The sequence below is a fragment of the Ranitomeya variabilis genome, chromosome 1 (assembly GCF_051348905.1).
Source record: "Ranitomeya variabilis isolate aRanVar5 chromosome 1, aRanVar5.hap1, whole genome shotgun sequence".
NCBI classification, from domain to species: domain Eukaryota; kingdom Metazoa; phylum Chordata; class Amphibia; order Anura; family Dendrobatidae; genus Ranitomeya; species Ranitomeya variabilis.
Genome location: NC_135232.1, coordinates 739,340,687 through 739,412,775, shown reverse-complemented (window position 1 = coordinate 739,412,775; position 72,089 = coordinate 739,340,687).

Genomic DNA, 72,089 nt, shown 5'->3' with positions numbered 1-72,089 from the left:
CGATGTTTACCCTGGTTACCAAAAAAAACAAACACTACATACTCGCCTTTCGGTGTCCAGGTCCCTTGCCGTCTGCTTCCTGCTCTCACTGACTCCCGGCCGTACAGTGAGAAGTGAGAGCGCAGCAGTGACGTCACCGCTGCGCTCTGCTCTCACTGTACGGCCGGATCTCAGTCAGAGCAGGAAGCAGACGGCAAGGGACCTGGACACCGAAAGGCGAGTATGTAGTGTTTGTTTTTTTTGGTAACCAGGGTAAACATCGGGTTACTAAGCGCGGCCCTGCGCTTAGTAACCCGATGTTTACCCTGGTTACCCGGGTGCTGCAGGGGGACTTCGGCATCGTTGAAGACAGTTTCAACGATGCCGAAGTCGTTCCCCTGATCGTTGGTCGCTGGAGAGAGCGGTCTGTGTGACAGCTCCCCAGCGACCACACAGCGACTTACCAACGATCACGGCCAGGTCGTATCGCTGGTCGTGATCGTTGGTAAATCGCTATGTGAGACGGGGCCTTAAAACATAAGAATACAGACACGTGAAGTATTCAACAATACATAAATACATAAATGAAGGTAAACCAGGACAACAGACTGCCGTATGTAAAGGTAATTACTAGAGTATAGAGCGTATGTGACCACCGGAGTTGCGCTTTGACTCCCTATACATCGAGAGACTAACAAACGTTATGGTGACATGCTAAGGGTAGCTGTAAATAGTTGCCCAACGAGTGATGCGACTATATACCTGGAATACACGATATGTATGTATGGGCCCAAGGCTGGTGCCAGAAACAGACAAAGTCCAGGAGGTATGGTGCCGCCTAAGGAGAGGAACAACATGTGGCCGGTATGAAAAAATTGCCAATAGGTGTTATGGAGGACCTATGGTCAGTATAAGGCAGGAGAACACATTACCTCATTCAGGTTGGGGACACTGCGCTGCCAAAAGGGCGAGACGATCTCGCTAGTGCGGGGAGCGCTGCAAGAAAACGAGGGTAGTGCTACTTGAAAAATAGTCCGATCATAAGAGGTAAATGCAGGTTGTGGGAAAATGCCAATAGGCACTATGGAGGAACCCTGGAAACATCCTAAACAAAGGGACACAATACCTTATTTGTTATATGGGACTGCGCTGCAAGAGGGCGAGGTGCTCGCTGATGAGATGAGCGCTGAAAAAGAATGGATACATAAAGGTGGTCCCAGTGAGATGAAAAAGTCCGTCATAGTCCCTATTTAATCCCTTTGGTTCTAAGGTCTGTAACGTGTAGATCCAAAACGCTTCCCTTCTCTGGAGCATTTTTGTACGGTTCTGACCTCTCCTAGGGATATCAATTTGTTCAAGAACCTGGAATCGGAGCCAGGTTCTTGAACAAATTGATATCCCTAGGAGAGGTCAAAGGGATTAAATAGGGACTATGACGTCTCAGCTTTTTTGTAAAACTGTGAATTGTATATTATGTTTCTTGTTATATTGATCATGTTGTATTGATTTTGTTTCCTTCTTTTGTATTTAGAGTATTTAGATTGCCACTTGAACACAGCTATGTGACCACCATTAGGTATCTCCCTAGGTCTGACTAGCTTCTTTCAATGTGCATAAGCAGTCTCCACACGCATCCTTCCTGCGATTTCATCCCTCTTTGGTAAACCGCAGTGCCCACAACTAGTTCAATCCCCTCATTTTACATACGGCTCCCACAGGCAACTTCTCTGCGGTCTATTTATTTATTTATTTATTTATTTATTTATCTATTTATTTTATTTTATTTATCCATTTATTTATTAATTTATTTATTTATTTATTCATTTGTTACTCTATTTCTCAATTATACACACTACAGCGCCCACTACATCTCCCCTAGTGGCCCCGTCATTCATGCCTTAGCTGCACCTTGCTTTGGTACACTTCACATCACAGACACAGGCGCCAGTGCGCTCATCATACCGCCCAGCGCTCCCTTCACTACTGCGCATGCGCGGCAGGCACAGTCATGTGACGCCGATGACGCAGCAGGTCAGCTGACCCCCTGTCGGCGCACACATAAACCCGGAAGTACCGCTGGAGGATCAGCGTCTCCGGGAGGACTCCCTGCACGGCGCCATTCCTCTCCTCTCCAGCATCAGGTACAGTGACGCCCAGTCGCCCCTGCTGTTCTATACATTGTGCCCGGACTTTTTCATCTCACTGGGACCACCTTTATGTATCCATTCTTTTTCAGCGCTCATCTCATCAGCGAGCACCTCGCCCTCTTGCAGCGCAGTCCCATATAACAAATAAGGTATTGTGTCCCTTTGTTTAGGATGTTTCCAGGGTTCCTCCATAGTGCCTATTGGCATTTTCCCACAACCTGCATTTACCTCTTATGATCGGACTATTTTTCAAGTAGCACTACCCTCGTTTTCTTGCAGCGCTCCCCGCACTAGCGAGATCGTCTCGCCCTTTTGGCAGCGCAGTGTCCCCAACCTGAATGAGGTAATGTGTTCTCCTGCCTTATACTGACCATAGGTCCTCCATAACACCTATTGGCAATTTTTTCATACCGGCCACATGTTGTTCCTCTCCTTAGGCGGCACCATACCTCCTGGACTTTGTCTGTTTCTGGCACCAGCCTTGGGCCCATACATACATATCGTGTATTCCAGGTATATAGTCGCATCACTCGTTGGGCAACTATTTACAGCTACCCTTAGCATGTCACCATAACGTTTGTTAGTCTCTCGATGTATAGGGAGTCAAAGCGCAACTCCGGTGGTCACATACGCTCTATACTCTAGTAATTACCTTTACATACGGCAGTCTGTTGTCCTGGTTTACCTTCATTTATGTATTTATGTATTGTTGAATACTTCACGTGTCTGTATTCTTATGTTTTAGGCAGCTCACCCTGCACGATTCAGGGGCATTCTCACCGTTATCTCTCCACTCTGGCAGGCCCCTATCCAGACCCAGCATGGTCACCTTATCATAATCCTATCGACACATTCACGGCTCTCTGTCCCTATGAAATGAAGCTCACGTTTCACGCTCCAAGTCAGGATTCACCAGAGTCCGTCACTATTGTTGCTTGATCACTTCACTAGTGATATTCATTTGTTGTTTTCTCCTTTTTTGAATTATAATTTTGTATATGATATACTGTATCCGGAAACGTGCATCATGAATTTTTGTCTCTAAAAATATTCTTTTGCATTTTTGTATATATATATTACAGTACTCAAAAATCCTGTCTGATGAAGGTCCTATGTTGGGACCGAAAACGTTCATGTTGAACTGGATGCACTGAATAAATGATGTTTTACTTCACTACAAAATTCTCCTGAGTGCCAAGTACACCATCTAGTAGTAGTTATATTCTTGTATATAGGAGCACTATTATAGTAGTTATAGTCTTGTCCATAGGAGCAGTATTATAGTAGTTATATTCTTGTACATAGGGACAGTATAATAGTAGTTATATTCTTGTACATAGGGGCAGTATTATAGTAGTTATATTCTTGTACATAGGGACAGTATTATAGTAGTTATATTCTTGTACATAGGGACAGTATTATAGTAGTTATATTCTTGTACATAGGGAGCACTTTTATAGTAATTATATTATTGTATATAGGAGCACTATTATAGTAGTTATATTCTTGTACATAGGAGCAGTATTATAGTAGTTATATTCTTGCACATAGGAGCAGTATGATAGTAGTTATATTCTTGTACATAGGGGCAGTATTATAGTAGTTATATTCTTGTACATAGGGGCAGTATTATAGTAGTTATATTCTTGTACATAGGAGCAGTATTATAGTAGTTATATTCTTGTACATAGGAGCAGTATTATAGTAGTTATATTCTTGTACATAGGGGCAGTATTATAGTAGTTATATTCTTGTCCATAGGAGCAGTATTATAGTAGTTATATTCTTGTACATAGGGACAGTATTATAGTAGTTATATTCTTGTACATAGGGGCAGTATTATAGTAGTTATATTCTTGTACATAGGGAGCACTATTATAGTAGTTATATTCTTGCACATAGGAGCAGTATGATAGTAGTTATATTCTTGTACATAGGGGCAGTATTATAGTAGTTATATTCTTGTACATAGGAGCAGTATTATAGTAGTTATATTCTTGCACATAGGAACAGTATGATAGTAGTTATATTCTTGTACATAGGGGCAGTATTATAGTAGTTATATTCTTGTACATAGGAGCAGTATTATAGTAGTTATATTCTTGTACATAGGAGCAGTATTATAGTAGTTATATTCTTGTACATAGGAGCAGTATTATAGTAGTTATATTCGTGTACATAGGAGCAGTATTATAGTAGTTATATTCTTGTACATAGGGGCAGTATTATAGTAGTTATATTCTTGTCCATAGGAGCAGTATTATAGTAGTTATATTCTTATACACAGGGACAGTATTATAGTAGTTATATTCTTGTACATAGGGGCAGTATTATAGTAGTTATATTCTTGTACATAGGGAGCACTATTATAGTAGTTATATTCTTGCACATAGGAGCAGTATGATAGTAGTTATATTCTTGTACATAGGGGCAGTATTATAGTAGTTATGTTCTTGTACATAGAAGCAGTATTATAGTAGTTATATTCTTGCACATAGGAACAGTATGATAGTAGTTATATTCTTGTACATAGGGGCAGTATTATAGTAGTTATATTCTTGTACATAGGGGCAGTATTATAGTAGTTATATTCTTGTACATAGGAGCAGTATTATAGTAGTTATATTCTTGCCCATAGGAGCAGTATTATAGTAGTTATATTCTTGTACATAGGGACAGTATTATAGTAGTTATATTCTTGTACATAGGGGCAGTATTATAGTAGTTATATTCTTGTACATAGGTCAGTATTATAGTAGTTATATTCTTGTACATAGGAGCAGTATTATAGTAGTTATATTCTTGTACATAGGGGCAGTATTATAGTAGTTATATTCTTGTACATAGGAGCAGTATTATAGTAGTTATATTCTTGCCCATAGGAGCAGTATTATAGTAGTTATATTCTTGTACATAGGGACAGTATTATAGTAGTTATATTCTTGTACATAGGGGCAGTATTATAGTAGTTATATTCTTGTACATAGGTCAGTATTATAGTAGTTATATTCTTGTACATAGGAGCAGTATTATAGTAGTTATATTCTTGTATATAGGAGCAGTATTATAGTAGTTATATTCTTGTACATAGGAGCAGTATTCTAGTAGTTATATTCTTGTCCATAGGAGCAGTATTATAGTAGTTATATTCTTGTACATAGGGACAGTATTATAGTAGTTATATTCTTGTACATAGGGGCAGTATTATAGTACTTATATTCTTGTACATAGGGAGCACTATTATAGTAGTTATATTCTTGCACATAGGAGCAGTATGATAGTTATATTCTTGTACATAGGGGCAGTATTATAGTAGTTATATTCTTGTACATAGGAGCAGTATGATAGTAGTTATATTCTTGTACATAGGAGCAGTATTATAGTAGTTATATTCTTGTACATAGGAGCAGTATTATAGTAGTTATATTCTTGTAGGTAGGAGACAGTGATATAGTAATATTGTTCTTCCCCACAGGGGGTAGTGTTGGAGTTTCCCTTCCCCCACTCTTCTTGGTGGTACATAGAAAGTGTATTACTCAGCAGAGGGAGACAATAAACAGGAGACAGACCTTATGATCCAGAATCCAGGCTGCTGTGCAGCAAGGAGTATACTCGGAGAGGTCATGTCTCCCCTTTGGGACACCCGTGCTGTCAGCCTGCTTACCCTGTATAGCAGTATTGGGGCGCAGGACATGTCGGACAACTGCTGGACATGGACTGTAACCCCCGCAGTTTCCTTTTAGACTGTAAATAGTGAAACAATGATAGGAAACTATTCCCACTAATTCTTCTGTTCCTGGCGCATCAGGAGCCTGAATTAATAGGGAATAAGGAAGCGGCAGCTCGGGGATTTCATGTGTGGCCAGACTGGAATCCTTGGTGTAACCTCTAACTGGCAGCTGACATTCCAGGCGGGCCCCTTTATGCACTAGGGCCCTCTCACCCCACTGCTCATTCCCCCTGCAGGCGCCCAGTGTGGGCAGCAGTTGTGCCTGTAGTTGCTGCTCTGACAGGCACAACCTCTGCTTCCAGGATCTGCTCCATCTACAGAATGATCCCTCCTACAGACTCGGCCCCTTCCAGGCTCCCAGGCTGCTTGTCTTGGCAGGATGGATGGTGCGAAACAGCAAAAAACTCAACTCTCCGGAAGGGAAAATGTGTCCAAGATAGAAATACAATGTTTCCATATGTATCATAGAGAATCCCTGCAAAGTGAGAATGTATGGACAAGAGATCATACGGGGGCAACTAGGGGCCCCTGCACAAGAAGGGCCCATAATATCACATACAGTGGGCAGCTGGGGGCCCCTGCACATGAAAGGCCCAAAATATCACATACTTGTAGACTGTGAGCCCTCGCGGGCAGGGTCCTCTCTCCTCCTGTACCAGTTATGACTTGTATTGTTCAAGATTATTGTACTTGTTTTTATTATGTATCCCCCTCCTCACATGTAAAGCGCCATGGAATAAATGGCGCTATAATAATAAATAATAATAATAATACAGGGGGCAGCTAGGGGCCCCTGCACAAGAAGAGCCCATAATATCACATACTAGGGCAGCCAGGGGCCCCAGTACATGAGCAGTTTAAGGGACCATAATAGCACATACAGGGGGCAGCCAGGGGCCCCAGTACAAGAGCAGTGTAGGGGCCCATAATATCACATACAGGAGGCATCTGGAGGCCCATGTATAAGAAGGGCCTATAATATCACATACATGGGCAGCTGGGGGGCCCTGCACAAGAGCAGGGTAAGGGCACATAATATCTGAAACGGGGCAGCTGGGGGCCCCTGCACAAGAGCAATGTAAGGGTACATAATAGCACATGTACAGTGGCCCCCAGCTGCCACCTATAACAATGGCACATACAGGGGGAAGCTGGGGGCCTTCTTAAGAGAAATGTAAGGGCCTATAATATCACATACAGGGAGCCGCTAAGGGCCCCTGTACAAGAGCAGTGTAAGGGCCCTTAATATCACACACAGGGGACAGCAGAGGGCCCCTGTTTAAAAGCAATGTAAGGGCCCATAATATCACAAAAAGGGGCATCTGGGGCCCTTGCACCAGAGCAGTGTAAGGGCCTATAAGTAATAGCACATACAGGGGGCACCTGGTGGACCCCTCTGCAGGAGCCAAGAGTTCAATTCCTGAACATTTTTAGCCTAGCCCTTAGTGACGGGCCCTATTGCCTACAGGGCCACTGTGCAGCTGAACATATAAATTGTGATCTGGTCATCAAATTTTTGCACACGGTTTGCTTGATTGATGGCAGCAAGAAACTGATGCCACTAGTAGAGGTTGAGGCCATTGTGTATGGATGATGCAGTGGCGACTCAGGGATGTGAGCCCTCATCAGCAGCCCCCCAGGGTGAGCTGCAAGCCGTGGAGCTCCCTCTTGTGGTGGCTGCATGTTGCCACAATTTTTTTCATTTATTTTTGGAGCCCCTATAAAGATATGGAGAACATAGAAGATGGGAAGCACTGGTGTTAAAAGAGCAAGTCGGGTCAAACATGATCGAAAATATGTGGAGAATAGTTGTCACATCCCTCCCCCCACACCTCCTGGCAGCATGTGCCTCAGGGGGCGACAGTCGTCAAAGCGGGCTCCATCCCAGGGATGATGGGAGTGACATTCAGAAACAAAGGGGCTCAATCCATTCACTGTGATGATTACTACACCCGCGATGTGAGGTCTGTACGCAGGCCGCATGCCACATGATGCAGATATCATACACTGTAATGATGCCGCAGCGTCACCATAGATACCACATTCACCTGCTAATAACACAAGTGCCGGCATTTCTCTCTGAGATTTATTATCTTCTTCTTGTCAAGATTCTGGAGAATTATTACTTATATTTCCATTTACTTCTCCAAAGATTATAGCAGAATCCAAGAACCCGACAGGATAGAATATAGGAAGGATAGATAGATAGATAGATAGATAGATAGATAGATAGATAGATAGATAGATAGATAGATAGATAGATAGATAGAAAATAGAAAAATAGAGCATCACATTCAGCATAGAAAGAATCTGGGTGCAAAAGAGCTTCTACAGGTATATACCAAACCTTGTATGTAGTAGTCCAAAAAAGGAAGCCGCACACCACTGTCTGTGAATGAGGAGCTATTTTATTTAGCCCATGATGGCGACATTTTGGTTCAGTGTAGTGAACCATTTACTGCTTGAAAACTTGGCCATTCTAACACCTGGATACATTTATTTGTGAACCATTCCACTGTAGATTTTGCTTTATGTTTGGGATCATTGTCTTGTTGGAAGACAAATCTCCGTCCCAGTCTCAGGTCTTTTGCAGACTCCAACAGGTTTTCTTCAAGAATGGTCCTGTATTTGGCTCCATCCATCTTCTCATCAATTTTAACCATCTTCTCTGTCCCTACTGAAGAAAAGCAGGCCCAAACCATGATGCTGCCACCACCATGTTTGACAGTGGGATGGTGTGTTCAGGGTGATGAGCTGTGTTGCCTTTACGCCAAACATATCATTTGGCATTGTTGCCAAAAAGTTCGATTTTGCTTTCATCTGACCAGAGCACCTTCTTCCACATGTTTGGTGTGTCTCCCAGGTGGCTTGTTGCAAACTTTAAACAACACTTTTTATGGATATCTTTGAGAAATGGCTTTCTTCTTGCCACTCTTCCATAAAGGCCAGATTTGTGCAGTGTAAGACTGATTGTTGTCCTATGGACAGACTGTTCTACCTCAGCTGTAGTGAAGAACAAGACGTGCACTCTCGCTAATACTGTGCAGACTGAACATGGAGGGATTCTCCAGAATATAGTCATGAACATCAACAGTCGCACTCAAGAAAGATGTCTTCAGAATATTGTTAGCCAAATACGTGTTTTTTTTATTATTTTGAAAAAACACCAAAAATAGAGGTATCGCCGCAGTGTTGCAAGGTAACGTTTCGACCCTCTGGGTCTTTCTCAAACCTTACTGAAACAGAAACAAATGTACAAGGTATCACTAAAACATAAACAAATAACATACTACAACGAAATTGCATATTTACATATTTACAAGTATAGAGTCCCTATGCAATGGAGATCATGCATTGTCAGTATGATAGTGGATAAGGCGACAGCATAGCAGGACCCTTCAAGATGCTGGAGAGGTGCCATAGTAGGACACATCAGGGTTGGAGTCGGACGTTCGCTATCATGTTTATTAGTAGGGGTGTATTCAACAGTAAAGCGCCTATAGGGCATTAGTGTAACAAGGGCTGCAAAAGCGGAGAGCACCGCAGAGGCAATATCATAGGGAGACACAAACTATCGTAGAATCAACCAATGTCATGAACACAACCGTATCATAGAAAAATAGTATCATGCACGAGAGCAGTATTCTGGAAAAGACAATCTCATGAAAAAACAGTATCATACAGGAACAGTATCATGACCTAACAGCACAAATGAAAGTATGGGGTACCCAGGTGGTGGACACTGATAGCAGTATGGTAAGAATTAAAAACTGACCTTCTAACGGTAGATATGGAGAGGAGGGCACAGATCCCTGGAGAGGTACAGGAGTCCCGTTAGGGGCTGTGGGAAGGAAGGCCACAGCGGTAAATACACTGAGATGGGCTACGGGTCCAAGGCAGAGAGAAGGAGGGCAGCGGGTATAGTTACCTACCACTTGGCAGCTTCTGGTGTCTGCGGTGGTGGTGTGTGTGGGACCAGGGAGATGGGCGCCCTTTATGCTGGGCGGCAGGAAGTGTGGAGCGCCGGGTGCGTAGGCGCACTGAGTAGCGGCCAGGAAGAGGCTTGGTACACTTGGGAGAAGAGATCCAAGTGGCGCATGCGCAGTGTAAGCCAGACTACGCTGAGAGCGGTGGGCGGTGATCCCTGTGGGCGCAGGATGCGCAGGCGCAACATAATCTGCCCGCACACTATGCCACATTTTACTACAGTCTGTGTATTCTGTTTATCAGTCCCCAGCAGTATCCTTCCTGTTTCACTACCATGGGCCATTAGCGCTTTCAGCACACTTTTTCTAGGGATTCCGTCCCTTTTATCTTCCCCACAGCTTCCTATTTCAGTGGTCACCGCACACAGCGTCCCTTCACGTATAATGCGCTTGCACTAGTTTGATCTCCTGAGCGCCCTAAGTCTCCTACGAGCCGCTACCCAGTGCGCCTGCGCATCCTGCGCCCACAGGGATCACCGCCCACCGCTCTCAGCGTAGTCTGGCTTACACTGCGCATGCGCCACTTGGATCTCTTCTCCCAAGTTTACCAAGCCTCTTCCTGGCCGCTACTCAGTGCGCCTACGCACCCGGCGCTCCACACTTCCTGCCGCCCAGCATAAAGGGCACCCATCTCCCTGGTCCCACACACACCACCACCGCAGACACCAGAAGCTGCCAAGTGATAGGTAACTATACCCGCTGCCCTCCTTCTCTCTGCCTTGGACCCGTAGCCCATCTCAGTGTATTTACCGCTGTGGCCTTCCTTCCCACGGCCCCTAACGGGACTCCTGTACCTCTCCAGGGATCTGTGCCCTCCTCTCCATATCTACCGTTAGAAGGTCAGTTTTTAATTCTTACCATACTGCTATCAGTGTCCACCACCTGGGTACCCCATACTTTCATTTGTGCTGTTAGGTCATGATACTGTTCCTGTACGATACTGTTTTTTCATGAGATTGTCTTTTCCAGAATACTGCTCTCGTGCATGATAATATTTTTCTATGATACGGTTGTGTTCATGACATTGGTTGATTCTACGATAGTTTGTGTCTCCCTATGATATTGCCTCTGCGGTGCTCTCCGCTTTTGCAGCCCTTGTTACACTAATGCCCTATAGGCGCTTTACTGTTGAATACACCCCTACTAATAAACATGATAGCAAAGTCCGACTCCAACCCTGATGTGTCCTACTATGGCACCTCTCCAGCATCTTGAAGGGTCCTGCTATGCTGTCGCCTTATCCACTATCATTCTGACAATGCATGATCTCCATTGCATAGGGACTCTATACTTGTAAATATGTAAATATGCAATTTCGTTGTAGTATGTTATTTGTTTATGTTTTAGTGATACCTTGTACATTTGCTTGTTTCAGTTAGGTTTGAGAAAGACCCAGAGGGTCGAAACGTTACCTTGCAACACTGCGGTGATACCTATATTTTTGGTGTTTTTTCAAAATAATAAAAAAACCACGTATTTGGCTAACAATATTCTGAAGACATCTTTCTTGAGTGCGACTGTTGATGTTCATGACTACCTTAGCTGTAGATCTCTGCAGTTCATCCAGAGTGATCATGGGCCTCTTGGCTGCATCTATGATCAGTCTTCTCCTTGTTTGAGATGAAAGTTTAGAGGGACGGCCGGGTCTTGGTAGATTTGCAGTTGTATGATACTTCTTCCATTTCAATATGAACGCTTGCACAGTGCTCCTTGGGATGTTTAAAGTTTTGGAAATTATTTTGTATCCAAATCTGGCTTTAAACTTCTCCACCACAGTATCACGGACCTGCCTGTTGTGTTCCTTGGTCTTCATGATGCTCTCTGTGCATCAAACAGAACCCTGACACTATCACAGAGCAGGTGCATTTATACAGAGACTTGATTACACACCGGTAGATTATATTTATCATCATTAGGCATTTAGGACAACATTGGATGATTCAGAGATACACAGTGAACATCAGGAGTGAGCTTGCTGCACTGAAAGTAAAGGGGCCGAATAATATTGCACGCCCCACTTCAGTTTTTTATGTCCACAAAAACTTAAAGTAATCAATAAATTTCATTCAACTTCACAATTGTGTTCCACTCGTTGTTGATTCTTCACCAAAAATTTACATTTGGTATCTTTATGTTTGAAGCATGATATGTGGGAAAAGGTTGAAAAGTTCCAGGGAGTCGAATACTTTCGCAAGGCACTGTAGATAGGTAATATATAGCTAAATAATAGATAGATGATAGATAATAGATAGATAAATAATAGATAGATAATAGATATGGTAGACAATTAATAGAAAAAGTCAAATGGATGATAGATAGTGATGAGCGAATATACTCGTTACTCAAGATTTCCTAAGCACGCTCGGGTGTCCTCCGAGTATTTTTTAGTGCTCGGAGATTTAGTTTTCCTTGCAGCAGCTGAATGATTTACATCTGTTAGTCAGCATAAGTATGGAGCGCCCCCACACCGCCGCAGGGCCGAGGGGTACCCGGAGCCGGGCCTCTAGGTCTCAGTCCTGGGGTTGTCACGGTGGCTAGACCCGGTCCGTGGCCCTGTCTGTCAGTGGGGGACGTCCGGTGCAATAAGTCGTGTTGTAACGGTGCAGTTGTGGGGTGCAGGTCGCGGTAAATAACGAGGACACCAGGTTGCAGTCTCTTTACCTCTTTACTGGAGATCTCTGAGTCCTCAGTCCAGAATACGGTTCACCAGGCTGCGCAAGTCCGGCCGGTCCAATGGCACCTCCAGAGTTCACTTCACAGGTGGAAATCGGTGCCTTCCTTCTTAGCGCTATGTGTTGTAGTCCTTTCCTGCTGTGCTTACGGAAAGTACCCCACAACCGTTGTGTCTGTTTCTTAAGTTCCCTCACAACTCGATTAAATGATGTTCTTCTAATCTTCCGTCCCTTCCTGATGTTACAGTTGGAACGGCACCCGTTTGTCGGATAGGCCTGGAGTTCTTCCGGGACCCTAGAGACGCCCCTCTCCCGCAATTGCCTCCCAAGACTTCATAGGTGATGTGTGTTAGACAGCCCGCCTTAAACTGACTGTCCTGCCGCTGTTTAGAGTATTGCTTGAAGCTGAATGTTATAATACTCCCTCGGCGTTCCGGCCACCGGTAATGCGCCTCAGTAGGGTGTTGCTCCGGTCTTACAGCACGACCCCTACTGGAATTCTCCTATTGCTTGATCTCGTTTCTCACTCAGCACAATCTATCTCGCTTCTAGTCCTTTCTTGGGTCCTGCCGCTTCCCGGAGCTGGCGCGGACCCGTTACGTTCTTTCCAATGCCAAGCCTCTGTCAGGATCCCACCCCTGACAGAGACCCTACCGTCTCTTCCTCCACAACACCCTCTGCCACTAGGTGTTGCTTCGTCCAATCCAGTCAGCTTTCTGATCTAACTTCCTGCCTGACCCCCAGTTTACCCACTATGGTGGGGAGTGGCCTAATGAATAGCACCCTTAGCTCCCCCCGGAGGCCCGGCTGTGAAATGTATTGGTGTCTGTGATACCTGATCAGATGAACTCCTTCAGTGCCATCGGACGCACCATGGCTCCCCATAGTGGCGGAGCCACAGTACTGCAACGACCAGGACTCTGGGGCGCTGCACTCCCCCCTGGTTAAACACAGTACTCCGGGACTGGGAAGAAAAACAACAATACAGGTTAGCAAAAAGACATACAATTTTTGTTGAGTGCAAATAATAATAAGTATACTTGAACAGAGCTTCCCTTTATGGGAGGTGAGGACACTTGAACGTTACAAACATGGTTAACATTATAAATTACAGGCTATAAATAACTCCTGTTACCCAACCGGGTATTCTACTAAGTGCAAAAATTGCTGAACAATACTTTAACATTGCCTTTAAGGACATACACTCTGTATCCACCAAAGACCTTCCTATAATCACATTATAAGGTAAGTTAACTTTTTCATTCTCCTTCTTTGAATCTGCAGGACCGCCTGTCCTATCGGCACCAGACCTACTGCCTCTCCTTTCTGTTACAGGACCGCCCCGTTCAGCCAGGGCCTACTGCCTTTTCAACTACTATACACAGTATAGAACATAACATTACTTTCAGTTCAAGAGCACTGAGCCATCTCTACATGACTCCTATGAGGACTCAGGGTTTACCTTCTATCCTAACTATCTATCAACATTATCAAGCCTTTTCTTCTGAACATTAAGCCTTCTCATTATCTTTCTTTCTATCATGCATGCTGGACACCACGTCTATCCCTACGGGTCCACTGCATCCTTCTTCTATCTTTCACCTTTTTACTTCTCAGAGCACATCATCAGTATTTCTTCACATTTAACTAATTAAACACATATAACTTTCTCGTACAACATTATCATCACTTTTCTCTCATCAACATTATTGCTACTTGTCTTAAGCAATATTTCTATCGAAATGCGGCAAATGAACATCCCCTTTAAGAGAGGACCAAGTCTCTGTGAGGTAGCGTATTTTCTCAAGCTACCAGTCCATACTCAGCAAAGGTTCCAGTGCGGTATCTTCGCAAAGAGTCCTTCTTTAAGTAAAACCAGTAGGAAGCGCCTTTAATAAGGTGCAAACTATTTACAAGAAGTTTGTATCATGCACTGTTCATGATTCAGCAGTTTTTATAACATTGTGAACCAAAAAGCAAAAATGAAAGTGAAAGCAAAAATAAAAAAAGCAATAGGGATCCCGGGTAAACAAAGGGATCCCTTTAAGAGTTAACCCAGGACGGGTTTTAGCAGCAAAACAGCAAGGAAATAAACAGTTAACTATTTACAGTTTCAGATTTCCGAGGTTTAGTTGGACGGCTTCCAGGGCTGCACCTGGCACTTAACCCTTCTTGGCCTGGGCAAAGTGAGGTCCAGGGTTACACCCAGTGCTGGACAAACGCCGTTAATCCGTCCTTCATGTATGGTTAAATCATGCGCAGCGATGGAGGTCTGCGCAGCTTGAGTATGGGCATTTGCTGCAGCAGAGGTAGCGGCCGCTGCAAGATCAGTCACTGGAACGGAGTCAGCAGCTGTGGCACTAGCAGTCACTGGAGGGGTGTCGGTCGTCAGGACAGGGTCGTCTTTCATACCTGCTTCAGATGCGGTCCCTCCGGTGCCGGTCTGCTCTGCCTCCGCTGGGGTCTGGAACGCTGGTTGCAGGGCCTTGTGCTGCGACATTGTCATCTCTGCTTGCAGCATACCCCTTTCCGGCAGGGCCTTGCTTTCCAGCTTCGGAGCGCTGGGACTTCTTCCCTGCTCCGGACCAGATGAGGCTGCCGACAGATGTCCGGTGAGGCTCCTGATGATGGCCTTCTTCCACCCGGCCTCAGTGCTCAGCTGCGTCCGCCGGGGTCGGTCGCTGAGCGCGTCCACTCCGGCCTGTAGGAATTCAGCATCAGCGGTGGAGGCCTGGTTGCGGTGCCCCTCCGGGTGGCTGGGGGAGTCCTCTGCTCCGACCCCACGCTCCGGCTCCGGGCGGCTCGCCATGGCGTCCTCCATGTCGCTCGCTCCTTCTTCCTGGTCCTTTTCCCGCTCTCTTCTTCGTGGGCGGTTTCGTTTTCGTTGTCTCTGCCCACCATTAAGGATCAGGAGGCGGATCTCGGCTGCTGACGGACACGTCCTCAAGGGGCCGAGATATTTAGACTGGGCGGCCATTATCTTTCGCGCTCTTCAGCTTGTTCACGCCCACTTCCACGCCCTTCTTCTTCTCCTGCGCTCTCCTTAGCGCTGTAATGGCGGCGGTTTTGGCGGGAACTTCTGGCGGCAAGTGGCGACACACAGTCCTTGTAATAAAGCACAGTCCAAGCACGATAAATCACAGTTCCAAGGCACACATGACCTGATTCTTCAGGCTTAAGTAGATCCTGTTCGTGACGCCAAGTTTGGAGCGCCCCCACACCGCCGCAGGGCCGAGGGGTACCCGGAGCCGGGCCTCTAGGTCTCAGTCCTGGGGTTGTCACGGTGGCTAGACCCGGTCCGTGGCCCTGTCTGTCAGTGGGGGACGTCCGGTGCAATAAGTCGTGTTGTAACGGTGCAGTTGTGGGGTGCAGGTCGCGGTAAATAACGAGGACACCAGGTTGCAGTCTCTTTACCTCTTTACTGGAGATCTCTGAGTCCTCAGTCCAGAATACTGTTCACCAGGCTGCGCAAGTCCGGCCGGTCCAATGGCACCTCCAGAGTTCACTTCACAGGTGGAAATCGGTGCCTTCCTTCTTAGCGCTATGTGTTGTGGTCCTTCCCTGCTGTGCTTACGGAAAGTACCCCACAACCGTTGTGTCTGTTTCTTAAGTTCCCTCACAACTCGATTAAATGATGTTCTTCTAATCTTCCTTCCCTTCCTGATGTTACAGTTGGAACGGCACCCGTTTGTCGGATAGGCCTGGAGTTCTTCCGGGACCCTAGAGACGCCCCTCTCCCGCAATTGCCTCCCAAGACTTCATAGGTGATATGTGTTAGACAGCCCGCCTTAAACTGACTGTCCTGCCGCTGTTTAGAGTATTGCTTGAAGCTGAATGTTATAATACTCCCTCGGCGTTCCGGCCACCGGTAATGCGCCTCAGTAGGGTGTTGCTCCGGTCTTACAGCACGACCCCTACTGGAATTCTCCTATTGCTTGATCTCGTTTCTCACTCAGCACAATCTATCTCGCTTCTAGTCCTTTCTTGGGTCCCGCCGCTTCCCGGAGCTGGCGCGGACCCGTTACGTTCTTTCCAATGCCAAGCCTCTGTCAGGATCCCACCCCTGACAGAGACCCTACCGTCTCTTCCTCCACAACACCCTCTGCCACTAGGTGTTGCTTCGTCCAATCCAGTCAGCTTTCTGATCTAACTTCCTGCCTGACCCCCAGTTTACCCACTGTGGTGGGGAGTGGCCTAATGAATAGCACCCTTAGCTCCCCCCGGAGGCCCGGCTGTGAAATGTATTGGTGTCTGTGATACCTGATCAGATGAACTCCTTCAGTGCCATCGGACGCACCATGGCTCCCCATAGTGGCGGAGCCACAGTACTGCAACGACCAGGACTCTGGGGCGCTGCAAGTACATGTGGGGGTTGCCTGGTTGCTAGGGAATCCCCACATGTAGTCAAGCTGGCTAACAGATGTAAATCATTCAGCTGCGTCAATAAAAACTAAAACTTCGAGCACTAAAAAATACTCGGAGGACACCCGAGTGTGCTCGAGAAATCTCGAGCAACAAGTATATTCGCTCATCACTAATGAAAGACAGATGAATAGACATGAGACATATAGTTACAAAAGTTCATAATGTATAAATGATACAACGTATGAATAAAAAGATATATAAGATAGATGATAAATAGAAGAACTGGAGATGGAAAGATAGATGCATGAAATAGAAGATATATAATAATTTAGATAGAGAGATAAATATACAAAGTAACATAGATGATAGACAGAGGAATATATAGATATGACAGCTAGTTACAGAAGATATGTGATGGCTAAAAAGATATATAAGGGATTAGATAGATACATAGACAGATATATGATTGATAGACACAGAAAAATGGATATTTACTGATGTGATAGAAATACAGATGAATAGATATGACAGATGATACACAGTCACAAACAGATCTTTTTTTTTCAGTAATTGTGGTGGGGAGTCGGGACCTTGATGTTGGGTCTTGTGGAACTGAGATGCCGCCTTCTGATGGTGATATGGGAGAGTACAGTAGAACCCCTCCATTTTCTTTCTCTGGACTACTGGAGTGCTGCCATATGACTGTGTAGGTAGATATATAAGATATTTTCCTAAGCTTAGGTTCTGCCGATTTCTAACATTTCCAGAGAGAACATTCTCCATTCACAAACAGCTGCAGAGATCTTGACTGTGGAATTTTCTGTGCAGATTCTTAATTTCTTGGCAGAAAACGCAGGTCAGAATCTGCACCTTTTTTTGGTATGTGCACACGTTGCAGATTTTTGTGTGAATTTCTTCCTTTTTTACCCCTGCAGATTTCTATTATGGAATGGGTGCAGAAACGCAGCAGATCTGCAAAAAGAATTAACATGGTTCTTTCTTGAATCTGCTGCGTTTTCTGTGCAGATTTTTCCGCACCATTAGCACAGCATTTTTTTTTGCCATTGATTTACATTGTACTGTAAATCACTTGCAGATCCGCAGGAAATCCGCAACGTGTGCACATACCCTTATACTGGGTTTCTTCTGTCGGGGCAATGATGTAAAGAGTTAAGTCTTGTTTCATTTCATAGAACTTTCCGCTGGGCAGAAATAATGTGACAATTATCTTATCATTTGAATTTAGTTTGTGATCCATGGATGCACGGACCTAAAAATGAAAAATCTTTTATGCAGCAGTGATGACCCAAAGCTGATAAAGGTGCATATTCATATATAATGTATGAAGCAATGCTACAAAAACCTCTGCAAGATTATTACTACAGATGGAACCAGAGCTCAGACACCAAGATTTCAATCTGATTCCTTCTCGTCAGGAGGCGCGACCATCGCCCTGATTTCATTAAGAGATCGAACAAATCCAAATGTGACATTCAGACACGGAATACAAATGCAAGGACACGCTAAAGAAGATCTGGTGTCTCAGTATCCGGTCCATCTAATGCACCGCTCTGCAACATATAAAATGAGGTGCAAAAGTATTCAGCCCCTTCAAGGCGTCCCTTGCCATCCTCTATAGTTCTCTTTCTCCTTCAGAAGCCACAGAAGCCCCGCTCTAGTTCCCCAGTAGTTAGATCCCGTCATCCCAGCTTCCCTAGTTGTCACAGAATTTTCTGTATCACCAGTAGAAAGAGAAGATGCAGCCATTTTACCAGCAGATATCCTCAATATGGCCAGTAAGTAGAGAAGTCCCCCACTAGTCAACAGATAATTTCCATGATGCTTCTTTTAAGATGCACCTTGTGCACCTGCAAATTCAGAGCTCAGTGAACGCCCTTCTTGCCACGTTCTGGGTTGCATGCTTGGGCTCCCTAACTGGTAACACACTACTTTCTTAGATTTCTGGGAGGAAACAATAGCTCAGAAATGTATAACCTGATGTGCACTTTCTAAGTGTCCATTATCATCCACAATTGCTTCCCTTTCTTCCTCAGTCGTTAAAACAGTCTTCGTCCACTTCCTTATAATAATAATCTTTATTTTTTATATAGCGCTAACATATTCCGCAGCGCTTTACAATTTTGCACACATTATCATCGCTGTCCCTGATGGGGCTCACAATCTAAATTCCCTATCAGTATGTCTTTTGAATGTGGGAGGAAACCGGAGTACCTGGAGGAAACCCACGCAAACACGGAGAGAACATACAAACTCATTGCAGATGTTGTCCTGAGTGGGATTAGAACCCAGGACTCCAGCGCTGCAAGGCTGCTGTGCTAACCACTGCGCCACCATGCTGCCTGAGTAGTTAGAGCCATCATTCCAACTTTTTTAACCAGTTCCCAAATAATTGAAAAAGAACAGGCGCTGGCATTTTCCTAGTAAATACAGAAGCCGCCCCCCCCAAAAAAAAAAACAAACAAACCATGCCCAGTAATCAAAGCAGTCGCCACTTCTTAGCACCGTCATTAGCTACTTTCCATGTTGTTTCTTTTAAGATGCTGCTTGTGCACCTGCACGTACAGAGTTCAGTAGGCCTCTGTCTCTCCATTTTCTAGCTTGCATGCTTGTGTCCCATTGCTTGCTCAGTTTGCTGGGAGTAAAAGAAAGCTCAAGAATTTACAACCCGACCTTCATTTTCAAAAAGTATTTAACCCTTGTCTGTATCTCTTATGATCCCCAATAGTTCCACTTCTTCGTCAGTTTTTACAACAGGCCTTGTCCACTTCCCCAATAGTCAGAAGTCATTCTAATTTCTGAATTTGTCTCAGAACTCGCCTCTTCACAAGCAGAGCAGCAGGCACTGCCATTTTATCAAGAGATACAGGCGCCCCACCCCCTAACATCCACAATATTCAAAGCGGTCCCCTACTTCTTGGCGATCTTAGCTCAAGTATGAGACATTCAATTGCACTGTCATTAGCTACTTTCTATATTGCTTCTTTTAAGATGCTGCTTGTGCACCGGCAAGTACAGGGCTCAGAGGGCGACCTTGCCTCCATCTTCTAGCTTGCATGCTTGTGTCCCCTATTCCACTGTCATGGTTGTGCATGCAGAGATGTCTGGTAGAAAAAAAGTCACAGGAATACATAACCTAAGGTGCATTTGCAAAATTATTTAAACCCTTTCCAGTTGTCTCTTTTTTTTGCATATTTGTCACAACAAATGTAATTATAAACAGAAGGAACCTGAGTAATCACATTTTTTTCCTGTGAGCAGATCACCTGCAGTATTAGTGTTAGCTGTCAAGTTTCCCTTGTAGAAGAACGACTAGATATATTTAACCCTTTGACAAGACTGAGGTTTCCAACTTGATGTAGGTAGAGATTGTGTGTGTGGTTCCATTTAAAGGGGTTTGTCCATGTAAGAGACTTCTGTCCTGAAGAGTAATAACAGCTTTGGAGCTATCATATGTCATTTGCCATTTATAATACTGGTGTCTTCTCATGTGACCGAGGGGCTTTAGAGCCCCTTTAAGCCCAAATGTTTAGGTGTGTTTCCCCTCTACAGTTATGAACCTTCTTGAAGTCGCGACCGCAGCAGAAGATTGAGATGAACAAGTGACCTATGTCAGTAGCTGATTTCTGTTGCTTTCTGGGACATGCTACTTGTGCACCTGCAAGTTCAGAGCTCAGCGGATCCCTTCTTTCTATAGTCTGGCCTTTATGCTTGTAATGTCCGTGCTAAAATTTCTGGAAGAAAATGCAGCATAAATACCTGCAGTGTGTGAATAATATGGACCTGTACATGTCTCTGCAGACCTTAGGAGGAGATATGAAGCAGCAGGGACTGACCGTAGGCAGGGTTTGTTTGTAGTGACTTGTCATACAACACCAGATGCATACGTTTGCATGGATCTGCACGGGAGCTGACTGCACATAAGGGCTGGAAAAGTTCAAGGTTTTTTATTTTCAATATCTGACCTGGTTGCAGAATCTCCAGTCCTGTCCTTTTAATTAACCCTATCGGTCCAGCTTCCTGCAGATGATGTGGAACATGAAGCATGTCACGTGCTGGAGAGTACTCTGCTACCTTGCATATTACTGTTTAATCAAGACGTCAGTACAGCGCACAATTCTGAGCAGAGCAAGCCTAAAATAACCAAGGCGTTTTTTTTATGGTCGGTGATTTGTTAATTTATGCAATTCAGCCACCAGATTGCAGTAAGAAGATTCTGCTTGTAATGCAAAAACCTGAGCTGAAAGATCCAGTCATCCCCTGCCCCCTCTCCCATCACTCCACTCGCATCCCACCCCTATTTCTTATTAGGACCCACTGACTGGCTTGCGGAGTCAGTCACCTGCGTGTGCAGGTGTGATCCCTGTCGTGACCCTCCCTGCGATCTGCAGCCTTTGTGTCTTATCACCGGCAGGTGGTTGGGGCGCATGTTTCCTGTTGTCGTAGGCTTAGTCACTTCATGCTGCAGACCGAAACAGCCTGGATTCTTGCTGGTGGAATTCACATGGCCATCTGGTCCCGGCACGCTGCTATGATTTTATCCTCCATTAACTGAGTAGCAAACTACCAGACGATGCAATAAAAACATATTTTTTTATTCTTCCAGCAATTAAATAGTTAAAAACGGTAGCATTTCCTGCTAAACAGAGGCCAAATCATAAAGCACCGAGGAAAGACGACTCCAAGTTTATGCATTTTGCAATTTACATAATGAATTATTCCACACAAAAAGTTGTCATTGTGTATACAAAATGGGGAAAATAAGTATTTGATCCCCACATTGTAGACCTGCACAAGGCTGGGATGGGCTACAGGACAATAGACAAGCAGCTTGGTGAGAAACATTAACTGTTGGCACAATTATTAGAAAATGGAAGAAACACAAGATGACGGTCAATCTTCCTCGGTCTGGGGCTCTATGCCAGATCTCACCTCATGAGGTAAGGATGATTCTGGGTAGGTCAGGAATCAGCCCAGAACTACACGGGAGGACCTGGTCAATGACCTGAAGAGAGCTGGGACCACAGTCTCAGACATTACCGTTAGTAACACACTACACCGTCATGGATTAAATCCTGCAGGGTACACAAGGTCCCCCTGCTCGAGACAGCCCATGTCCAGGCCCGTTTGAAGTTCGCCAATGACCATCTGGACGATCCAGAGGAGACATGGGAGAAGGTCGTGGTCAAATGAGACCAAAATAGAACTTTTTGGCATCAACTCCACTCGTCTTCTTTGGAGGAAGAAGAAGGATGAGTACAACCCCAAGAACACCGTCCCAACAGTGAAGCATGGTGGAGAAAATTTCATACTTTAGGGGGCTTTTCTGCAAATGGGACAGGACAACTGCACCGTATTGAAGGGATGATGGATGGGGTCATGTGTCGTGAGATTTTGGCCAACAACCTCCTTCCCTCAGTAAGAGCTTTGAAGATGGGTTGTGGCTGGATCTTCCAGCATGACAATGACCCGAAACACATAGCCAGGGCATCTAAGGAGTGGCTCCGTAAGAAGCATTTCAAGGTCCTGGAGAGACTTAGCTGGTCTCTATACCTGAACCCAATAGAAAATCTTTGAAGGGATCTGAAACTCAATGTTGTCCAGCGACATCCCGAAACCTCACAGATCTGGAGAAGATCTGTATGGAGGAAGGGGCCAAAATCCCTGCTGCAGTGTGTGTAAACCTGACCAAGAACTACAGGAAACGTCTGACCTCTGTAATTACAAACCTTTAAAAGTTTCTGTACCAAACTGTTTTTCTATTTTATCAAATACTTTTTTTCATGCAATAAAATGCAAATTACTTATCATACAATGTGATTTCCTGAATTTTATTTTAGATTCTGTCTCTTACAGGTGAGGTGTATCAAATACTTATTTCCCCCACTGCACATTACATAGTTATATATAGTTACATAGTTGCATAGGTTGAAAAAAGACCCCGGTTAATCAAGTTCAACCTTTCTCTACCAATTGTACATTTCATCACTAATTTAACTATAACCCATAATGTTATGTGTACTGAGGAAATCATCCATCCCATGTATAAAAGCTATTACAGTGTCGGCCATTACTACCTCTTGTGGTCGCATTCCACAGTCTGACTGCTCTAACTGTAAAGAACCCTTTCCTATTTAGCTGACGGAATCGCCTTTCTTCCACCCGTAATGAGTGCCCCCTGATCCTTAGCATGGTCTTTGGAAGGAATACCGTATTTTCCGGCGTATAAGACGACTGGGCGTATAAGACGACCCCCCAACTTTACCAGTTAAAATATAAAATCTTCTTAAAAGTCGGGGGTCTTCTTATACACCCTATGTCGTCTTATAGGGCCGGTGAATATGTGCCTTTTGGGGGGGGGGGGGAGTGATCCTGATGCCGAGGGGGCGTCTCACAGGAAAGTGAGTATCCCCCATTACCTTATCGTAGCGGTGCAGCGTGGGGGTCTCAGTGCTGGGAGTGGCGGCGGCGGCTGCTGTGCTCTGGTGCGGCGGCTGCTGTGCTCTGGTGCGGCGGCTCCTCTTCTGTGTGGGGCCTCTGTGCTGTGAGGTGGCGGTGGCGGCGGCATATCTTTATCCAGTTGGGGCTCCTCCGGCATCTCCTTAGCCCTGGAGGCCCCGCCGCAACTCCATCGGTGCAATGCAGCGGCCATTTTCCCGGAGGCAGCTCAATAGGTGCGATGCGGTGGCCTCCGGGAAAATGGCCGCTGCTCAGATTCAGATCTCGTCCCGAAATCTCGGGACACGAGATCTGAATCTGAGCAGCGGCCATTTTCCCGGAGGCCACCACATTGCACCGATGGAGTTGCGGCGGGGCCTCCAGGGCTAAGGAGATGCCGGAGGAGCCCCAACTGGATAAAGATACGCCGCTGCCGCCGCCGCCGCCACCTCACAGCACAGAGGCCCCACACAGAAGAGGAGCCGCCGCACCAGAACACAGCAGCTGCCGCCGCTCCCAGCACTGACACCCCCACGCTGCACCGCTAGGATAAGGTAATGGGGATTACTCACTTTCCTGTGAGACGCCCCCTCGTCATCAGGATCACTCCCCCTCCCCACCCACCATATACACCGGCGTACACGACGATTCCCGGCGTATAAGACGACCCCCGACTTTTAAGAAGATTTTCGGGGGTTAAAAAGTCGTCTTATACGCCGGAAAATACGGTAAGTCCTGTGCCATCATCTGTACTGACCACATATATACAGTGCCTTGTGAAAGTATTCGGCTCCCTGGAACTTTTCAACCTTTTCCCACATATCATGCTTCAAACATAAAGATACCAAATGTAATTTTTTTGTGAAGAATCAATAACAAGTGGAACACAATTGTGAAGTTGAACGAAATTTATTGGTTATTTTAAATTTTTGTGGAAATTCAAAAACTGAAAAGTGGGGCGTGCAATATTATTCGGCCCCTTTACTTTCAGTGCAGCAAACTCACTCCAGAAGTTCATTGTGGATCTCTGAATGATCCAATGTTGTCCTAAATGCCTAATGATGATAAATATAATCCACCTGTGTGTACTCAAGTCTCCGTATAAATGCAACTGCTCTGTGATAGTCTCAGGGTTCTATTTGAAGCACAGAGAGCATCATGAAGACCAAGGAACACAACAGGCAGGTTTGTGATACTGTTGTGGAGAAGTTTAACCCCTTCACCACCAAGGGTGGTTTGCACGTTAATGACCGGGCCAATTTTTACAATTCTGACCACTGTCCCTTTATGAGGTTATAACTCTGGAACGCTTCAACGGATCTTGGCGATTCTGACATTGTTTTCTCGTGACATATTGTACTTCATGTTAGTGGTAAAATTTCTTCGATATAACTTGCGTTTATTTGTGAAAAAAACGAATATTTGGCGAAAATTTTGAAAATTTCGCAATTTTCCAACTTTGAATTTTTATGCCCTTAAATCACAGACATATGTCACACAAAATACTTAATAAATAACATTTCCCACATGTCTACTTTACATCAGCACAATTTTGGAACCAAAATTTTTTTTGTGACGGAGTTATAAGGGTTAAAAGTTGACCAGCAATTTCTCATTTTTACAACACCATTTTTTTTTAGGGACCACATCTCATTTGAAGTCATTTTGACGGGTCTATATGATAGAAAATACCCAAGTGTGACACCATTCTAAAAACTGCACCCCTCAAGGTACTCAAAACCACTTTCAAGAAGTTTATTAACCCTTCAGGTGTTTCACAGGAATTTTTGGAATGTTTAAATAAAAATGAACATTTAACTTTTTTTCACACAAAATTTATTTCAGCTCCAATTTGTTTTATTTTACCAAGGGTAACAGGAGAAAATAGACCCCAAAAGTTGTTGTACAATTTGTCCTGAGTACGCTGATACCCCATATGTGGGGGTAAACCACAGTTTGGGCGCATGGCAGAGCTTGGAAGCAAAGGAGCGCCATTTGACTTTTCAATGCAAAATTGACTGGAATTGAGATGGGACGCCATGTTGCATTTGGAGAGCCCCTGATGTGCCTAAACATTGAAACCCCTAACAAGTGACACCATTTTGGAAAGTAGACCCCCTAAGGAACTTATCTAGATGTGTGGTGAGCACTTTGACCCAACAAGTGCTTTACAGAAGTTTATAATGCAGAGCCGTAAAAATAAAAAATCATATTTTTTCACAAAAATGATCTTTTCACCCCCAATTTTTTATTTTCCCAAGGGTGAGAGAAGAAATTGGACCCCAAAAATTGTTGTGCAATTTGTCCTGAGTACGCTGATACCCCATATGTGGGTGTAAACCATTGTTTGGGTGCAGGGCAGAGCTCGGAAGGGAAGGAGCGCCATTTGACTTTTCAATGCAAAATTGACTGGAATTGAGATGGGACGCCATGTTGCATTTAGAGAGCCCTTGATGTGCCTAAACATTGAAACCCCTAACAAGTGACACCATTTTGGAAAGTAGACCCCCTAAGGAACTTATCTAGATGTGTGGTGAGCACTTTGACCCAACAAGTGCTTTACAGAAGTTTATAATGCAGAGCCGTAAAAATAAAAAATCATATTTTTTCACAAAAATGATCTTTTCACCCCCAATTTTTTATTTTCCCAAGGGTAAGAGAAGAAATTGGACCCCAAAAATTGTTGTGCAATTTGTCCTGAGTACACTGATACCCCATATGTGGGTGTAAACCATTGTTTGGGCGCAGGGCAGAGCTCAGAAGGGAAGGAGCGCCATTTGACTTTTCAATGCAAAATTGACTGGAATTGAGATGGGACGCCATGTTGCGTTTGGAGAGCCCCTAATGTGCCTAAACATTGAAACCCCCCACGAGTGACACCATTTTGGAAAGTAGACCCCTTAAGGAACTTATCTAGATGTGTGTTGAGCACTTTGACCCAACAAGTGCTTCACAGAAGTTTATAATGCAGAGCCGTAAAAATAAAAAATCATATTTTTTCACAAAAATGATCTTTTCACCCCCATTTTTTTATTTCCCCAAGGGTAAGAGAAGAAATTAGACCACAAAAGTCGTTGTGCAATTTGTGCTGAGTACGACGATACCCCATATGTGGGTGTAAACCATTGTTTGGGCGCATAGCAGAGCTCAGAAGGGAAGAAGCGCTATTTTACTTTTCAATGCAAAATTGACTGGAATTAAGATGGGATGCCATGTTGCGTTTGGAGAGCCCCTGATGTGCCTAAACATTAAACCCACCACAAGTGACACCATTTTGGAAAGTAGACCCCCTAAGGAACTTATCTAGATGTGTTTTGAGAGCTTTGAACCCCCAAGTGTTTCACTACAGTTTATAACGCAGAGCCGTGAAAATAAAAATAATTTTTTTTTTTCACAAAAATGATTTTTTAGCCCCCAGTTTTGTATTTTCACAAGGGTATCAGGATAAATTGGACCCCAAAAGTTGTTGTCCAATTTGTCTGGAGTACGCTGATACCCCATTTGTGGGGGGGGACCACTGTTTGGGCGCATGACAGAGCTCGGAAGGGAAGGAGCGCCATTTGGAATGCAGACTTAAATGGATTGGTCTGCAGGCGTCACGTTGCATTTGCAGAGCCCCTGATGTACCCAAACAGTACAAACCCCCCCACAAGTGACCCCATATTGGAAACTAGACCCCCCAAGGAACTTATCTAGATGTGTTGTGAGAACTTTGAACCCCCAAGTGTTTCACTACAGTTTATAACGCAGAGCCGTGAAAATAAAAATTATTTTTCTTTTTCACAAAAATGATTTTTTAGCCTCCAGTTTTGTATTTTCACAAGGGTATCAGGATAAATTGGACCCTAAAAGTTGTTGTCCAATTTGTCCTGAGTACGCTGATACCCCCTATGTGGGGGGGAACCACTGTTTGGGCGCATGACAGAGCTCGGAAGGGAAGGAGCGCCATTTGGAATGCAGACTTAAATGGATTGGTCTGCAGGCGTCACGTTGCATTTGCAGAGCCCCTGATGTACCCAAATAGTACAAACCCCCCACAAGTGACCCCATATTGGAAACTAGACCTCCCAAGGAACTTATCTAGATGTGTTGTGAGAACTTTGAACCCCCAAGTGTTTCACTACAGTTTACAACGCAGAGCCGTGAAAATAAAACATATTTTTTTTCCCACAAAAATGATTTTTAGCCCCCCAAATTTTTATTTTCCCAAGAATAACAAGAGAACTTGGACCCCAGAAGTTGTTGTTCAATTTGTCCCTAGTACGCTGATACCCCATATGTTGGGGTAAACCCCTTTTTGGACGCACGGGAGAGCTCGGAAGGGAAGGAGCACTGTTTTACTTTTTCAACGCAGAATTGGCTGGAATTGAGATTGGACGCCATGTCGCGTTTGGAGAGCCCCTGATGTGCCTGAACAGTGGAAACTCCCCAATTCTACCTGAAACCCTACCCCTAACCTCACCCCTAACCGTTTACTGAACATTTTCTGACAGTCATAAGTGCCACGTATATAAGTGCCACGTATATAAGTGCCACGTATTTAAGTGCCACGTATTTAAGTGCCACGTATTTCAGTGCCACGTATTTCAGTGCCACGTATTTCAGTGCCACGTATTTCAGGCACTGAAAAATACGTGGCACGTAAATACTTCAGTGCCACGATATTTCAGTGCCACGATATTTCAGTGCCACGTATTTCAGTGCCACGTATTTCAGGCACTGAAAAATACGTGGCACGTAAATACGTGGCACGTAAATACGTGGCACGTAAATACGTGGCACTGAAATACGTGGCACTTAAATACGTGGCACTTAAATACGTGGCACTTAAATACGTGGCACTTATATACGTGGCCACTGAAATATCGTGGCACTTATATACGTATATACGTATATAAACGTATATTTCAGTGCCACGTATTTCAGTGCCACGTATTTCAGGTTAGGGGTAGGGTTAGGGTTTTTTGTTTTTTTCTTGTTTTCTTGTGTTTTTCTATAAAAACGCATGCGTTTTACCGCGTTTACATGCATTTTTTCACACATGTGGTTTTTTTAAAAAACGCATGCAGATAAAAACGCAAGTGTGAAACCAGACTAAAAGACGCTTTTTATAGCAAAAAAGTTTTTGCGTCTCCACATTTTGAGACCTATAATTTTTCCACATTTTGGTCCACAGAGTCATGTGAGGTCTTGTTTTTTGCGGGACGAGTTGACGTTTTTATTGGTAACATTTTCGGACACGTGACCATTTTTTATCACTTTTTATTCCGATTTTTATGAGGCAGAATAACCAAAAACCAGCTATTCATGAATTTCTTTTGGGAGAGGCGTTTATACCGTTCTGCGCTTGGTAAAATTGATAAAGCAGTTTTATTCGTCGGGTCAGTACGATTACAGCGATACCTCATTTATATCATTTTTTTATGTTTTGACGCTTTTATACGATAAAAACTATTTTATAGAAAAAATAATTATTTTGGCATCGCTTTATTCTGAGGACTATAACTTTTTTATTTTTTTGCTGATGATGCTGTATGGCGGCTCGTTTTTTGCGGGACAAGATGACGTTTTCAGCGGTAACATGGTTATTTATATCCGTCTTTTTGATCGCGTGTTATTCCACTTTTTGTTCGGCGGTATGGTAATAAAGCGTTGTTTTTTGCCTCGTTTTTTTTTTTTTTTTCTTACGGTGTTTACTGAAGGGGTTAACTAGTGGGCCAGTTTTATAGGTTGGGTCGTTACGGACGCGGCGATACTAAATATGTGTACTTTTATTGTTTTTGTTTGTTTTTTTTAGATAAAGAAATGTATTTATGGGAATAATATTTTTTTTTTTATTATTATTTATTTAGGAATTTATTTATTTATTTTTTTACACATGTGGAATTTTTTTTTTTTACTTTTTTACTTTGTCCCAGGGGGGACATCACAGATCGCAGATCTGATAGTGTGCACAGCACTCTATCAGATCGGCGATCATACTTTCATCGGAGCAGGCTGCAGCTTTCATCTGCAGCCTGCTCCGACCCGGAAGTGCTCCCTGCAGGACCCGGATACAGCCCCTCGGCCATTTTGGATCCGGGGCCTGCAGGGAGAAGACGTTCGGTACGAGGTGAGTACATCACCTTGTACCGATCGTCTCAGGGAAGCACGCAGGGAGCCCTCTCCCTGCGCGATGCTTCCCTGTACCGCCGGTACACCGCGATCATGTTTGATCGCGGTGTGCCGGGGGTTAATGTGCCGGGGGCGGTCCGTGACCGCTCCTGGCACATAGTGCCGGATGTCAGCTGCGATATGCAGCCGACACCCGGCCGCGATCGGCCGCGCTCCCCCCGTGAGCGCGGCCGATCGCGTATGACGTACTATCCCGTCGGCGGTCATGGGGGCCCACCCCACCTCGACGGGATAGTACGTCAAATGTCGGGAAGGGGTTAAAGCCGGATTTGGATACAAAATGATTTCTAAAACTTTAAACATCCCAAGGAGCACTGTGCAAGCGATCATATTGAAATGGAAGGAGTATCATACCATTGCAAATCTACCAAGACCCTCTAAACTTTCATCTCAAACAAGGATAAGACTGATCAGAGATGCAGCCAAGAGGCCCATGATCACTCTGGGTGAACTGCAGAGATTGTCAGGACTCTGAACATTTTTTACCTTTTGTGCATTACTGCCCTTTTTCAAGATGGCGTCTTTGGTCTCATGTGCACTGTGTCTTCCTGCTATAAAACTCCACCCCAGCCTTCAGTCTGTGCTAGAGTATTCTGCCTTGCATCCAGCTCCTGACCTCTGATTACTCCCTGGCTATATACCTGCTCCTGTGAACCTGTGTGGTGATCCTGCTACTCTGCTCTGAGTTCCTGCTGCATACACCAGTTTCCAGTAATCCTCCTTCATCTGCTGCTCGTGTTTACTTCCTGCATTTGCTGGACATGTAAGCTGTTTCTGCTCTGCAAAAACCTGAGACTATTACCCAGGCCTCCCTGGTTGAGCTAAGATATTATTTGAACTGTCTTATAAGCATATCTATCTGTGTTTTGGACTAAGCAAGGACTTATTCGTGTCAAGTATCCTCAAGAATAATTGTGCTTCATAGACTTTCTGCGTGATTGCATTTTCCTCTGAAGTTTCCTATAGACTGCTAAGCTGCGTTTAATATTTACACCAAGTGTTGTGGACTTGAGTTTCTCTCTGCACCTGTTTGAATCACCGTGTGATAATATAGACTTTACCACTTATAAAACTGTGTCCTGTAGTTGTCTTGTTCCACGCAAAGAGTCTCCTGAGTTATCCCCTATAATTATTACAGGATACTCTAGCCATAAAAAAAGGAGACTGCTGGAACAATGACTGCAGAAAGCAGATTAGAGCAGGTGTTTTCCATAATTAGATCACTGCAGAAAGATGTGGAAGGTCTGCAAAAGAAGTTTGGAAGCTTTGAACACAATCAACAAGTGTTTGGACAAACTTTGCAGGACTTAAGCAACCGCAGGAACATGGTATTGAAATTCAGCAAAGAGCCTCTCCAATTACCATGGAAACAGTGGATGGGTCACCTTTAATCTCTGGGCCTGTGGATCAGGAGACCGTACCCCTTGAAATTTTGTTGGAGCCTAATCATCAGGAGCAACTTTCTTTCTTGCTAATTTCTTCTCCTCATTTTCCTGTGATTTTAGGCATTCCTTGGTTGCGTTCTCAGAACCCAATTATCAACTGGGAGACCAAGGAGATTATCTTTCCAAGAAGGAGCAACTCAGCGTTAACAGAAGCTGTCCCTGAGTCCACGGCTACGGAACCACATATACAGGTATTTTCTTTACCTCCCGCATATAAAGAGTTCTCTGACATCTGTGACAAGAAGAATGCAGATCAGCTTCCTCCACACAGGCATTATGACTGTCCCATTGAGCTGCTTCCTGGGGCAGCTATTCCTTTTGGTAACGTATACCCTTTGGCGGCACCTGAGCTTCAAGCCTTAAAGGAGTATATTGATGAAAATCTGGCCAAAGGCTTCATACGTCCTTCTTCCTCACCAGCAGGGGCACCTATATTTTTTGTAAAAAAGAAGGATGGGACCCTGAGACCCTGTGTTGACTATCGGAACTCAATAAGGTAACCGTACGAAACCGTTACCCTTTGCCTCTGATTCCCGAATTACTGGAAAGAGTCCGCCATGCTAAGGTGTTCTCTAAACTGGATCTTCGTGGGGCTTATAATTTGGTGCATATTCGTCCAGGGGATGAGTGGAAGACAGCATTCCGATGCCGGTATGGACACTTTAAATATCTCGTGATGCCCTTCGGGCTTTGTAATGCCCCTGCAACGTTTCAACACCTTGCTAATGACATTTTCAGAGATTTGTTGGACCAGTTTGTGGTGATCTATTTGGACGATATTCTAATCTTTTCTGACTCTCTACATGAACATGAAGAACATGTCACAGCTGTTTTAAGACGTCTGAAAGAGAACCATCTGTATATCAAGCCGGAGAAATGCGAGTTCCATCGTTCTGACATACAGTTCTTAGGTTAAATCATCTCTCCCCAGGGGCTGAACATGGAATCTGGTAAGATTCAGGCTATCCTTGCCTGGCCGGTACCCAAGAACGTTAAGGAGGTCCAACGTTTTATTGGTTTTGCAAATTTCTACAGACGCTTCATTCAAAATTTTTCTGATATTGTCCGTCCCATTACTTCCTTGACAAAGAAGGAAAAGCCCTTTAAGTGGTCATCACAGGCTCAAGAAGCTTTTGATCGGCTTAAGATCTGTTTCACATCAGCACCGCTGTTGATACACCCAGATCCAACACTTTCATTCATTGTGGAGGTGGACGCTTCTGATAATGCTTTGGGGGCTATTCTCTCCCAAAGAACTGGAGAGAAGGGTCTGCTACATCCTTGTGCTTTCTTTTCCCGTAGACTAACCTCAGCAGAGAAGAATTACGACGTGGGAGACAAGGAATTGCTGGCTATTATTGCGGCTTTCAAAGAATGGAGGCATCATCTGCAAGGAGCTGCACAACAGATCATAGTGCTAACTGACCATCGCAATTTAGAGTTCCTTAGATCCGCTAGATATCTTTCTCCTTGTCAGGCTCGTTGGAACTCATTGTTAAATCAATTTAACTTTGTTATCTCGTACCGTCCAGGTTCTCGTAATGGGAAGGCTGATGCTTTATCTCGAATCCATGCTGCGGATTCCGTACCTAGAGCCCCGTCCAAGACCATTCTATCTGATGCCAATTTCATCGGAGTTATCCACGATCAGGACTTGTGGAAGGAGTGCAGGGAGGCCTATGACGGTGATGTATTTGTGGCCAACCCACCTGTGGATATTAATCTTGTCTTTAAGGGTGGCATGTGGTTCAGAGATCGACGTATCTACGTCCCTGAGGTCGTCCGTCTGCAGATCCTCAAGTTGGTACATGACTCCAAGTTGGCTGGTCACAGGGGGGGTACAGAAGACACAAGAGTTCCTGAGCCGATTCTTCTGGTGGCCAACTTGCCTGAAGGATACCAAGGACTATGTTCTCTCTTGCGAGGTATGTGCTCATTACAAGACTCCTCATGTGACACCTGCGGGTCTTCTACAACCATTACCTGTTCCGTCCTGCCCTTGGGGGTCTATATCAATGGACTTTATTGTGGAGCTGCCTACATCGGGGGGCATGAATACAATCATGGTGGTAGTTGATCGCCTGACTGTAGCTGCTCATTTTGTTCCATGCACCGGCCTCCCCTCAGCTAAAGATACTGTTAACTTGGTTATACAGAATTTCTTACGGTTGCATGGGGTTCCGGATGAGATCACCTCTGACCGTGTAGTGCAGTTCACTTCAAGATTCTGGAAGGGGTTTTGCTCTGCACTAAATATTAATGTCTGTCTCTCTTCCGCTTATCATCCCCAGACAAATGGTCAGACTAAGCGTACCAACTAGACGCTGGAACAATATCTAAGATGCTATGTCAGCCATCTCCAGGATGATTGGTTGGAGTTGCTGCCGTTAGCCGAATTTTCATATAACAATTCTCAGAGCGCCTCCACTAAATTTACACCTTTCTTTGCCAATCTGGGTTATCATCCGTGTATCTTACCTAGGTCTCCAATTAATTCTCCGGTTCTGGCAGTGGAGGAAAGGCTGACTGCGATGAGACAAAATCTGGAGGTTCTGAAGGAATCCCTGACCACAGCTCAAGAACGTTATAAGAGATCGGCTGATAGATTCCGTAAACCTGCACCCATGTTCAAGGTAGGAGATTCCGTGTGGTTAGCAACTAAGAATCTGAAGTTAAACGTTCCTTCACAAAAACTTGGACAGAAATTCATTGGCCCTTTCAAGATCAACGGTATTGAGCTCTGTGGCCTGCCGGCTGAAGCTGCCAAGGACTATGAAGGTACACCAAGTTTTTCATGTATCTTTACTAAAGCCTGTATCTCCTAATACCTTCCAGGGACGTGTTGTGCCACCTCCGCAGCCTGTGGTGATTGATGGGCAAGAACAATTTGTGGTGGAGGAAAATAATTGATTCCAGGATTCGCAGGAATCGGCTCCAATATCTGATAAGATGGCAGGGATATCCCCCTGAGGAAGACTCTTGGGAACCTGTGGAAAACATCAATGCCCAACAGAAGATTTCTTGTTTTCATCAGAGATTCCCTGAGAAACCAGGTCCAGGATCATCCTGAGGCCGCTTCTAAGGAGGGAGTAATGTCAGGACTCTGAACATTTTTTACCTTTTGTGCATTACTGCCCTTTTCCAAGATGGCGTCTTTGGTCTCATGTGCACTGTGTCTTCCTGCTATAAAACCCCACCCCAGCCTTCAGTCTGTGCTAGAGTATTCTGCCTTGCATCCAACTCCTGATCTCTGATTACTCCCTGGCTATATACCTGCTCCTGTGAACCTGTGTGGTGATCCTGCTACTCTGCTCTGAGTTCCTGCTGCATACACCAGTTTCCAGTAATCCTCCTTCATCTGCTGCTCGTGTTTACTTCCATCTGCATTTGCTGGACATGTAAGCTGTTTCTGCTCTGCAAAAACCTGAGACTATTACCCAGGCCTCCCTGGTTGAGCTAAGATATTATTTGAACTGCATTATAAGCATATCTATCTGTGTTTTGGACTAAGCAAGGACTTATTCGTGTCAAGTATCCTCAAGAATAATTGTGCTTCATAGACTTTCTGCGTGATTGCATTTTCCTCTGAAGTTTCCTATAGACTGCTAAGCTGCGTTTAATATTTACACCAAGTGTTGTGGACTTGAGTTTCTCTCTGCACCTGTTTGAATCACTGTATGATAATATAGACTTTACCACTTATAAAACTGTGTCCTGTAGTTGTCTTGTTCCATGCAAAGAGTCTCCTGAGTTATCCCCTATAATTATTACAGAGATCTACAGCTGAGGTGGGACAGTCTGTCTATAGGACAATCAGTCATACACGGCACAAATCTGGCCTTTATGGAAGAGTGGCAAGAAGAAAGTCATTTCTCAAAGATATCCATAAAAAGGGTTGTTTAAAGTTTGCCACAAGCCACCTGGGAGACACACCAAACACGTGGAAGAAGGTGCTCTGGTCAGATGAAACCAAAATCAAACTTTTTGGCAACAATGCCAGACAATAAACTTAGCGTAAAGGCAACACAGTTCATCACCCTGACTTCACCATCCCCACTGTCAAACATGGTGGTGGCAGCATCATGGTTTGGGCCTGCTTTTTTTCAGCAGGGACAAGGAAGATGGTTAAAATTGATGGGAAGATGGATGGAGCCAAATATAGGACCATTCTTGAAGAAAACCTGTTGGAGTCTGCAAAAGACCCGAGACTGGGATGGAGGTTTGTCTTCCAACAAGACAATGATCCCAAACATAAAGCAAAATCTACAATGGAATGGTTCACAAATAAACATATCCAGGTGTTAGAATGGCCAAGTCAAAGTCCAGACCTCAATCCAATCGAGACTCTGTGGAAAGAGCTGAAAACTGCTGTTCATAAACCATCTCCATCAAACCTCACTGAAGTCGAGCTGTTTGCCAAGGAAGAATGAGCAAGAATTTCAATCTCTCGTACAAAACTGATAGACACTTACCCCAAGCGACTTGCAGCTATAATCGCAGCAAAAGGTGGCGCAACAAAGTATTAAGTTAAAGGGGCCGAATAATATTGCACGCTCCACTTTTCAGTTTTTGAATTTCCACAAAAATTTCAAATAACCAATCAAGTTCATTCAACTGCACAATTGTGTTCCACTTGTTGTTGATTCTTCACCAAAAATGTACATTTGGTATCTTTATGTTTATTTGTTTATCTTTATGTGGGAAAAGGTTGAAAAGTTCCAGGGGGGCAATTACTTTTGCAAGGCACTGTATTTATACATATAAATGGGAACCTTTCTGAGGCGTCTTTTTTCTATGCTAAACAAGCCCAACTTTTCCAACCTTTCATCATATGAGAGGCCTCCATCCCGTGTAATATAGAAGAGGCCTCCATCCCTTGTAATATAGAAGAGGCCTCCATCCCATGTAATATAGGAGAGGCCTCCATCCTGTATAATATAGAAGAGGCCTCCACGCCGTGTAATATAGGAGAGGCCTCCATCCCATATAATATATGAGAGGCCTCCATCCCGTGTAATATAAGAGAGTCTTCCATCCCGTGTAATATAGGAGAGGCCTCCAGTGTAATATAGGAGAGGCCTCCATCCCGTGTAATATAGGAGAGGCTTTCCATCCCGTGTAATATAGGAGAGGCCTCCATCCTGTGTAATATATGAGAGGCCTCAATCCCGTGTAATACAGGAGTCTTCCATCCCGTGTAATACAGGAGAGTCTTCCATCCCGTGTAATATAGGAGAGGCCACCATCCTGTGTAATATAAGAGAGGCTTCCATGCCGTGTAATATAGGAGAGGCCTCCATCCCGTGTAATATAGGAGAGGCCTCCATCCCGTGTAATATAGGAGAGGCCTCCATTGTTGTGAATTCTGTTGTGGGTTCTGCTCTTAGGCTCCCTCCGGTGGTTATAAGTGGTAGTGCTGCTGTTTGTCCTTCACAACGGTCATCAGCTGCTTCCACTTTGGACAGGGCTATTTAGTCTTGCTCCTTCCTTTAGTGAGTGCCAGTTGTCCATTGTTTTCTAGGGACCCACATCTCAGCTTGGTTTCTCCTTCTGGATTGTCCAAATCATCAAAGATAAGTCCTGGCTCTGTTTTTGCAGTCCACATGCGGTGGACTTAATTGTTCTGTGAATTGCTATGTTTTTTCTTGTCCAGCTTTGTCTGTGTTAAGATTTACTCAGCCAAGTTGGAAGCTCTGGAGTCACAGAGTTACCCTCCATGCCTTTAGTTAGGTGTGGAGATTTTGTATTCTCTGTGGTGGATTTTGTAGTATTTTTTATACTGACCGCACAGTACTCTTTCCTGTCTTTTCTTTCTAGGTAGCGTGGCCTCCTTTGCTAAATTCTGTTTTCAGTCTGCGTTTGTAATTTCCCTCTCCTCTCACAGTCAATATTTGTGGGGGGCTGCCTTTCCTTTGGGAATTTTCTCTGAGGCAAGATAGTATTCCTGTTTCTTTCTTTAGGTGTAATTAGTCCTCCGGCCGTGACGAGGTGTCTAGGGAGTGACAGGAACATCCCACGGCTACTTCTAGTTGATGTGTTAAGTTCAGGGTCTGCAGTCAGTATAGAGGCCACCTACTCCAGAGCTCGTCCATGCTGCTCCTAGGCCACCAGTTCATAACACTCCATCCCGTGTAATATAGGAGAGGCCTCCATCCTGTGTAATATAGGAGAGGCCTTCATCCCATGTAATATAGGACAGGCCTTCATCCCATGTAATATAGGAGAGGCCTCCATCCCGTGTAATATAGGAGAGGCCTCCATCCCTTGTAACTTAGGAGAGGCTTCCATCCCGTGTAATATAGAAGAGGCTTCCATCCCGTGTAATATAGGAGAGGCCTCCATCCCGTGTAATATAGGAGAGGCCTCCATCCCGTGTAATATATGAGAAGCTTTCATCCCGTGTAATATAGGAGAGGCTTCCATCCCGTGTAATATAGGAGAGGCCTCCATCCGGTGTAATATAGGAGAGGCCTCCATCCCGTGTAATATAGGAGAGGCCTCCATCCAGTGTAATATAGGAGAGGCCTCTATCCCGTGTAATAATCTGTGTAATATTCTAGTCTGTGAATTGATTCTAACTTTTGAATATCCTTTTTTAAATGTGGAGCCCAAAACTGGATCCCATATTCTAGATGTGGCCTCACCAGAGATTTATAAAGGGGTAACAATACGTTGAAATCACAGGATTTTTTCTCTCTTTTTATTACTTTACTTATTCCCATCAGGGTCCTGGTCGTTGCAGTAATGTCGTTCTCCTCTAAGGGGGATGATGTCACGTTTGGAGACAATAAAGGAGATCTCACTACCAGGTAACATCAACACACAACACATTTCATACTCCAGTCCACCAGGGGGAGCTATGCTCCTATTTATTAGGGCACTCTTCACAATTAGGTAAAACTGGTGGTCTGGATAGAAAGAGGCAGACACTGACTGAGCTTTGCTCAGGGCAGAAGCTGGCTGAGCTCTGCTCAGGCAGTGGGTCCCTGACAGGGGTGGGATCCTGTCAGAGGCCTAGACAGAAGGCCACGGAGCTGTGCCTGCCCCACGTGCGGCAGCTTCCAGAAAGAGACATTGAAGGAGAACTGTATTGTAAAGCGGGAGGAGAAGTCATAGCAAAAGGAGAGGAAACCAGGAGTTCTGCCCTGCAAAGGTTGCCTCCTTCTGAGGGGCAGAAATCCAGAAGCCGGAACACAGAGGGAGCAACAGTCCTTTATGCCTTGCTCCAGAGACCAGCAGGACAGCTAACTTCACGTTACCTGCCCGCCCTATACCCAGGAGGCAAGGTGGCACCCACGAGAGGCTGGGGCGTGATAGAGTCCCTGTAAAAAGCCTCACACCACCGGTCATACGGGTTTGTCCTATCCATCCGGGGATAGAGAGAGACACAACATCTAGAACATCTACAACAGTTGTGAGGACCTTGTGAGAAGCTCAGCAGTAAGGTACTACAACACCTAGGCGCTAGAGGAAGGCTACTGATTTCCACCTGGTTAAGGGGACTCTGGATTTGCCTCCAAACCGGCCGGACTCTGCCTGCCCTGTGATCTGGTGCTCTGGACTGTGGATGCTGAAGCCTTCAGTAAAAAGGTAAAGAGACTGCAACCTTGTGTCCTCGTTCTTCACTGCGCCTCTCACCATTCACCACCTATACACTGGGAAGCCCTGGGGACATACTTCACCTGTGGGAAGGTATACCATCTAGCTGCCATAACATCACCCCAGCAGACCCCTTAAAGCAGCGTCGGTCACCCTGACCGAATACCACAGGTGGCGTCACGAACGTATCCCTTTAAATACCTCTCCCCCTTTTTACACGGACGTCCCTAGGACCACGGACCGGGTCAGCCACCGTGACATCCCCCTTGAGAACCGAAGGAACCGATACCGAGTACCCCACTGCCCTATGGGGGCGATCCATCTTGGCGTCTCGAACAGGATCTACTTAAGCCTGAAAATCGGGTCATGTGCGCCTAAGAACTGTGCCAGAATTGTGCTTGAACTGTGATTTACTAAAGGACTGTGTATTGCAAAAGACTGCCAAAATTCCCACCAAAATTGCCTCCATTACAGCGCCACAATGAGCGCAGGAGAAGAAGAAGGGCGTGTCGTTGTGGGCGTGAACGAACTGAGAAGCGCAAAAAATAATGGCCGCCCAGTCTAAATATCTCTGTACTTTGAGGACGTGTCCGTCAGCAGCCGAGATCCGCCTTCTGATCCTCAATGGCGGGCGGAGACAAAGAAACAGAAACCGTCCCCGGAGAAGAGAGCGGGAAAAGGACAAGGAAGAAGCAGACATGGCGACCCCCGGGCACCTGAGAGGAAATGATCCAGCCCAGCGCAGACCTCCGTCACCGGAGGAGTACCCAGGCCTGCCGCCGCTGGAGAGTGTGGAGCTCTCAGAGCTGTCAATGGAGGAGTCGCAGTCCATGCCGCCGCTGATCCTAGCGCCTTCCTCAGAGGAGTGAAATGGCATTGGTGGAGTCGCATCTTGCGCAGGTACCCGAAACGGACACATCCCGGGGATCTGCTTGCCCCCGCCCCGTGACTGCTCCTTCCCCCGCTATGGCTGCTGGAACCCCGACAACCTCTCTTCCAGGCTCCGAACTACAGGGGCACGACATTAGAGTCCTCCCCTGGGGAGAGTACCAACAACATTTAATATCACAATGGAGGGAGGAAGCGGAACAAGAGGCCCGGGGTGACCTGCAGAACAGTCTTTCACTAAAATGGGGTGTAGTGGTGTCTTTCCATCTCCAGAGAGGGAAGGGTTTCATCCTAGAGATTGGATTGCCAGTGAGGGTCCATGTCGCCAGGGATGAAGTGGAACCCTGTCTTAGGGGAGGACACCCGGACTCGGACCTTTACCCCGTGGATGCTGTGACCTACACCCGGCACCGGAAAGGAAACAGTTGGTGGGCTCGGGATGTCCAGAAATGTGCAGCCCTTATAGCGTCACCTAGGGCCCAGGAAAACGAACTCATCACTGAGACAGCAGCTGCAGCCCCTGTTGTAGCAAATGCCCACACCCAAGCTATGCAGACCTCTATGCTGCCCATGATCTAACAATTCACGAAAGACAGATTAACCGTGTTTACCTGGCACCAGGTGTAACCCTGGATCCAACCCTCCTCAGGCCAGGAAGGATTCTGTGCCAAGTGAAGCCCTGGAAGCCAACCAATTAAACATTGAAGACGGAATGTAAATAGTTAACTGTTCATCCTTTGCTGCTACTTTCAAGTTTGAATCCGTCCAGGGTTATTTCTTAAAGGGGTCTCATGTTTAAAGAGATCCTCAGTTTGCACAAGATAATCGTTGCCTTAAAGACATTTTGAATCATGGACGGTGAATGATTCACAAACTGTACTTGTAAATAGTTGGCACCTTTTTAAGGGTGCTTTCAACTGGTTTTACAAAGGAGGCTTTTACAGAGACTGCCTCCATTGGAGACTACTACTAATCTTGTTGTAGGAATTGCTTTGCTTTTCAGACCTGAAGAAAAACCCGTTGGTAGGGCAGAATTCCGGGTCAGGATACACGCCTTGTAGCCCGCCCAAACCAACGTTGGGGGTTCGTCACGGGTCCCTCGCATCACGTCACCTTTGTTGCTAAACTGACTTGAATATTGATGATGTGATTGATATGTTGCACTACCTCAGAAAAGACTTGAGTTTGCCCTTAAAGGGAATGTTTATTTGTTGCACTTTGCCTAAAAGTGATAATGTTTGAAAGTATTGAGTAATTAGATAGAATTGTGTTTTACATAGTCAATAGAATGTAGTTAACATTATAGAGTTAAAAGTTAGATAGTCTGAAATGATGTACTTGTGAATAAATTGACAGAAAATGCAGTGAGCCCGTGGGGGTTGATAGACTGATCTGCAATTGAATAAAGTGGTCCGGTGGGGGTTAGTTAAAAAGTTTGCACTTAGAGAAGAATAATTGTTTTGCACTTGAATAAAAATAAAATGTTTGCCTTTGCACTTAATAGATAGTATAACCGCAATACCGGCAATATACCGGCAATGTAAATATGTTAATTGTTATGTAACGTTCAAGTGTCCTCACCTCCCATAAAGGGAGGCTTAGTATATATTAACTTGTTTTATAGCATTTTAAAAATTGCATGTCTTTTTGCTAATGTATTGCTATTTTCTTTTCCCAGTCCCGGAGTACTGGATTTAACGGGGGGGGGGGGGGGGGGGCGGGAGTGCAGCGCCCCAGGGTCCTGGTCATTGCAGTAATGTCGTTCTCCACTAGGGGGGAGTAATGTTACGTTTGGAGACAATAAAGGAGATCTCACTACCATGTAACACCAACACACAACACATTTCATACTCCAGTCCACCAGGGGGAGCTATGCTCCTATTTATTAGGGCACTCTTCACGATTAGGTAAAACTGGTGGTCTGGATAGAAAGAGGCAGACGATGACTGAGCTTTGCAGTTGGTCCCTGACAGGGGTGAGATCCTGTCAGAGGCCTAGACAGAAGGCCACGGAGCTGCGCCTGCCCCACGTGCGGCAGCTTCCAGAAAAAGACATCGAAGGAGAACTGTATTGTAAAGCGGGAGGAGAAGTCATAGCAAAAGGAGAGTAAACCAGAAGGAGTTCTGCCCTGCAAAGGCTGCCTCCTTCTGAGGCGCAGAAATCCGGTAGCTGGAAAACCGAGGGAGCAACAGTCCTTTATGCCTTGCTCCAGAGACTTCACGTTACCTGCCCGCCCTATACCCAGGAGGCAAGGTGGCACCCACGAGAGGCTGGGGCATGATAGAGTCCCTGTAAAAATCCTCACGCCACCGGTCATACGGGTTTGTCCTAGCCATCCAGAGGACAGAGACACAACATCTAGAACATCTACAACAGTTGTGAGGACCTTATGAGAAGCTCAACAGTATGGTACTACAACACCCAGGCGCTAGAGGAAGGCTACTGATTTCCACGTGGTTAAGGGGACTCTGGATTTGCCTCCAAACCAGCCAGACCCTGCCTACCCTGTGATCTGGTGCTCTGGACTGTGGATGCTGAAGCCTTCAGTAAAAAGGTAAAGAGACTTCAACCTTGTGTCCTCATTCTTCACTGCGCCTCTCACCATCCACCACCTATACACTGGGAAGCCCTGGGGACATACTTCACCTGTGGGAAGGTATACCATCTAGCTGCCATAACATCACCCCAGCGGACCCCTTAAAGCAGCGTCGGTCACCCTGACCGAATACCATAGGTGGCGTCACGAACATATCCCTTTAACCCATTTCTGCCATTGGACGTACTATTCCGTCCATGTGGGGTGGGCCCTACTCCCCAAGGACGGAATAGTACGTCCAGAGCGATCGGCCGCGCTCACGGGGGGAGCGCGGCCGATCGCGGCCGGGTGTCAGCTGACTATCGCAGCTGACATCCGGCACTATGTGCCAGGAGCGGTCCCGGACCGCCCCCGCCACATTAAACCCCGGCACACTGCGATCAAACATGATCGCAGTGTGCCGGCGGTATAGGGAAGCATCGCGCAGGGAGGGGGCTCCCTGCGTGCTTCCCTGAGACGATCGGTACAAGGCGATGTGCTCACCTTGTACCGAGCGTCTCCTCCCTGCAGTCCCCGGATCCAAAATGGCCACGGGGCTGCATCCGGGTCCTGCAGGGAGGTGGCTTCACAGCGCCTCAGAGCAGGCGCCGGGAAGCCTCACTGCTGTGCATGTCAGATCGCTGATCTGACACCGTGCACAGCAAAGTGTCAGATCAGCGATCTGTCACTTTACTGTGATGTCCCCCCCTGGGGCAAAGTAAAAAAAAAAAAATTACATGTGTGGAAAAAAAAAAAAATCCTAAATAAATAATAATAAAAAATATATATATTGTTGCAATAAATACATTCCTTTATCTAAATAAAAACAAACAAACAATAAAAGTACACATATTTAGTATCGCCGCGTCCGTAACGACCCGACCTATAAAACGGTCCCACTAGTTAACCCCTTCAGTGAACACCGTTAACAAAAAACCCAAGGCAAAAAACAACGCTTTATTATCATACCGCCGAACAAAAAGTGGAATAACACGCGATCAAAAAGACGGATATAAATTACCATGGTACCTCTGAAAACGTCATCTTATCCCGCAAAAAACGAGCCACAATACAGCATCATAAGCAAAAAAATAAAAAAGTTATAGTCCTCAGAATAAAGCGATGCAAAAATAATTATTTTTTCTATTAAATAGTTTTTATCGTATAAAAGAGCCAAAACATAAAAAAAATGATATAAATGAGGTATCGCTGTAATTGTACTGACCCAAAGAATAAAACTGCTTTATCCATTTTACCAAACCCGGAACGGTATAAACACCCCCCCCCCCCCCCCCAAAAGAAATTCATAAATAGCTGGCTTTTGGTCATTCTGCCTCACAAAAATCGGAATAAAAAGCGATCAAAAAATGTCACGTGCCCGAAAATGTTACCAATAAAAACGTCAACTCGTCCCGCATAAAACAAGACCACACATGACTCTGTGGACCAAAATATGGAAAAATTATAGCTCTCAAAATGTGGTAACGCAAAAAATATTTTTTGCAATAAAAAGCATCTTTTAGTGTGTGTCGGCTGCCAATCATAATCCGCTAAAAAACCTGGTATAAAAGTAAATCAAACCCCCCTTCATCACCCCCTTAGTTAGGGAAAAATAAAAAAAATGTATTTATTTCCATTTTCCCATTAGGGTTAGGTCTAGGATTAGGGTTAGGGCTAGGGTTAGGGCTAGGGTTAGGGCTAGGGTTAGGGTTAGGGCTAGGGTTAGCGTTTGGGTTGAGGTTAGGGCTAGGGTTAGGGTTGGGGCTAGGGTTAGGGCTACAGTTAGGGTTGGGGCTAAAGTTAGGGTTGGGGCTAAAGTTAGGGTTAGGGTTTGGATTACATTTACGGTTGGGAATAGGGTTGGGATTACGGTTAGGGGTGTGTCAGGGATAGGGGTGTGGTTAGGGTTACCGCTGAGATTAGGGTTATGGGTGTGTTTGGATTAGGGTTTCAGATATAATTGGGGGGTTTCCACTGTTTAGGCACATCAGGGGCTCAACAAACGCGACATGGTGTCCGATCTCAATTCCAGCCAATTCTGCGTTGAAAAAGTAAAACAGTGCTCCTTCCCTTCCGAGCTACTTTACCCCAACATATGGGGTATCCGCGTACTCAGGACAAATTTTTATAACAACTTTTGGGGTCCAATTTAGATAAGTCCCTTGGGGGGTCACTTTTGGGGGGTTTCTACTGTTTAGCTACATCAGGGGCTCTGCAAATGCAACGTGACGCCTGCAGCCCAATCCATCTAAGTCTGCATTCCAAATGGCGCTCCTTCCCTTCTGAGCTCTGCCATGCACCAAAACAGTGGTTCCCCCCACATATTGGGTATCAGCGTACTCAGGATAAATTGGACAACAACTTTTGGGGTTCAATTTCAACTGTTATCCTTGGAAAAATACAAAACTGGGGGCTAAAAAACTAATTTTTGTGGAAAAAAAAGGATTTTTTATTTTCACGGCTCTGCGTTATAAACTGTAGTGAAATACTTGGGGGTTCAGAGTTCTCACAACACATCTAGATAAGTTCCTTGGGGGGTCTAGTTTCCAATATGGGGTCACTTGTGGTTTTTTTTTACTGTTTAGGTGCATTAGGGGCTCTGCAAACACAATGTGATGCCTGCAGACTATTCCATCTAAGTCTGCACTCCAAATGGTGCTCCTTCCCTTCCGAGCTCTTCCATGCGCCCAAACGGTGGTTCCCCCCACATATGGGGTATCAGCGTACTCAGGACAAATTGTACAACAACTTTTGGGGTCCAATTTCTCCTGTTACCCTTGGGAAAATACAAAACTGGGGGCTAAAATATAATTTTTGTGGGAAAAATTTTATTTTTATTTTTACGGCTCTACATTATAAACTTCTGTGAAGCACTTGGTGGTTCAAAGTGCTCACCACACATCTAGATAAGTTCGTTAGGGGGTCTACTTTCCAAAATGGTGTCACTTGTGGGGGGTTTCAATGTTTAGGCACTTCAGTGGCTCTCCAAACGCAACATGGCGTCCCATCTCAATTCCTGTCAATTTTGCATTGAAAAGTCAAACGGCGCTCCTTCCCTTCCGAGCTCTCCCTTGCACCCAAACAGTGGTTTACCCACATATGGGGTATCAGCTTACTCAGGTCAAATTGTCCAACAACTTTTGGGGTCCAATTTCTTCTCTTACTTTTGGGAAAATAAAAAATTCGGGGCGAAAAGATCATTTATGTGAAAAAATATGATTTTTTATTTTTACGGCTCTGCATTATAAACTTCTGTGAATCACTTAATGGGTCAAAGTGCTCACCACACATCTAGATAAGTTCCTTAGGGGGTCTACTTTCCAAAATAGTGTCACTTGTGGGGGGTTTCAATGTTTAGGCACATCAGTGGCTCTCCAAATGCAACATGGCGTCCCATCTCAATTCCTGTCAATTTTGCATTGAAATGTCAAACGGCGCTCCTTCGCTTCCGAGCTCTGCCATGCGCCCAAACAGTGGTTTACCCCCACATATGGGGTATCGGCGTACTCAGGACAAATTGTACAACAACTTTTGGGGTCCATTTTCTCCTGTTACCCTTGGTAAAATAAAACAAATTGGAGCTGAAGTAAATTTTTTGTGAAAAAAAGTTAAATGTTCATTTTTTTTTTAAACATTCCAAAAATTCCTGTGAAACACCTGAAGGGTTAATAAACTTCTTGAATGCAGTTTAGAGCACCTTGAGGGGTGCAGTTTTTAGAATGATGCCACACTTGGTTATTTTTTATCATATAGACCCCTCAAAATGACTTCAAATGTGATGTGGTCCCTAAAAAAAAAAGGTGTTGTAAAAATGAGAAGTTGCTGGTCAACTTTTAACCCTTATAACTCCCTAACAAAAAAATTTTGGTTCCAAAATTGTGCTGATGTAAAGTAGACATGTGGGAAATGTTACTTATTAAGTATTTTGTGTGACATATCTCTGTGATTTAAGGGCATAAAAATTCAAAGTTGGAAAATTACGAAATTTTCAAAATTTTTGCCAAATTTCCATTTTTTTCACAAATAAATGCAGGCAATATCAAAGAAATTTTACCACTACCATAAAGCCCAATATGTCACGAGAAAACAATGTCAGAATCACTGGGATCCGTTCAAGCGTTCCAGAGTTATAACTTCATAAAGGACAGTGGTCAGAATTGTAAAAATTGGCCCGGTCATTAACGTGCAAACCACCCTTGGGGGTAAAGGGGTTAAAGACCTTTCCCCCCTTTTACACGGACGTCCCTAGGGCCACGGACCGGGTCAGCTACCGTGACATCCCCCTTGAGAACTGAAGGACCCGGTACCGAGTACCCCACTGCCCTATGGGGGCGATCCAAGAGCTGCATTTACTATTCTGCTGATGCAGTTACTGTGTACATACATTACATTACTGATCCTGTACTGATCCTGAGTTACCTCCTGTATTATACCCCAGAGCTGCACTCACTATTATCCTGATGCAGTCACTCTGTACATACATTACTGACCCGAGTTACTGTATTATATTAGTGTTATATTATTCCTGTATTATACCCCAGAGCTGCACTCACTATACTGCTGGTGCAGTCACTGTGTACATACATTACATTACTGATCCTGAGTTACATCCTTATTATTTTCTAGAGCTGCACTCACTATTCTGCTGGTGCAGTCACTGTGTACATACATTACATTACTGATCCTGAGTTACCTCCTGTATACTCCAGAGCTGCACTCACTATTCTGCTGGTGCAGTCACTGTGTACATACATTACATTACTGATCCTGAGTTACATCCTGTATTATACTCCAGAGCTGCACTCACTATTCTGCTGGAGGAGTCACTGTGTACATACATTACATTACTGATCCTAGGTTACATCCTGTATTACACTCCAGAGCTGCACTCACTATTCTGCTGATGCAGTCACTGTGTACATACATTACATTACTGATCCTGAGTTACATTCTGTATACTCCAGAGCTGCACTTACTATTCTGCTGGTGCAGTCACTGTGTACATACATTACATTACTGATCCTGAGTTACATCCTGTATTATACCCCAGAGCTGCACTCCCTATTCTGCTGGTGCAGTCACTGTGTACATACATTACATTACTGATCCTGAGTTACATCCTGTATTATACTCCAGAGCTGCACTCACTATTCTGCTGGAGGAGTCACTGTGTACATACATTACATTACTGATCCTAAGTTACATCCTGTATTATACTCCAGAGCTGCACTCACTATTCTGCTGATGCAGTCACTGTGTACATACATTACATTACTGATCCTGAGTTACATCCTGTATACTCCAGAGCTGCACTCACTATTCAGCTGGTGCAGTCACTGCGTACATACATTACATTACTGATCCTGAGTTACAGCCTGTATTATACCGCAGAGCTGCACTCCCTATTCTGCTGGTGCAGTCACTGTGTACATACATTACATTACTAATCCTGAGTTACATCCTGTATTATACTCCAGAGCTGCACTCACTATTCTGCTGGTGCAGTCACTGTGTACATACATTACTGATCCTGAGTTACATCCTGTATTATACTCCAGAGCTGCACTCACTATTCTGCTGGTGAAATCACATACTGAATGACGCACACTGTACTTATTTAGGACAATATGACGACATTCCCAGGGGCAATTCTTTGAATCCTGTCTCCGTCTCTGGATATCCGGCAGCTGCGGATCTATGAAGAATAAGCAGAATTCTCTCCAGTGCTGACAGTGGCAGTCGGCTGCAGATAAAACCTGGGCACACGTGACAGCACCCTGCATGACAGCTGCTCAGTAACAATATGGGTCTTGTTTCCAGTGACTGATCTGCTCACTCTGTGATTATGGCGGGTAGGGCAGTGTGGTTACTGTAGTGCTCCTCCCTGTGCATTCCCCCACTGGGCTGACACCCAACCTTTCCCCTCTTCTCCCACCCCTAATTGTATCTCCCCCCAACACTACAAGACTTGGGGGTCCTCTAAGGGTTTTCCATTTTGATCACATGCATTATGCACAAAATTCTCTTTTTAATTGAGATTGAGAAGAAGGTAATTAATTAATTTAGCGGGTAGGGGGCATAAAGTGCTGTTCATCCTGGCCTTCCTGGTTCATGAGCTGCAAAACCTACTAGAAGCAATAGAAGAGAGAGAATGGGGAGATATGCCATTCAGGAACTCCGGCGAGCTGGCTGACAACCTTTCCCGGCATCATAACAGCATTTATGGTTGTCAGTCACCCGTCATTCATTACTTACTCGGACATAGGATTATTTGAAGAGAATTTTGGGAGTGGGGTACAATGTTGCTTATTTTGAGGGGTGTATTTTCTGAAGACCCCCCACCACCACCACCACCACGCCATTTTATAGTCCAGTGTATAAGTACTGCACCATATCTCCCTACACTCAAGATCATATTTCATCTACTGTACACAGGAAGCCATGTAGATCCTCACTGCTGTCATACTGCCAGAATTTAACCCCTTGTTACCACTGATCGGAGACAGTCCTACTGAGGGTAGGGGAGAGAGGGCCCCATAGGGATGAAAGGGTCACCCTCCCTGCACCCTCCCATTTACCTCCCCCTTCCCACCCTCTATAGAGGAGAAGGGCAGCATGACCCATGGGCAGTTCCTTCTCCCTTGTTTGCTGCCTGTGCAGAGTTTAAGCCCATAAAGGGATGAGGCCAACCTTATCTGTCCCCCATAAGCCTTTCCAGGCCCCCTGCTAGTCACAGGTGCTGCCTCTAGGCAGTCACCCCATAGTGAGCGTACAGTTCCAGGCATTCAAAGCACCAAAGACAAAAATTGCTAAACTTTGAGATTTTAGATATAGGGGGCACACTTATTGCACATAAAGGCTAACCCCAAATTCTGGAAATATCCCTTTAAATAAAGTCTCCATAAACAGTCATCCAGAGTGCCTCCATAAACAGTGTCATCCAGCGTGCCTCCATAAACAGTGTCAGCCAGCGTGCCTTTATAAACAGTGTCAGCCAGAGTGCCTCCATAAAATGTCAGTCAGAGTGCCTCCATAAACAATGTCATCCAGAGTGCCTCCATAAACAGTATCAGCCAGAGTGCCTCCATAAACAGTATCAGCCAGAGTGCCTCCATAAATAGTATCAGCCAGAGTGCCTCCATAAACAGTATCAGCCAGCGTACCTCCATAAACAGTATCAGACAGTGCCTCCATAAATAGTGTCAGACAGTGCCTTCATAAACAGTATCAGCCAGAGTGCCTCCATAAACAATGTCATCCAGAGTGCCTCCATAAACAGTGTCAGCCAGCGTGCCTCCATAAATAGTGTCAGCCAGAGTGCCTCCATAAACAGTGTCAGCCAGCGTGCCTCCATAAATAGTGTCAGCCAGAGTGCCTCCATAAACAGTATCAGCCAGCGTGCCTCCATAAATAGTGTCAGCCAGAGTGCCTCCATAAATAGTATCAACCAACGTGCCTCCATAAACAGTGCAAGCCTGAGTGCCTCCATAAACAGTATCAGCCAGCATGCCTCCATAAATAGTGTCAAACAGTGCCTCAATAAACAGTGTCATCCAGAGTGCCTCCATAAACAGTATTAGCCAGAGTGCCTCCATAAATAGTGTCAGCCAGAGTGCCTCCATAAATAGTATCAACCAGCGTGCCTCCATAAACAGTGCAAGCCTGAGTGCCTCCATAAACTGTCATCCAGAGTGCCTCCATAAACAGTATCAGCCAGCGTGCCCCCATAAACAGTATCAGCCAGCGTGCCCCCATAAACAGTGTCATCCAGAGTGCCTCCATAAACAGTATTAGCCAGAGTGCCTCCATAAATAGTATCAGCCAGAGTGCCTCCATAAATAGTGTCAGACAGTGCCTCCATAAACAGTATCATCCACAGTGCTTCCATAAATAGTATCAGCCAGAGTGCTTCCATAAACTGTCAGACACACACAGCCTCATAAACAGTGTCATCCAGAGTGCCTCCATAAACAGTATCAGCCAGAGTGGCTCCATAAAAAGTGGTAGGCAGAGTGCCTTCATAAGCAGTGTCAGAGTGGCTCCATACAGGATCGGCCATAGACTGCCTCCATAAACAGTGTCAACCAGAAAGTGCCTTTATCCTGTAGCCTGTGAGGCCTCGCGGGCAGGGTCCTCTCTCCTTCTGTACCTGTGTGTGCCTTGTATTGCTCATGCTTATTGAGCTTGTCTATATTTGCCCCTTTCACATATAAAGCACCATGGAGTAAATGGCACTGTATAAATGTATAATAATAATAAACAGGGTCAGACCGTGAGTGTCTACATAAATAGTGCAAGTCAAAGAGTAACTTAATAAACTGTGGGAGACAGGGAGTGCTCACATAAACAGGGGGAGCCAGAGAGTACCCCTAAAAACAGGGGGAGCCAGAGAGTGCTCCTTTAAACAGGGGGAGCCAAAGAGTGCTCCCATAAACAGGGGGAGCCAGAGAGTGCTCCCATAAACAAGAGGAGCCAGAGAGTGCTCTTATAAATAGGGGGAGCCACAGAGTGCTCCCATAAACAAGAGGAGCCAGAGAGTGCTCTTATAAATAGGGGGAGCCAGAGAGTGCTCCCATAAACAGGGGGAGCCAGAGAATGCTCCCATAAACAGGGCGAGCCAGGGAATGCTCCCATAAAAAGGGGGAGCCAGAGAGTGCTCCCATAAACAGGGGCAGCCAGAGAGTGCTCCCATAAACAGGGGGAGCCAGAGAGTGCTCCCATAAACAGGGGCAGCCAGAGAGTGCTCCCATAGACAGGGGGAGCCAGAGAGTGCTCCCATAAACTGTGGGAGCCAGAGAGTGCTCCCATAAACAGGGGCAGCCAGAGAGTGCTCCCATAGACAGGGGGAGCCAGAGAGTGCTCCCATAAACTGTGGGAGCCAGAGAGTGCTCCCATAAACAGGGGGAGCCAGAGAGTGCTCCCATAAACAGGGCGAGCCAGAGAATGCTCCCATAAAAAGGGGGAGCCAGAGAGTGCTCCCATAAACAGGGGCAGCCAGAGAGTGCTCCCATAAACAGGGGGAGCCAGAGTGTGCTCCCATAAACAGGGGGAGCCAGAAAGTGCCCCTATAAACAGGGGGAGCCATAGAGTGCCCCTAAAAAAAGGGGGAGCCAGAGAGTGCTCCCATAAACAGGGGCAGCCAGAGAGTGCTCCCATAAACAGGGGGAGCCAGAGTGTGCTCCCATAAACAGGGGGAGCCAGAAAGTGCCCCTATAAACAGGGGGAGCCATAGAGTGCCCCTAAAAAAAGGGGGAGCCAGAGAGTACTCCTTTAAACAGGGGGAGCCAGAGAGTGCTCCCATAAACAAGAGGAGCCAGAGAGTGCTCTTATAAATAGGGGGAGCCACAGAGTGCTCCCATAAACTGTGGGAGCCAGAGAGTGCTCCCATAAACAGGGCAAGCCAGAGAAAGTGCCACAATAAATATAAACATAAGGATGAATGACCTCGGGGAGATCAAAACATCCAACACCGCGGAGACACCATCACGTGTTTCTCAACGCAGTGATCCAGAACACTGCCCCCATCCCTAAAGGGAAATATGCAAATGCATGTAGAAAAGCTGCGGAGACATCATCACGTGTTTCTCAACGCAAGCAATGAATAGCCAGGTCTTTCACCGGGAAGGAACAACCACGGGAAGGGCAGCATCCAATAAAGGAAAACCACCTATGCCAAAACATGGTATCCATCCACAGACGGCTACATACACAGACCATGTTTTGGCATAGGTGGTTTTCCTTTATTGGATGCTGCCCTTCCCGTGGTTGTTCCTTCCCGGTGAAAGACCTGGCTATGCATTGCTTGCATTGAGAAACACGTGATGGTGTCTCCGCAGCTTCTCTACATGCAGCCACAATAAATAGTGTCACCCAGAGAGAGTGCCGCCAAAAATAGTGCCAGCCAACAAGTGACTCCATAATCAGTATCAGATAGAGTGCCTCCATTAACAGTGCAAAAAAAATCTCTCATAAATAGAGTGCAATTGAAAGAGTGACCCTATAAACAGTTCTGGACAGAGTGCCTCCATAAACAATACTTTTAAAAGACTGCCCTTATAAACAGTGTCATACATAAAGTGCCACAATGAACAGTGTAGGACAGAGTGTTCTGGCAGTACAGTGCAATCAAGAGACTTCTATAGACATTTCCAGATGGAGGTATCCTCATCACTCAGCACAGCAGAGAATCGTGTAGTGCACCTCCAAAACTAGTGCCAAAGAGTGCCCTCATAATACACAGCAATCAACAATGTACCCCTATAAGGAGTAAGACACACAGGAGGTGACACTGTGCACCAGATATAATATTATGTCATTATTTCTGGGGCGCCAGGTCAGTTCCCATCTCCTCAATAATCAGTCACAATGGCCGGACAAAGCCCTGTATCATCCCCTGGAACAGAGCCCGTGTATCAGCTGCTGGGACAGAGCCCTTGTATCATCCCCTGGGACAGAGCCTTGTATCATCCCCTGGGACAGAGCCCTTGTATCATCCCCTGGGACAGAGCCCTGTTTCATCCCCTGGGACAGAGCCCTGTATCACCCCCTGGGACAGAGCCCTTGTATCATCCCCTGGGTCAGAGCCCTTGTATCATCCCCTGGGACAGAGCCCTGTATCACCCCCTGGGACAGACCCCTGTATCACCCCCTGGGACAGAGCCTTGTATCATCCCCTGGGACAGAGCCCTTGTATCATCCCCTGGGACAGAGCCCTGTTTCATCCCCTGGGACAGAGCCCTGTATCACCCCCTGGGACAGAGCCCTTGTATCATCCCCTGGGACAGAGCCCTTGTATCACCCCCTGGGACAGAGCCCTGTATCACCCCCTGGGTCAGAGCCCTTGTATCACCCCCTGGGACAGAGCCCTTGTATCACCCCCTGGGACAGAGCCCTGTATCATCCCCTGGGACAGAGCCCTTGTATCACCCCCTGGGACAGAGCCCTTGTATCACCCCCTGGGACAGAGCCCTTGTATCACCCCCTGGGACAGAGCCCTTGTATCACCCCCTGGGACAGAGCCCTGTATCATCCCCTGGGACAGAGCCCTTGTATCACCCCCTGGGACAGAGCCCTGTATCATCCCCTGGGACAGAGCCCTTGTATCACCCCCTGGGACAGAGCCCTGTATCATCCCCTGGGACAGAGCCCTTGTATCACCCCCTGGGACAGAGCCCTTGTATCACCCCCTGGGACAGAGCCCTGTATCACCCCCTGGGACAGAGCCCTGTATCATCCCCTGGGACAGAGCCCTGTATCACCCCCTGGGACAGACCCCTGTATCATCCCCTGGGACAGAGCCCTTGTATCACCCCCTGGGACAGATCCCTTGTATCACCCCCTGGGACAGAGCCCTTGTATCACCCCCTGGGACAGAGCCCTGTATCATCCCCTGGGACAGAGCCCTTGTATCATCCCCTGGGACAGAGCCTTGTATCATCCCCTGGGACAGAGCCCTGTATCATCCCCTGGGACAGAGCCTTGCATCATTCCCTGGGACAGAGCCCTGAATCATCCCCTGGGACAAAGCCTTGTATCATCCCCTGGGACACAGCCCTTGTATCATCCACTGGGACAAAGCCCTTGTATCACCTGGAGCGACTCCAGTAGGGCAGTGGGGTACTCGGAGCCGGGCCCTTCGGTTCTCGATGGGGATGTCACGGTGGCTGACCCGGTCCGTGGCCCTAGTGACGTCCGTTGTAAATAAAGGGAGGAAAGGTCTTTAAAGGGATAATGTTCGTGACGCCACCTGTGGTATTCGGTCAGGGTGACCGACGTTGCTGTGAGGGGTCCGCTGGGGTGATGTTATGGCAGCTAGATGGTATACCTTCCCACAGGTGAAGTGTATCCCCAGGGCTTCCCAGAGTGTAGGTGGTGGATGGTGTGAGGCGCAGTGAAGAACGAGGACACAAGGGTACAGTCTCTTTACCTTTACTGAAGGCTTCAGCATCCGCAGTCCAGAGCACCAGATCACAGGGCAGGCAGAGTCCGGCCGGTCTGAAGGCAAATCCAGAGTCCCCTTATCCAGGTGGAAATCAGTAGCCTTCCTCTAGCGCCTGGGTGTTGTAGTACCTCTCTGCTGAGCGTCTCGGTAAGGTCCTCACAACTGTTGTAGATGTTCTAGATGTTATGTCTCTTTCTCTCTGTCCCCCTGATGGTAAGGATAGGTCAAACCCGTATGACTGATGGCCTGAGGCTTTTTACAGGGACTCTAACACGCCCCGGCCCCCACAAGTTGCCGTGTCTCCTGGGTATGGGTCGGGCAACTAATATGGAATTAGCTGTCCTGCCGGTCTCTGGAGCCAGGCTTGGAGACGATGACTCCCTCGGTGTTCCGGCTACCGGATCCTGCGCCTCAGAAATGAGGCAGCCTTTTACAGGGCAGAACTCCTTCTGGTTTCCTCTCCTTTTGCTGTGACTTTGTTTCTCACTCTCTACAATACAATTCTCTTCCAATGTCTCTTTCTTAGGATGCTGCCGCATGTCGGGCAGGCGCAGCTCCGTGGCCTTCTGTCTAGGCCTCTGACAGGATCCCACCCCTGTCAGGGACCCACTACCTGAGCGGAGCTCAGATAGCAGCTTACTGGGTGAAGCCCAGCTCGCTTCTGCCTCACTTCCTATCCAGCCCACCAGTTTTACCTAATTGTGAGGAGTGCCCTAGTAATAGGAGCATAGCTCCCCCTGGTGGACTGCAGTGTGAAGTGTGTTGTGTTGTTTGTGATACCTGGTAAGGAGATCTCCTTTATTGCCTTCAGACGTAACATCACTCCCCCTGGTGGAAGAACGACATTACTGCAACGACCAGGACTATGGGGCGCTGCACACCCCCTGGGACAAAGCCCTTGTATCATCCCCTGGGACAGAGCCCTGTATCATCCCCTGGGACAGAGTCCTGTATCATCCCCTGGGACAGATCCCTTGTATCATCCCCTGGGACAGAGCCCTGTATCATCCCCTGGGACAGAGCCCTGAGTCACCCCCCGGGACAGAGCCCTTGTATTATCCCCAGGGACAGAGCCTTGTATCACCCCCTGGGACAGAGCCCTTGTACCACCCCATGGGACAGAGCCCTTGTATCACCCCCTGGGACAGAGCCCTTGTATCATCTCCTGCGACAGAGCCCTGCATCATCCCCTGGGACAGAGCCTTGTATCACCACCTGGGACAGAGCCCTTGTATCATCCCCTGGAACAGAGCCCTGTATCATCCCCTGGGACAGAGACCTGTATCACCCCCTGGGACATAGCCCTTGCATTATCCCCTGGGACAGAGCCTTGTATGACCCCCTGGGACAGAGCCCTTGTACCACCCCCTGGAACAGAGCCCTTGTATCACCCCCTGGGAGAGAGCCCTTGTATCACCCCCTGGGACAGAGCCCTGTATTATCCCCTGGGACAGAGCCCTTGTATCACCCCCTGGGACAGAGCTCTTGTATCATCCTCTGGGACAGAGCCCTGTATCATCCCCTGGGACAGAGCCTTGTATCACCCCCTGGGACAGAGCCCTTGTATCATTCCCTGGGACAGAGTCTTGTATCATCCCCTGGGACAGAGCGTTGTATCACCCCCTGGGACAGAGCCCTTGTATCATCCCCTGGGACAGAGCCCTTGTATCACCCCCTGGGAGAGAGCCCTGTATCATCCCCTGGGACAGAGCCTTGTATCACCCCCTGGGACAGAGACCTTGTACCATCCCCTGGGACAGAGCCCTTGTATCATCCCCTGGGACAGAGCTCTTGTATCATCCCTTGGGACAGAGCCCTGTATCACCCCCTGGGACAGAGCCCAGAGCCCTTCTATCATCCCCTGGGACAGAGCCTTGTATCATCCCCTGGGACAGAGCCTTGTATCACCCCCTGGGACAGAGACCTTGTATCATCCTCTGGGACAGAGCCCTTGTATCATCCCTTGGGACAGAGCCTTGTATCACCCCCTAGGACAGAGCCCTTGTATCATCCTCTGGGACAGAGCCTTGTATCATCCCCTGGGACAGAGCCTTGTATCACCCTCTGGGACAGAGACCTTGTATCATCCTCTGGGACAGAGCCCTTGTATCATCCCCTGGAACAGAGCCCTGTATCATCCCCTGGGACAGAGCCTTGTATCACCCCCTTGGACAGAGCCCTTGTATCATCCCCTGCGACAGAGCCTTGTATCATCCCCTGGGATAGAGCCTTGTATCACCCCCTGGGACAGAGCCCTTGTATCATCCTCTGGGACAGAGCCCTGTATCATCCCCTGGGACTGAGCCCTTGTATCACCCCCTGGGACAGAGCCCTTGTATCATCCCCTGGGACAGAGCCCTTGTATCACCCCCTGGGAGAGAGCCCTGTATCATCCCCTGGGACAGAGCCTTGTATCACCCCCTGGGACAGAGCCCTTGTATCATCCTCTGGGACAGAGCCCTTGTATTATCCCCTGGGACAGAGCCTTGTATCATCCCCTGGGACAGCCCTGTATCACCCCCTGGGACAGAGCCCTTGTATCACCCCCTGGGACAGAGCCCTGTATCATCCCCTGGGACAGAGCCTTGTATCACCCCCTGGGACAGAGCCCTTGTATCATCCTCTGGGACCGAGCCCTGTATCATCTGTAGCGCCCCCACCGCCGCAGGGCCGAGAGGTACCCGGTACCGGGCCTCTGAGTCTCTGCTCTGGGGTTGTCATGGTGGCTAGGCCCGGTCCGTGACCCTGCTGAGGGGCGTACAGTGAATAATAGATATTGATGATGGTGGTGGTGCAGTGCAGTAAATAACGAGGACACCAAGTTGCAGTCTCTTTACCTCTTTACTGAAGATCTCTGGGTCCTCAGTCCAGAATACGGTTCACCAGGCTGCGCAAGTCCGGCCGTTCCAATGGCACCTCCAGAGTTCTCTTCACAGGTGGAAATCGGTGCCTTCCTTCTAGCGCTAGGTGTTGTGGTCCTTCCCTGCTGTGCTTACAGAAAGTCCCCACAACTGCTGTGTCTGTTTCTTAAGTTCCCTCACAACTCGATTAGATGATGTTCTGCTAATCCTCCGTCCCTCCCTGATGTTCTGGTTGGGACGGCACCCGTTTGACGGGTAGGCTCGGAGCTCTTCCGGGACCCTAGAGTCGCCCCTCTCCACAAGTTGCCCCCCAAGACTGCATAGGTGATTTAAGTGAGACAGCCCGCCTTAGACTGACTGTCCTGCCGCTGTTTAGAGTATTGATTGAAGCTGAATGTTATAATACTCCTTCGGCGTTCCGGCCACCGGTAGTGCGCCTCAGTAGGATGTTGCCTCGGTCTTACAGCACGACTCCTACTGGTATTTCTCCTCTTGCTTTGATCTCGTTTCTCACTCAGCACAATCTATCTCGCTTCTGATCCTTCCTGGGGCACCGCCGCTATCCTGAGCAGGCACGGTCCCGTTACGTTCGCTCAAGTTGCCAAGCCTCTGTCAGGATCCCACCCCTGACAGAGACCCTACTGTATCTTCCCCCACAACACCCTCTGCCACAAGGTGTTGCCTGGTTCCAACCCAGTCAGCTTTCTGATCTAACTTCCTGCCTGACCCCCAGTTTACCCACTATGGTGGGGAGTGGCCTAGTGAATAGAACCCTTAGCTCCCCCCGGAGGCCCGACTGTGAAATGTATTGGTGTCTGTGATACCTGATCAGATGAACTCCTTCGGTGCCATCAGACGTACCATAGCTCCCCTTAGTGGCGGAGCCACAGTACTGCAACGACCAGGACTCTGGGGCGCTGCACATCCCCTGGGACAGAGCCTTGTATCACCCCCTGGGACAGAGCCCTTGTATCATCCCCTGGGACAGAGCCCTGTATCACCCTCTGGGACAGAGCCCTGTATCACCCCCTGGGACAGAGCCCTTGTATCATCCCCTTTGACAGAGCCCTGTATCATCCCCTGGGACAGAGCCCTGTATCATCCCCTGGGACAGAGCCTTGTATCACCCCCTTGGACAGAGCCCTTGTATCATCCCCTGGGACAGAGCCTTGTATCATCCCCTGGGATAGAGCCTTGTATTACCCCCTGGGACAGAGCCCTTGTATCATCCTCTGGGACAGAGCCCTGTATCATCCCCTGGGACTGAGCCCTTGTATCACCCCCTGGGACAGAGCCCTGTATCATCCCTTGGGACAGAGCCTTGTATCATCCTCTGGGACAGAGCCCTTGTATCATCCCCTTTGACAGAGCCCTGTATCATCCCCTGGGACAGAGCCCTGTATCATCCCCTGGGACAGAGCCCTGTATCATCCCCTGAGACAGAGCCTTGTATCACCCCCTTGGACAGAGCCCTTGTATCATCCCCTGGGACAGAGCCTTGTATCATCCCCTGGGATAGAGCCTTGTATTACCCCCTGGGACTGAGCCCTTGTATCACCCCCTGGGACAGAGCCCTGTATCATCCCTTGGGACTGAGCCCTTGTATCACCCCCTGGGACAGAGCCCTTGTATCATCCCCTGGGACAGAGCCCTGTATCATCCCTTGGGACAGAGCCCTGTATCATCCCCTGGGACAGAGCCCTGTATCATCCCCTGGGACAGAGCCTTGTATCACCCCCTTGGACAGAGCCCTTGTATCATCCCCTGGGACAGAGCCTTGTATCATCCCCTGGGATAGAGCCTTGTATCACCCCCTGGGACAGAGCCTTGTATCATCCCCTAGGACAGAGCCCTGTATCATCCCTTGGGACTGAGCCCTTGTATCACCCCCTGGGACAGAGCCCTTGTATCACCCCCTGGGACAGAGCCCTGTATCATCCCCTGGGACAGAGCCTTGTATCACCCCCTGGGACAGAGACCTTGTATCATCCTCTGGGACAGAGCCCTTGTATCATCCCTTGGGACAGAGCCTTGTATCACCCCCTGGGACAGAGCCCTTGTATCATCCTCTGGGACAGAGCCTTGTATCATCCCCTGGGACAGAGCCTTGTATCACCCTCTGGGACAGAGACCTTGTATCATCCTCTGGGACAGAGCCCTTGTATCATCCCCTGGAACAGAGCCCTGTATCATCCCCTGGGACAGAGCCTTGTATCACCCCCTTGGACAGAGCCCTTGTATCATCCCCTGGGACAGAGACCTGTATCACCCCCTGGGACATAGCCCTTGCATTATCCCCTGGGACAGAGCCCTTGTATCACCCCCTGGGACAGAGCCCTGTATCATCCCTTGGGACAGAGCCCTGTATCACCCCCTGGGACAGAGCCCTTGTATCATCCTCTGGGACAGAGCCCTTGTATTATCCCCTGGGACAGAGCCTTGTATCATCCCCTGGGACAGAGCCCTGTATCACCCCCTGGGACAGAGCACTTGTATCACCCCCTGGGACAGAGCAGCCCTGTATCATCCCCTGGGACAGAGCCTTGTATCACCCCCTGGGACAGAACCCTTGTATCATCCCCTGGGACAGAGCCCTGTATCACCCCCTGGGACAGAGCCCTGTAACACCCCCTGGGACAGAGCCCTTGTATCATCCCCTGGGACAGAGCCCTGTATCACCCCCTGGGACAGAGCCCTGTATCACCCCCTGGGACAGAGCCTTGTATCATCCCCTGGGACAGAGCCTTGTATCATCCTCTGGGACAGAGCCCTTGTATCATTCCCCTGGGACAGAGCCCTTGTATCACCCCCTGGGAGAGAGCCCTTGTATCACCCCCTGGGACAGAGCCTTGTATCATCCCCTGGGACAGAGCCTTGTATCATCCTCTGGGACAGAGCCCTTGTATCATCCCCTGGGACAGAGCCCTTGTATCACCCCCTGGGAGAGAGCCCTTGTATCACCCCCTGGGAGAGAGCCCTTGTATCACCCCCTGGGAGAGAGCCCTTGTATCACCCCCTGGGAGAGAGCCCTTGTATCACCCCCTGGGAGAGAGCCCTTGTATCACCCCCTAGGACAGAGCCTTGTATCATCCCCTGGGACAGAGCCTTGTATCATCCTCTGGGACAGAGCCTTGTATCATCCTCTGGGACAGAGCCTTGTATCACCCCCTTGGACAGAGCCCTTGTATCACCCCCTGGGACAGAGCCCTGTATCATCCCCTGGGACAGAGACCTGTATCACCCCCTGGGACATAGCCCTTGCATTATCCCCTGGGACAGAGCCTTGTATGACCCCCTGGGACAGAGCCCTTGTACCACCCCCTGGAACAGAGCCCTTGTATCACCCCCTGGGAGAGAGCCCTTGTATCACCCCCTGGGACAGAGCCCTGTATTATCCCCTGGGACAGAGCCCTTGTATCACCCCCTGGGACAGAGCTCTTGTATCATCCTCTGGGACAGAGCCCTGTATCATCCCCTGGGACAGAGCCTTGTATCACCCCCTGGGACAGAGCCCTTGTATCATTCCCTGGGACAGAGTCTTGTATCATCCCCTGGGACAGAGCGTTGTATCACCCCCTGGGACAGAGACCTTGTATCATCCTCTGGGACAGAGCCTTGTATCACCCCCTGGGACAGAGACCTTGTACCATCCCCTGGGACAGAGCCCTTGTATCATCCCCTGGGACAGAGCTCTTGTATCATCCCTTGGGACAGAGCCCTGTATCACCCCCTGGGACAGAGCCCAGAGCCCTTCTATCATCCCCTGGGACAGAGCCTTGTATCATCCCCTGGGACAGAGCCTTGTATCACCCCCTGGGACAGAGACCTTGTATCACCCCCTGGGACAGAGCCCTTGTATCATCCCCTGGGACAGAGCCTTGTATCACCCCCTAGGACAGAGCCCTTGTATCATCCTCTGGGACAGAGCCTTGTATCATCCCCTGGGACAGAGCCTTGTATCACCCTCTGGGACAGAGACCTTGTATCATCCTCTGGGACAGAGCCCTTGTATCATCCCCTGGAACAGAGCCCTGTATCATCCCCTGGGACAGAGCCTTGTATCACCCCCTTGGACAGAGCCCTTGTATCATCCCCTGCGACAGAGCCTTGTATCATCCCCTGGGATAGAGCCTTGTATCACCCCCTGGGACAGAGCCCTTGTATCATCCTCTGGGACAGAGCCCTGTATCATCCCCTGGGACTGAGCCCTTGTATCACCCCCTGGGACAGAGCCCTTGTATCATCCCCTGGGACAGAGCCCTTGTATCACCCCCTGGGAGAGAGCCCTGTATCATCCCCTGGAACAGAGCCCTGTATCATCCCCTGGGACAGAGCCTTGTATCACCCCCTTGGACAGAGCCCTTGTATCATCCCCTGGGACAGAGACCTGTATCACCCCCTGGGACATAGCCCTTGCATTATCCCCTGGGACAGAGCCCTTGTATCACCCCCTGGGACAGAGCCCTGTATCATCCCTTGGGACAGAGCCCTGTATCACCCCCTGGGACAGAGCCCTTGTATCATCCTCTGGGACAGAGCCCTTGTATTATCCCCTGGGACAGAGCCTTGTATCATCCCCTGGGACAGAGCCCTGTATCACCCCCTGGGACAGAGCACTTGTATCACCCCCTGGGACAGAGCAGCCCTGTATCATCCCCTGGGACAGAGCCTTGTATCACCCCCTGGGACAGAACCCTTGTATCATCCCCTGGGACAGAGCCCTGTATCACCCCCTGGGACAGAGCCCTGTAACACCCCCTGGGACAGAGCCCTTGTATCATCCCCTGGGACAGAGCCCTGTATCACCCCCTGGGACAGAGCCCTGTATCACCCCCTGGGACAGAGCCTTGTATCATCCCCTGGGACAGAGCCTTGTATCATCCTCTGGGACAGAGCCCTTGTATCATTCCCCTGGGACAGAGCCCTTGTATCACCCCCTGGGAGAGAGCCCTTGTATCACCCCCTGGGACAGAGCCTTGTATCATCCCCTGGGACAGAGCCTTGTATCATCCTCTGGGACAGAGCCCTTGTATCATCCCCTGGGACAGAGCCCTTGTATCACCCCCTGGGAGAGAGCCCTTGTATCACCCCCTGGGAGAGAGCCCTTGTATCACCCCCTGGGAGAGAGCCCTTGTATCACCCCCTGGGAGAGAGCCCTTGTATCACCCCCTGGGAGAGAGCCCTTGTATCACCCCCTGGGACAGAGCCTTGTATCATCCCCTGGGACAGAGCCTTGTATCATCCTCTGGGACAGAGCCTTGTATCATCCTCTGGGACAGAGCCTTGTATCACCCCCTTGGACAGAGCCCTTGTATCACCCCCTGGGACAGAGCCTTGTATCACCCCCTGGGAGAGAGCCCTTGTATCACCCCCTGGGACAGATCCCTTGTATCATCCTCTGGGACAGAGCCCTTGTATCACCCCCTGGGACAGAGCCTTGTATCACCCCCTGGGACAGAGCCCTTGTATCATCCCCTGGGACAGAGCCCTTGTATCACCCCCTGGGACAGATCCCTTGTATCATCCTCTGGGACAGAGCACTTGTATCACCCCCTGGGACAGAGCCTTGTATCACCACCTGGGACAGAGCCCCTGTATCATCCCCTGGGACAGAGCCCTTGTATCACCCCCTGGAAACAAATTGACACAATTCTGTAACATAGTGACAATGTTGCAGTGAAAACAAAAAACATATTCTCCAGAGATGAAGTGATCCCCAATATCTACATGGAGCCTCACCAAACACACCAAAAACAGGCAGAGATGCTTACCTGTCTAAATAGGCCTCAATACAAATGCACAAGCAGGGTGCAGCGGACCCAAATAAAATAGCAAATGCACAGGTGCAATACCTAATGAAACAGCCAGCCTTCAATCAGGGATTGGCCGTGTGGTACACCAGTGCACTAAGATACATACTCTGTATGTGGCGTGTTCACGCAAGGAATGCAAGCATCTGGCTCCAGCCTATTAATGACGCCCTATGGCGGGCTGCCCAGTGCTAAAATGCATCCTGTGTGAACAGAGGCCACAGTGTACAGAACCATTTGGGCCCAACTGCACCCTGCAAAAAATATACGTGCAAAACAAAACATATAAATATATGTAAGGTATTGGTTGATATTCTGGCCATAATATGTAAGCTGGCAACCCACGTCAAGGGTCCTTACTTTTTGCCAGTCCTACTCTAACATGAAAAACACCAAAAAAGGAAAAATTCAAGAAAACACACCAAAAACAGGCAGAGATGCTTACCTGTATAAATAGGCCTTGTATCACCCCCTGGGACAGAGCACTTGTATCACCCCCTGGGACAGAGCAGCCCTGTATCATCCCCTGGGACAGAGCCTTGTATCACCCCCTGGGACAGAACCCTTGTATCATCCCCTGGGACAGAGCCCTGTATCACCCCCTGGGACAGAGCCCTGTATCACCCCCTGGGACAGAGCCCTTGTATCACCCCCTGGGACAGAGCCTTGTATCATCCCCTGGGACAGAGCCTTGTATCACCCCCTGGGACAGAGCCTTGTATCATCCTCTGGGACAGAGCCCTTGTATCATCCCCTGGGACAGAGCCCTTGTATCACCCTCTGGGAGAGAGCCCTTGTATCACCCCCTGGGACAGAGCCTTGTATCATCCCCTGGGACAGAGCCTTGTATCATCCTCTGGGACAGAGCCTTGTATCACCCCCTTGGACAGAGCCCTTGTATCACCCCCTGGGACAGAGCCTTGTATCACCCCCTGGGAGAGAGCCCTTGTATCACCCCCTGGGACAGATCCCTTGTATCATCCTCTGGGACAGAGCCTTGTATCACCCCCTGGGACAGAGCCCTTGTATCATCCCCTGGGACAGAGCCTTGTATCACCCCCTGGGACAGAGCCTTGTATCACCCCCTGGGACAGAGCCCTTGTATCATCCCCTGGGACAGAGCCTTGTATCACCCCCTGGGACAGAGCCTTGTATCACCCCCTGGGACAGAGCCCTTGTATCACCCCCTGGGACAGAGCCTTGTATCACCCCCTGGGACAGAGCCCTTGTATCATCCCCTGGGACAGAGCCTTGTATCACCCCCTGGGACAGAGCCTTGTATCACCCCCTGGGACAGAGCCCTTGTATCATCCACTGGGACAGAGCCTTGTATCACCACCTGGGACAGAGCCCCTGTATCATCCCCTGGGACAGAGCCCTTGTATCACCCGCTGGAAACAGCTCCTCTTTTAAAGGGAAATGTTTCCTTTTATTTTAAATTATATCATTTCATAAACCCCATAATCTTGACACTTGTGTCTTTCTCAGATGGTTGGTAATATGCCACCTGTGTAGTCAAAGGAGCCAGTGTCCGCCGGGCAGGGGGTCAGCTGTGCTTAGTGCTGGGATGGAAAGCTCAGGAGAGGAGACGCTCGGCCTCTAATGCCTCACAGCACATCTCCCAGCTTATTACCTGTCCCGCGCAGGGCAGACATATCATCGATGCACAGGGGCCCAAGCAATAAGAGGGCCCATTTCTACCTCCTAAGCAGGTGCAAGTTAGCATTTTTAGGAGTCCTTGGGCTGCAGAGGGCTCATATATTGATCTGACACAGGAGCCCTTTTCTGTATGCGTCCCCCAATGATTCCTCTCTCTATAGGAGTAAGTATGAAAACTCTCATTTTGTCGATCTGATTTTTTTAAAATTCTTTAGCCGATCCCGTTTCTTGCCGGTAGAGCACAGATAATTCACATAATTGTCACCTATACCGTGCCCTCGTGCCAATCATCTGTGCGTCTATGGCTAGTGGGAATGTGAGGGATATGGTTATTACTGAGTTCTCGAGGATTTCCCCAGTGGAATAATGTGCGTCCCATGCCATTCTAATCATGGATCTGTTATGCTGGCTCCTGTCATTTCTTGGATCCGGGGGATGAAGGGTGGTCTGCGCTGCTGGAGTAAATCCATTCTTCTACAATGATATTAAGGACTTTTATTCACGACGCATTTCAATGCCGTACCAGCGGCTTAATCGAGTGAACAAAAAAAGTAACATTTCTTGGCCCACTGTACACTAAAACTCTGGTGCAACCACTTTCAATAGATCTGTTAAATGTTTGCGCTAAAATAAGTGCCCCACGCGCCATGCTGTCGCTTGGTTTAGCAGAGCCTCCACTGTGATAAATATGACGCGTTTTCCAGCTGCTGTTTGACATCAGTAGTAAATGTGGACCCCCGTCGTGCGGATCTGCTCCTTGGTCGGATCGACTGGGTCTGGTCTGAGAGTCTATGGCTCGCTGCAGCAGGGAAGGGGTTAATGTGTCGGGCGCTGATTTCCATACACTCCCAAGTAAATTATTCACCAGGTGGATTGCTGCTCCTCAGACTCCCCAGGAATAGATCCAGATCCAGAGCACGGGGAGTCACACAAGGACTGATCTGAGGGGCAGCAATGTAGATCAGGAGGGGAGCGAGCAGATTAATTTGGCAGCGTTTCGGATCGTCAGGCCATACACAAGCTCATCTCCACCCCTTCCTTCCTCTGTGTCTGTACATTCAGGGCCAAGATGCTGAAATATTAATACGGGAGGCTTCTTAATAAGCCGTCGAGCTCCTCTAATTTTAGGCAAATATGCCTTTTATACCAGCATTTCGGGACCCCCAGCTATTCTGCAGTATCGAGTGTGGTGTCTCCATATTCCCCAATACAAGCAATGCAAATACTATGGGGGGATATAGCAGAATCCCGGGGTAGTGGCCCCTGAACTGCAAGCACAGCTGGGATGGGGCACAATCTGGATAGGTTTAGAACATTTGGATAAAGCCAAAGTCAGACACAACGTATAAAAAAAATCGGTCCGATTTTGCCTGACGAGAATCGCACAAATGTTCTCCGTATGGTGATCTGTATGTCATCCATGTGCAATGCAAGGATGCGATTTTCTAGCATCTAAGCATCCGTGTGACATCGGTATGGTGAGACTTTCTCGCCGGCTTGTAAAATGGACATATAAAGGATCCTGGCAGGGAAAATCATGAATAATGTGGAAGCCTATTTATTGGCTCCACAAGTTCCATCCTACAAGCGAACAAAATTGCGTGGTCTTCCGCGCAATTTTCTTCGCCAGAGAGGGAAAGAAGCCAATGGCTGGGGACGATATTTGTAGCCTGGGAAGGGTTTAATACCCATGGATCTTCCCAGTCTATAAATATCAGCCCTCAGCTGTATATTTTGCCTTTACTGGCTATTCTAATGCGGTACCCCCCAAAGACGTGGGGTCCCCCTATAATTAATAGCCAGAAAGGCTACGCAGACTGCTGTGGGCTGATATTTATAGCCTAGGAAGGGGCTATGGATATTGACCCCCCTGGCTAAAAATACCAGCACCCAGCCTCCCCAGAAAAGGTGCATCTATAAGATGCGGCAATTCTGGCACCTAGCCTCTCTCTTCCCATTGCCCTGTAGCAGTGGCATATGGAGTAATAAGGGGTTAATGTCAACTTGCTATTGTAAGGTGACATTAAGCCCGGTTAATAATGGAGAGGTGTCAATAAGACACCTATCCATTATTAATCCAATAGTGTGAAAGGGTTAAAAAATACACACACATTAAGAATAAAGTATTTTAATGAAATAATTAAACACACAGGTTTTCCATCTTTATTACACTCCCAATCCAAGCGAAGCATTCGTTCTCCTGTAAAAAATTCAAAATAAAAAAACAACAATATCCCATCCTGTCCGCCGTCAGTCCCACACTGCAATCCATCTCAAGGGGTTAAATAGTTTACAACCGGGAGTGGTGCTACTGCTACCAGCCGGGCTGTAAACCTATGTGCAATGAATGAAAAGCTGCCTGCGCAGCCTCCCCGCCTGACCGGGCAATGGGAAGAGAGAGGCTAAGTGCCAGAATTGCCGCATCTTACAGATGCGCCTTTTCTGGGGTGGTTGGGGGCTGATGTTTTTAGCCAGGGGGGGGCCAATAACAATCGTCCCTTTCTAGGCTATTAATATCTGCCCTCAGTCACTGGCTTTCCCTCTCTGGCGAAGAAAATTGCGCGGGAGCCCACGCAATTTTTTTTCCCTGAATAAATTCATTAATTTAACACCTACATCTCCAAAATTTAACACACACATAGTACTAACATTATTAGTCAGGGACATATATAAATATATCTGTTATGATATTACAGAAGCCGATAATTGAAATATTGGCTATTCTGCTACCTAACTCTCTATGAAATATAAATATATACAGTATATATATATATGTGTCAATGACATAGAGGGGTTGGACAAAATAATGGAAACACCTAACGTTTTGGCATAATAATCTTCGAACATGTTATAAACATGCAAACTGTGACATATGGTAATGTTTCGTAGTTGATTATTTGTTTTACGTGATATGTGTTTGTACAGTAAATTAACTGTTTGCTTTGCTGAATTGTAAGTACATTGATGAGAACCTGATACCAATGGCAGACCTCTCGGATTTTCAAAGAGGCCAAATTGTTGGTGCTCGTATGGCAGGCGCTAGTGTAACAGAAAGTGCCCGAATGCTTGGCGTGTCAAGAGGTACTGTCTCCAAAGTAAAGACTGCGTTTGAAAGAGAAGGAAAAATGTCCGCAGCAAAGCACAGGTCCGGCCAAAAGTCAAAGTTGACTGAGAGAGACCGTTGGACTCTAAAGCGAATTGTGAGAGAGGATCGCAAGACCACGGCTCCGAAAATCACTGCTGAGCTCAATGAACACCTACAGAACCCAGTTTCCATGAAAACTGTTCGTCGGGAGCTGCACAAATCTGGATTCCACGGAAGAGCTGCAATTAGAAAACCGCTGATCTCAATGACAAATGTTTCCAAGCGTTTAGAGTGGTGTAGAAACCTCCAGAATTGGTCCCTCGAGCAGTGGAAACATGTAATATTCTCAGACGAATCATCGTTTACCCTATTTCCGGCCGAGTGTACGTTTGGAGACAGCTGAAAGAAGCATTCCATCCAGACTGCCTTCTCCCAACCGTAAAACATGGTGGAGGTTCTGTGATGATCTGGGGTGCTATTTCGTGGAGATCCGCCAGGCCAATGATATCCCTTCATGGAAGAATTAACAGCCGAGATTATTTAGGGTATGTTTCCACGTTCAGGAAACGCTGCTTGTTTGACGCTGCGCAGCACTGCAGCGTCAAACAAGCAGCGTCCAGATGTTCCTGCATAGTGGAGGGGATTTGATGAAATCCTGTCTCCACTATGCGTGGAAACCCGCACGCGGCGGCCCTGCGACTACGGACATGCTGCGCGTCTTTTCAGATCGCAGCATGCCCGTACACCTTGCGGGGACGCAGCGTCCCCGCAAGGCATATCACAGGGCCCAATGGGAGAGAGCGATCATCCCGGATGTGAAGAGTTAACACATCCGGCATGATTGCGTCCCATTAAGGGGGCGGGGCTTAGCGCCGAGCGGCTTCGCCGCTGCGGCGATACCGCCGCCCATCCGTACCGTGGAGACATACCCTTAGGCATTTTGGGCGACCAAGTGCATCCAATGGTTCAAGCACTGTTCCCGGAGGGGAACGCCATCTTTCAGGATGATAATGCACCAATTAGAGTATTTATGGTCGATTTTAGAGATTCAAGTTAGACGTCGAATTCCGTCACCATCATCGCTCAAAGAACTGGAGGGTGTTTTAACTGCAGAATGGGCTAAAATTCCTTTGGAAACAATTCACACCTTGTATGAATCCATACCTCGGAGAATTGAGGCTTTAATCGCCGCAAAAGGTGGACCTACACCATATTAAACTAACTTTTGTTGACATTTCCAGGTGTTTCCATTATTTTGTCCAACCCCTATATATATATATATATATATCTATATATATCTATCTATCTATCTATCTATCTATATATATATATATATATATATATATATCTACCTATACTATGTGTTGACATTTATTTTGTCTATTCTATTCTAACCTGTCAGTGTGATTTTACTGTACGCCGCACTGTATTGCCAGCTTTTCTAAAGCACACCGATGCGTATTTCTCGCAAGTCACACTGATGGTCCGTGTAGTGTCTGAGTTTTTCTCGCACCCATAGACTTTCATTGGCGATTCTCGGCCGATATACGGTGCAAATCGTAGCATGCTGCAATTTCACTCGCACGTATAATACGGCCGAGAAAAAGACTGATGATAGGAGCTGCCCCATACATTAACATTGGGCTGAGTGCTATGCATTTTTTTTTATAGCATAGCATTCATCCGTATTATACGGTAGTGTGACTCAGGCCTAACACAGAGGTCATTAATCCCTGATGTTAAGGAGCCTTCTTCATACTAACGAACTCATTACTTGAAATCAATAGACTGCATTTATGCAGAGCCAATGATTATAGGGGAATGCCCTTTGGAAATCTATTTCTACTAAAGTGCACCCCTGACCATAAGCTGAACACAGGGTGTCGGACTGCTGAGACCTCCAGCGATCAGGGGTCATGAATGAGCGAACCTGCAGCAAGTGACCAATATTTCTGCAGCACCACCACTGGAGACTCGCGGTATTACATGCGGCACATTGAAGCGGAGGTGCTGTTTTTGTAATGCATGGATGTGCTGGTTCCTGAATTGAGGAGCAGCCTTACAGAGCCCCATACATATATACATTGCTGTAGTTAGTAACTTCAGCCCAGAATAAGAAACTGGACGAGTAAGAAGCCATCTTCAGCATCGTCTCTTTAAGGCCTCATCCCTTTAAGGCCAATTACGGGAAAGAGCAACATTGAGTCTCATAAAGGAGAGTTAGGACACAGTGTAAGATGTCCACTCCCTTCACACAGGTTGTGTCCACTCTTCATATGTGAGAGGGAGAACATATCCCCCTGTGTGTCATGCATTTTCCCTGGTGTAAAACCTGCAGCAAGCAACAGTCCTGAGCCCACCCGAAGGAGAGCACTGTTCTTCACAGGCTCAGAAGTGTTAAATGTGCCTTCCATCATTAAGAGTCTGGCAGACACCAGCACCGAGCTGTGCCCCCAATAAACGCATATCCCACTAAACACTAAAGGTATGTTCACAAGATCCGTAAACACTGCGGGTTGGATACTGCCTACATCCAACCCGCAGCGTCCAGATGTTACAGCATAGTGGATGGATTTCAAGAAATCTCATGTCCACTATGCGTGCTGAGACACCCACGGAGACGGACATGCGGCGCGTCTTTCCAGACCGCAGCATGTCTATTTATCTCTCGGAGACGCTCAGTCTCTGCAAGATAAATGTCACCCGTACAATGTATTGGATGTGGTAAATCCACACGGTTCAGTGAACACAGAAGAATCACCTGCGTTCAAAAGCCGGCAGCGGATATGTGCTGTGTCCAAAGCGCTGCCAAATACTGAACGCCTGCACATACCCTAAGTCATTCTCCGTACTCAGATATATGATACTTTATATGCAGCAGGAGAATATGGCTAATTGCTGCTGAGCACCTTAGGAGCAGGTCTACAAAAAAAGATCACATCCTTCAAGGATATCTATTAATACAAAGGTGCAATCGGCAATCTTGCTCACCCTGCAACTGCTGCAGGAGGGGATTAATACAGCCTGGAAAGACAGCAATTACCACAATAAGAATACAGTTGTGCTCAAAAGTTTACATACCCTGGCAGAATTTTTGCTTTCTTGGCAATCTTTTTCAGAGAATATGAATGATAACATCAAAACTTTTTCTCCACTCATGGTTAGTGGTTGGGTGAAGCCATTTATTGTCAAACTACTGTGTTTTCTCTTTTTAAATCATAATGACAACCCGAAACATCCAAAGGACCCTGATCAAAAGTTTACATACCCTGGTGATTTTGGCCTGATAACGTGCACAGAAGTTGGCACGAATGGGTTTGAATGGCTACTAAAGGTATCATCCTCACCTGTGACCTGTTTGCTTGTAATCAGTGTGTGCATAAAAGCTGAGTGAGTTTCTGGGATCCTGCAGACTCCAGCATCCGTCATCCAGCCACTGACATTTCTGGATTGTGAGTCATGGGGAAAGCAAAAGAATTGTCAGTGGATCTACGGGAAAAGGTAGTTGAACTGAATAAAGCAGGCAAGAGATACATAAAGATATGCAAGGAATTGATAATGCCAGTCAGCAGCGTTCAAACTGTGATTAACAAATGGAAAATCAGGGGCTCTGTAAAAACAAAACCATTGTCAGGTAGACCAACAAAAATGTTGTCCACAACTGCCAGGAAAATTGTTCGGGATGCAAAGAAAAACCCACAAATAACATCAGCTGAAATACTGGACTCTGAAAACTATGAAAACTAGCGGTGTGGCTGTTCAAGATGCGCAATAAGGAGGCACTTGAAGAAAAATGGGCTACATGGTCACGTCACCAGAAGAAAGCCATCACTGCGCAAATTCCACAAAGTATCTCGCCTACAATACGCAAAACAGCACAGAGACAAGTCTCTAAATTTCTGGAGCAAGGTAATTTGGAGTGATGAGACCAAAATTGAACTTTTTGGCCACAACCATAAACGTTACATTTGGAGAGAGATCAACGAGACCTATGTTGAAAGGAACACCATTCCTACTGTAGAGCACGGAGGTGGATCACTGATGTTTTGGGGATATGTGAGCTACTACAAAGGCACAGGAAACTTGGTCAAAGTTGAAAGAAAGATGACTGCAGCATGTTATCAGCAAATACTGGAGGCAAATTTGCAATCATCAGCCCGGAGGCTGCGCACGGGACGTACTTGGACGTTCCAACATGACAAAGATCCAAAACACAAAGCCAAGTCGGGGAAAAACCAGCACCAGGTGATTTCCATAAAAATTCAAATTTTGTCTTTTATTTAATCCATTGTTAGTAAAAAGTTAAAAACATACATGTCATAGAATGTCAAGGGGCAAACATCCCCCGCACGCCCCTTGACATTTAATAAAATTTGAATTTTCATGGAAATCGCCTGGTGCTGGTTTTTCCTTTTTTTGCTTGCATTTACAAGTGGACTCCAGCCACATTGAACCTGGCACCCGTGGTCCTGTGATACTCTGGTGAGCACTGTGAAAATCCTTTTTTCCCCTTCTCCCATGTTGATTCAAGGCCAAGTTGACCTGTCATTGGGATTTCCAGCACATCCATCCAGTATAAGTAAAATAACCAAAATTTATTAGGACATTTTAAAAAACAATATTAAAAAAAGAGAGAAGAATAAGCTAATTAGCTCTGCGGGAAGCCTTTTGGATTCTAACTTTAGACACCAAATATCCACATGGTATGAATTACAAA